Below are 60,948 nucleotides of genomic sequence, written 5' to 3'. Positions count from 1 at the left end.
CACTCAAAATTGAGTTCAGATGCATCCTGTTTCCACTGATCATCCTTCAGATGTTTCCGCAACTTGATTGGAGTCCACCTGTGGTAAATTCAGTTGATTGGACATGATTTGGAAAGGCACACACCTGTCTATATAGGGTCACATAGTTGACAGTGCATGTCAGAGCAAAACCAAGCCATGAAGTCCAAGGAATTGTCTGTAGACCTCCGAGACAGGATTGTATCGAGGCACAGATCTGGGGAAGGGTACAGAAACATTCCTGCAGCATTGAAGGTCCCAGTGAGCACAGTGGCCTCCATCATCAGTGAATGGAAGAAGTTTGGAGCCACCAGGACTCTTCCTAGAGCTGCCCCCCCCCCGGTCAATCTGAGCGATCAGGGCAGAAGGGCCTTAGTCGGGGAGGTGACCAAGAACCCAATAGTCACTCTGACAGTGCTCCAGTGTTGCTCTGTGGAGAGAGGAGAACCTTCCAGGAGGACAACCATTTCTGCAGCACTCCACCAATCAGGCCTGTATGGTAGAGTGGCCAGACAGAAGCCACTCCTCAGTAAAAGGAACATGACCATCCACGTGGAGTTTGCCAAAAGGCACCTGAAGGACTCTCAGACCATGGGAAACAAACTTCTCTGGTCTGATGAAACAAAGATTGAACTCTTTGGCCTGACTGCCAAGCGTCATGTCTGGAGGAAACCAGGCACTGCTCATCACCTGGCCAGTACCATCCCTACAGTGAAGCATGGTGGTGGCAGCATCATGCTGTGGGGAGGTTTTTCAGCAGCAGGAACTGGGAGACTAGTCAGGGTCGAGGGAAAGATGAATGCAGCTCTGGACCTGGAAGGTTCATCTTCATCATCTAGGACAACGTCCCTAAGCACACAGCCAAGATAACAAAGGAGTGGCTTCGGGACAACTCTGTGAATGTCCTTGAGTGGCCCAGCCAGAGCCCAGACTTAAACCCGATCAAACATCTCTGGAGAGATGTGAAAACGGCTGTGCACCGACGCTCCCCATCCAACCTGATGGAGCTTGAGAGGTTCTGCAAAGAAGAATGGAAGAAACTGCCTTAACATAGGTGTGCCAAGCTTGTAGCATCATACTCAAAAAGACTTGAGGCTGTAATTGCTGCCAAAGGTGCTTCAACAAAGTATTGAGCAAAGGCTGTGAATACTTATGTACATGTTATATTGTTTTTTATTTTTAATAAATTTGCAAAAACTTTAAGCAAACTTTTTTCACTTTGTCACTATGGGGTATTGTGTGTAGAATTTTGAGGTAAAAAATGAATTTAATCCATTTTGGAATAGGGCTGTAACATAACAAAATGTGGAAAAAGTGCAGCGCTGTGAATACTTTGCGGATGCACTGTATACTAAACATTTGAAGACTAGTTAGTCTCTAGGAAATTTGGGGAAATTTGCTCATTTTCTTTCTTGAAATAGGTTATATACAAACTGAAATTAGCACCTTAGCATAAAAACTGGAAACAGGGTAAACGGCTAGCTCTGCTCTGGTAACAAAATCCACCTACCAGCACATCTAAAGCTCACTACTCAACACATTACACAGTGTATCTTATATTTAGGTGGGGTTACATACGGGACTATTTCTTGGCCAGGAACAGTGACCTGGTCTTTTTCTCAAGTCTACCATGCACCAACAGACCACTTTAAAATTGCTATTAGGCAGATTTTGTTATTTTATGACAGAGCTAAGCTAAATATTTCTGGTTTCTAGTTTTTATGCTAAGCTAAGCCTCACTCAGCGGTAGCCTTAATGATGAACAGGTAGACATGAGAGTGGTATCAATCTTCTCATCGACCTCTCAGCAAGAAAGCAAATAAGCACATTACTGAAAACGTTTAACAATTGCTTTAAAAGGACCCTGACTTTGGTCTTTGTTCAGGAACACGCGGCTTTAGCAATAAGAATTAGCCATGAGACAGTGTTACTCATGTATTACTCATCTTTAGAAGGATTTCAAACAAAAGAGGTTTACTCCCTTACATCTATATACCTCTGTTAAATAGTCATACTAGCACTTCATCTGCTGAACAAAAAGAGCCTAAAGGAGTAACACTCATCCTGAAACTATCCACAGACCAATCATTTCTGATGTTCTTGTTATATAACCACATGCCAGCGCCAAATCCAATTGAACCAGCTGGAGTATGTATTAGATTCAGCATGACCCCCTCCACGGTCCTGATCCAAAAATTCCTCTTCTGGACTGGAGGCTGTCAGTTGTGCTAGTAACACGACCCCACAGTCACCAGCAGCATGGGAACATCCAAACAGATGTTAATGAAAGCAGGGCTTCCAGTTTCTCTGAAGAACAAGTACAAATCACAGAGGCAGACAAAACAAGACTCAACATAATCAAGAGAAGACAAAGAACTCACTTAAAAAAAACATTTTATTCACTTAGCTTATTTAAAGTTGTGTAAAAATATATAAATATTGATTAGGAAAAGATACAACATGAAATGCAAATGCTACAAAATATATGACACATCATCACAGTAGATCAGTTACAGACTGGAACAGTGTAGTGGTCGTCTAAACTGGACAGATAATTTATCTTCTCCCTCACAGACAACATTGCAGCTTGATTTCAACAACACACACCAAGAGGACAGACTTTTTGTTTCCAGTGTAAACACCTCTTCTCCTCTCTGACATCTCCTCCTTGGCAGCACAGCTTCATGTGTCATTGATCTCCCTCTAAAAAGGGAAAAAGAAACCAACACTACAATGTCTGGAAGAAACCTAGAGCATATAATGCATGGTCCACACTGATTTCTGCATGGCCCTGTAATCTTTTTTCTCAGTCAGCCTCTTACTGTAATGGATGGGGTCCAACATTAACACAAAAAAAATTTGCTTTACTTAAAACTGTTTTTGTTATTGAATTTTTCTCATTTTTTTTGACTCCGGTTTAAGGTGGGTGGGCCTAATTTGGAATGGATGATGTCACGTTTTTCTGTGCACCAATCAGTGTTTAGCAAAATTTGAATCAAAATGTGACAACAGTTATGGGGCTTTTTTTCTTGCTCAGCAAAAGTCAATCAAATCTAATCAAACCACATCCACACAGTACTGATGAAGCAGACTGGAGAAGAAACTCCCTCACTGTGTCACTAAGCCCTCAAGTTCATGAGAACAGACAACCTGAAACCATAGTGCCTCCAGTCCTGGCTATCACCGACATGGAGGCATAAAAACAGAGAAAAGCAGCACATCATCACATTAAAGAATCTGGCATTTTTGCTTCAAAATAATGGAACGATGAATCGATTACACTGGGGAACACAATTTTTGTTGAGTTAGGTCTGACAGCTGTTTTTAACAAATTTTTGGGTGCGGAATCCAAAACTGATCTCAGTTTTTCTCTACTGTGCTAAGATGGAATAGTTACAAGCTTCGAAAACTAAAAAAACAGCATAAAACGAAATAGAACTTACAACGGTATGCCCATGGCTACAAGATTAAGAGAAAAGCCAGCACAAATCCTCTTAATTCCTACTATGCTAGCTTTCTGTTTGCAGATATTGATAGTACTGACCAATGTTCCCTCTAAGCTGCGCGCTTGCGCAGTCGCACACTGCTCACACATTCTCAGCGCACAAGAAAATCTATACAGCGCATAAAATAAAATTCAATAACATTTTTTTCTATAACTTTTTGCCGTGTAACACAGTGAGTGACAGATGTCCAGCCAATGATACGATACGGTTCACTACGCAGCCAACCATAGCATTGACATTGCTTGCGTAGGTGCCCTTCCCATACACGCCGCGGCGCCGTGCAAGTTAGCTAGCTAACAACAGTGCATTTCATTTTAAGTGGGCCAAATCACTTATATTAAAAGTAAATGAATGGAAATTGCTGCTGTAATTTGATTCTTTTAATAAGCCATGTAACTTGCTATGATCCCAGGTGTTGATCAGGTGTGATACTGGTGTGTGGCCACAGCGCGCACATCTGATATTGCTCACAATGGTCCTCAGTGTGCTCAGGGAGCTTGCGTGTGTGCCCAGACACATGAAAAATTAGAGGGAACATTGGTACTGACCTATTGGGAGCTGCACACACCTCTCACCGCACTGTCTCAATTGTGACTGCACAAACAAGTTGCCACGTAGCTGCTGATGAGTCCAATCGTAATCAGCTGGCAAGTCTTACTACAGCTGATCAGTGGAACTTTGCTTATCTGGAGGGTAAGCTGTGGAGAAAAAACTTGACGTGCTAGAAAAAAAACTGACTGCAATTTTGGAATCAGCATGCCAATTTTAGTTTTAATCACCATAAAAATCTAACTCAACAGAAATTTTTTTTCAAATTGTTCCCCAGTGTTATCAAAACAGTTGCCATAGTTCCTGTTGACCGCCTGAGACAGACGACTGATTTCAGTTCTGGATTATAATGTAAAAAACAGAAGTGATGTTTTTACCTGAAGTGCGAGGCTGCGTCAGGTCTGTGTTAGCCCTGTGGAGCTCCATAAGGAAGGATCCTCCTGCATGGCTAAAGTCTGATTCACAAACCTCAGCATCCCTGTCAGCGAAGTCATACCCCCCCCCTCCTCCTCACCCACCAGAGTGCACACTGAATCCCTCCGTGACTCACTCAACTGCTCACTGTCTCCCTCCCGTATCAAGGTAGCCTCCATGTTGGAGTGTCCATCATCTTGTTTGTCCACCATGTACGTGAGGGGGTTGAAGGAGAGGTCAGAGGTCACTGTGGCCTCCATGACACTGAGGCCTTGCCAGCTGTGGTCCACTTCATGCGCGAAAGGGGAGACAGAGGAGGAGGAGGACTCCCACAGCTGCTTGCTCAAAGCCTCCCTCAGTGTTGCCTTCAGGCTCAGAGGGAGGTCCAGGGAGGAGTTGACGCTACTGCTCTGCAGCCAGTCATGAGTTTGGTGGCTGTCAGATAGGTGAGGAGCTGAGGTGGGCTGAAGGTATGTGTGAGCGGCGGGGGGTGATGAGCAACCTTGTGTGTATGTTGGGGATTGGAGGCGAGTTGAGTGAGTGTGTGCGGGGGATCGGACAGTTGTTTGAAGCTTTTTGGGGGAGGAAGGAGGGGAGTGAGCAGGGGACGAGCGCTCTGGGGACTGAGTCAATTTGTGCGGAGCAGGCAGAGAGAGAGTGTGATTGTAAAGATTCTGGCGGTCAACGGCCCGCTCCAGACTGGAGATCCTGGCTTGGAGACGGGTCACCTCAGACTCCTGCAGGAACATAAGAACAAAAACACTGATAAAATACTGAAAAGCAATTTACTGCAAATTTAGTTTAACCCCTCTAAAAACTCTACCTTGATGAGCATGGACTCATTGGAGGTCTCCATGGACTTCTCACAGGCCTGCAGCTGACCCTGGAGCTGGGCAGCCTGGATTCTGGCTTGATTTAACTGGAAGCTGAGCTGCTCCAGCTGGGCATGGAGGTCGCTGTTCTGGGTTCTGGTCTTCTCATACAGAATCCTGCTTTGCTCCAGCTGGGCTTTACTCTGAAGGAGCTGGCTCTGGCTCTGGTCTAACTGTGTTTGGAGGCGACTGGCTTGCTTCCGGGTGCAATCCAACTCCGTCTTAGTCTGGTCTAGCAGGGCTTTGGCTTGCTCAAGCTGGATCTGGCTCTGCTGAAGCTTAGCAGTGAGCTGCTCTTGGGAGGAGCGCATGGTGGAGGAGATCTGCTCAGAGACTTTCAGGAGCTGACCTCGAGTTTGTTGCAGAGACTCCAGCTGGGGAGGGAGGAGGGGGGGGAGGGAGGGAAAACAGACTGATTAGTTTTTTTTACATGCTGACTTCGTTAGAGCAACACCAGCCGAGGGTGGAGCTGATGTATGAGCTTCAGCTATTAGTAGTTTGACTTTGACGTGCTGTTTTGATAAAAAAAAAATATGAGCCACCTCTCTTTGATGTAGCCAATTAAGTTCAGAGGCTGCAGCAGGACAAAAAACTAAGCAAATAGCACCATCAGAAATATCATGAGGAACTGAGATGTTATCGGCTGTGTGTGGGAGAAATGTGGTGATAGGAAAACTAAAGATGGAAGAAATAAGGAACTCACACAGTGATGTTGACATTTTAAAAAAAAAAAAAAAAAAAAGAGGAAAGAAATCAGCCGGAAACAGACGTAAGGAGGGAACAAAAGTGATGAGAAGGGAGGCTAATCTAAAATCCACTAAGTTTTTATTTTTAAACTGAACTTTAGTCACTTTTTTTTTTTAGTCTGAGACATTGCATGTGGATATAGCTACAGTTAGTGGTTAATGACATCTGTGCCATCTCGTCATCATCTCATCTTAGTCATGGGAAAAAAAAAGTTGTTGAACATATTTGGTCAAAGTTTTCGGTAACAAAATCAACACTAAGCTTAAGGTCTAATCCTAACAGTACTTATAAAAAAACTGAAATTTGACTGTTCAGTTGTACCTGTTACGAGAGATTCAGTTAATGGAGGAAGCCAACACCAGTTCTGAAGCCTCAGTAGCTACCATACCTCCCTGCTGTGCTGCTCCCTCTCCAGCTCCAGCTCCTTCTCTAAAGAGGTCACCATGCTCTGTAGCCGGGCCTCTGACTGCAGCCAGCATGCCTCCTTCAGCACCCGCTCCTCCTCCATGCCACACACCCGGACCTCCTGCAGAGAGACAGACACACGCAATTTACTTGCTTAAATGTATTTTGTTTTGTATATCAGGCTTCACCTGTGACTCAGAAGACAAACTCATAAATCAAGTCAGTACACAGAATACAATCTCTGTATCCCCATGTGAATAAACAATCGCCAGGTTTCCTTTCTGTCATCAGGTTATGGACTGAACAATATGTGTAATTTAATTATAATAAATTGTACTTCAAGCTTTACCTTCTCCTTGGTCTGCAGCTTGGTGTCGTCCAGCTCTCTAGTCAAAGCTTCACATCGATGTTGAGTTTCTTCAAGCTCCTGTAGCACTGTCTGAAGTTCCTGCCGACACGCACGCAGCTGTTGACTGAGCTCCTGTGACTCCTAACACCACAAACACACACACACCCGACAAACACAACTTACTCTTTGATGACCTACATTGTAACATAACTCATTTCAGCTAAGTGTCTGAATTCATTTATGAATTCAATAAAAATCTCATGTGTTGCCTCATCATGTTTTCTTAAACTCATTACAGGACACCAGATGATTATATTAGTTAAATGAAGACAGAAATGAATGCAAACATCAGGTGTGCAAACATTTGTACACGCCTTGTATCATCATGGATTAACTGACAGTGTTTGATCAATGTTTCTTATTGTCTGCTTCTCAGTTATTAAAGCAAATAGTAACCAGGGGCCTCATTGACAAAAAATTATATGGCTAAAAGTACCTCTAAACTGGCTGAGTAAGGAAAACGTAAGATATACAGGGGTGTGTGTGCGTGTGTGTGTGTGTGCGCGCGTGTGTGTTCATTAAATCAATTTCAATTTGCTTTAACATTTATTTAATATTAATTTTAATTATTTATTTATATACTTACATTTTCAGGTTGATTGAATGAATGGAAGTTTCAATGTAAGTGTTTTATCTAATCTAATCCAACTGATTGATGAATACCTTACTTTACATTCTCTGGTCCATTCACCTGCCAACCATCGAAACAGCACACCATCCACAGCAGCAGAGTCAACCCCGCCCTGTCTCTTAGCTAAGGAACTTTCTCACTTCCTCAATAAACATTGCTCTCAGTGGCTTCATGGGAAAAAAAACTCTTTGCTAGGGAACACCCCTAATGGACTAATGGTAAGACAAGACAATTTGTCAATATGACCCCTGACAATGTGGTCAGGACGATTGTTGGCAGGGGGGGCAAATGTGGAGGGAAGGATTTTAATGGATTTTAGGGTACAAGATGGTTATAATAATAAATATGCATGTGTATTTATGAATGACTGTCACTAAAAGATGCTTAACGGTGACTTCCCATTAATTAAAATTTCTAACTTTATAGAAAAATTTTTATTATTTATCACTTATCAGGAGAAATCATTATAAGCCACAGGGGTGTTAACATTTCTGATATAAGTTTATCTTGTTGGTTGTTATGTTTTTTCTCATTGATTCTTCTTGACTGTACAGTTTAGAGCTGCCCACATAGTACAGTACAGATATCACTGACATCAATATCTCGAGTGCACATTGCTGCAGGCTGTCAGTCAGTTCATTCTCTCTACCTGTTCTCTAAACATTCAGTGAAAAGTCAAAAAAAAAAAAAGTTAATCAAATATCTACAAATATCTGTTAAGGCTCAGTTGAGTCTTAGTGACACTTTCTCACATGTTTTGTCCTCCTTTTCTGTGACAGCTCCTGACCTTCATATTTCTGTCCGTGAGCTCCCTCTGTGCATCTCTCAGCTCTCTCTCTCTGGTCTCAAGACTCTGCTGCAGAGACTCCACCTTCCTCTCCATCTCCTGCTTGTGATCTCTGATCGCCACGTCCAGCTGGCCCAGCTGAGAACAACAGGAAGACCAGAACAAGAAAATTTTAACAATCAAGATAACAGCAACAAAAAAATACTATCTGCATATCTGCAAATTAAATGAAATACACGTGTGTGAGTTGTACCAGCTGCGCTCTTTGTTGGAGCTCCCCCTGTCTCTCCTTCAGTGCATTGTCCATATCTAAGACCTCGTGAGTTCTCTCTTCCAACTCCCTCTGGGTCTCACTGTGAAGCAATGTGCACACACACACACACACACACACACACACACATTTATTGAACAATTAATATTTGTCAAAAACCACACTGAGTTATATGAATGGCAGAAGTGACTGTCTGATTCTTGCAGGGCCACATACATGGAACATGGTTTGAGGATTTTCTGCAGGAATGTATTGTTTAACATCTTTAGACTGATCCTTGAGTGGATGGGTGGATTTAAACTGTGCCTTTTTGTGTATAAAGAGGCTCATGACTACAGCCTAGATCATGATAGCTGTTATTAAAAGAGCTATTCTCTTCTTTATAGTGCATTCCCCATAGCATGTATCAGCATGTCCCTGCTGATACACCCCACCATATGCTCAGTGTGCGCTGGAGGACAATAACACTACAGAGAATCTAACAGTAACGGATGCAGTGACTAATGATATAAGAACTAAAACTTGCAGCTACCTGTTTTTCCCCCATTTACACAAGAAAATTATTCAGTTATCCATGACGTGTACGCCCATTTGAGTGCTTGATGTACAAGAGCTGTGCACAGTGTGCTACACAATGGACGTGATTGAAATGTACACAGTTATCATCTTTGTCAGTGTCAGTTTTAAATAGAAAATATTGCAACACAAACCACAATTTATATGAAAAATCACTCACAACAAAATACATGACACATTACACAAGCTCCACCTTGGATAATAAGGAAAATAATTTAAAAATAATCAGTGGAAATTTATATTATCACATATTCAACAGCAAGGATTTCCTCAGTAAAAAGTACACAAATCTCAGTACATCAACTGACGATAAAGATTTTCCAGTTCATTGTTCACGAGGGACACTGGGTCAACAACAAATGTGTCTTTTGGTGTTTTTGTCATACACATGAACAGAATGGATATTGTTTGGAGCACAGATGACTGAGATACAGCACAGGGTCTTATCTGAGCAACAGCACGTGGATATTTTCTCCGTCTCAGGCTTGTCCCCTTATTCCTGTGTGCAGAAGAATATTTCACACGAGGGCGAATCCTCACCTAAGTTGGACAGTCAGTTTTTCCACGGAGGCCTGCCGCTCATCTGCAATGGTTTGTGTTCTCTGCAGAATGTCCTTGAGTTTCTGTAGCTGCTCTAGCGTATCAGCCAACTCTCCCCGCACCAACTGCAGCTGTCCCTCCAGGATCTGGACCCGCTGGACACAGTTGAGCTGGTCTGCCTCACAGCGATGGAGCTTCTCCTCCAGATCCACAACTGCAAGAGGTGAGAAGGACATGAAAAATAAATAAGACCAAAAACAAGGGAAGAGTTGTACGTGTGAAACTACCACGTGAGGTTTGAGGGCTAATTCAGTACAATGTGTGTTCTGTTCTGGTATTAAGTGTCTGTTCTCTACAAAAAAATAAATGAATAAATGAAAATAACTGGCATTTAAAACCTCCTGCATAATGCAGATTGCAAAAAAAAGGCATGTCATACCCATGTCACTCTTTCTGTCGAGCTGGTTCTTCATGTGTTGCAGGCTCTCCTCCATGCGAGTGATGTGAGAAGTCTTGAGGGAGACATCCCTCCTCAAACGTTGCAGCTCTGACTCTTTAGACACCAGCATCCCCTGAGACTTTGTCATCTCTGATGTCAGGTGGCTGCAAAGAGGAAATCACAAATAAAAAAAAAACAACAAAAAAAAAAAAACAGTGAAACAAAGCAAACAGATATTAAATAACTAATGGTCAGCTGTTTAAGCTGCAATAAGGGGAAGATTAGCTGCAGACAAAAAAAGACAACACACACACAAAGCATGGATCTAGCAGGGTTCAGACGCTACATTCTGGGCAGAGCTGAGAACGTGCAACATGCAGAGCCCCACACACCTGCATTTCACTCCAGTTTCCCACCTTAATGTGAGCACGGCTCCCATCGTCGTCTTATAACGTTTTCACAAGAAACAAAAGCCTCCAAAGCTACCAGAAAAGCTAAATGAAGCTACACAAACATGCCTTTTGACAGCACATTTAAACAACCAGCATGCTATTCCTATGGAGATTCACAACAGTTAAGATACCAGCAGCCCAGCAGACTGAAATTACTCCAAACACATCAGGCTTCAATCTCCTAGTCTTCAAGAAGAGAGATCCTCATTTATAGATACGTATTCATGGAGGAGGGGAGGGGGCTGCTTCATGCCTACAGACAAATGGAATGTGGTGTAATCATAAGACCGTCTCGCAGACTATGGGGGCGTTTGATTATCTTTGCTGCAGGACAAGTGAGCAGCCAGAAAATAGTCATTCACACATAGCCTCATACAAAAAGCATTAAAGAGCTGCAACACTGTCAGGTCAGAAACTAAACTTAGTACTACAAGCTCGGGGAAAGCTTTGCAGTACCACCAACAAAAAACCTACTAAAAAAGTGAGAACCAATTTAATTTCAAAATGCATGTTTGTATATAGCAATGTTGTAGCACTAATGATACTTGTGGTCTTAATGAGTTAAAAGTGACAAAATCAAAATCATCTAATTGAAATCACTGTGTAACACATTTTTTTGAGTCACAAAGTTCCCACTTGTATCATCTCTGAGCTCAGATTGTCCATTTCCTCAGTTTAGACATTGGGGAACAATATCTAAACTGAGTCCAAAGTCCCTGTGTGTGCAGGCGTTCTTACGTGACAGACTCAGACAGTTGAGTGTTCTGCTGGTTCATCTCCTGCAGGCTCCTGTCTCTCTCCTGGGCTTCCTGCTCTCTGTTCTGTACCTCGTCCTGCAGAGAGGCCCTCGCTCGTTCCAGCTGCTGCTCCAGAGTGGACACCTACACACAGACACAACATCAGGATCCGTCTCTACTGTGCTCATAAATGAAAACATCCACTTCATGCATGTTTCAATTCTACAGTACAAAACAGGAAATATCGTAGGGACAAAGAAGTAAGGAAGACACTAAAGAAACTGGGCCAGATATTCATTATTAGTGAGCAGACCTGACCTACTATTAAAAGATTGTTATCCTAATGCCTACAAGCTATATGTTTTTCTTGTCTGTCACCTAGATTGGACCGTCATGTACAGAGAGGCACCATGTTACCATCCCCGCACAGCTCTACTCACTGAATAGAGACAATTGTGCTCTTTTTGTTGTGATGGACAGAAAGTACAACATGCAGCTGAAATATGCTGAACTAACAAATGAAATCACAAGCTCAAATAGCTGTTTCCCTCAAGCACAGATGCAGATTTACCAAAAGTTTGTGATATGTGCAGGAGTTTTGCAAAGTCTCCATCCTCCAACAAAAACCTAATCCCCATTCCCACATAACAGTCTGTAGAGTTTTTATTCTGAATGATGTGAAAACAAAAACATCCAGTGGGCGGCAGTACTGTGTATGGAAACACCTTGTTGATGAGACAGGTCAGAGGAGAATGGCCACACTGGTTGGAGCTGACAGAAAGGCCACAGTAACTCAAATGACCACTCTTTACAACTGTGGTGAGCAGAAAAGCATCTCAGAATGAACAAAACGTTGAACCTTAAGGTGGAAGGGCAACAACAGGGTTCCACTCCTGTCAGCCAAGAACAGAAATCTGAGGCTGCAGTGGAAAAGGGCTCACCAAAACTGGACAGTTGAAGACTGGAAAATGTAGCCTGGTTGGATGAAATGTGGATTCCTGCTGAGGCAGCAGATAGTAAGGTCAGAATTTGGCGTCAACAGCATGAATCCATGAATCCAGCCTGCCTTTTGTTAGCAATCCAGGCTGGTGGTGGTGTAATGGTGAGGGGAATGTTTTCTTGGCACACTTTGAGAGCCACAGTCAATCTGAGTATTGTTGCTGATTCTGTAGATCTCTTTCTGGCCACAATTTACCATCTTCTAAAAGCTACTTGATAATGATAATGCACCATGTCACAAAGCAAAAGTCATCTCAAACTGGTTTCATGAACATATACTTGTCTGTTTTATGTATGTATGTTTGTATGTAGATCTTAAAAAATACAAAGCAAAGTATGGCTCTCTCTTCCGTTGATCTATTGAGATGCACGGAACAGCAGTTAAGGCAATTACTATTTTTTTCCCTTAACTGTGGTTCTTATTGATGCACTGAAATGTCTTTTCCCAATGTGCTATATTTTCAATTAAAAAAAAAAATGGTTTCATGAGCATGACAATGAGTCACCAGATGTGAATCCAGTAGATCACCTTTGGGATGTGGTAGAACAGGAGATTGGCAGCAACTGATAAATCTGCAGAAATGATGAGATACAATCACGTCAACGTGGAGCAGAATCTCAAAGAAATGTTTCCAACATCTTGTGGAATCTAGGCCACAAAGAACTGAGGCCGTTTTAGAGAAAAGGGAGGCTCTACCCAGTATTACTATGATGTTCCTAATAAAGTGCTCAGTGAGTATTTTCCAAGAATTCATAATCAATCTTACTGCAAACCTGAAAACCAGTCCAACAATACATAACTGAGATTATTAAAGGAAGTGTTCTGCACAACAAATAATAATGTGTGACCAACGGAGACAGAGAGGATGATTGATGTCATGAACACCGAAGAAAAAACAGCTCTCCAAACTAAGGTTGAATTACTAACCAGGAAAAGTGGACAAACTTCCCCTTGAGGCCAGACAGTCAAAGGGCCTGAAGAGAGGCCCACAGCTGATTTTTGCCCAAGGTTTCCCTGGTAAATCCAAATCAAATCACTTGGAACCACATGTCACTTGATCATATGTATCTTTATCTATTCTTGTGTACTTTGTTTTGGCAACAAAAATGATTTTCATTCCAATAAAACTAATTTGACTTGATAAATAACACAAATGAGGAAAAGCTTCTCCGATCAGACAATGGGGCATCAAGGTGCTCTTGATGCACAAGAAAGCAATCGATATCCACAAAAAGGATATAAATCCCCTAAAATCTCAGTCCTGTTAGGTTTATCTTACATAACTTGTCAGTCGTTAAGAAATAACTCCAGGTCACAGACTCAGGTCAGATGAGTGATCAGCTGTTGCTAAGCCTGAAGCCAGGCCCAACAACAATGAGCATTATATTAATGAAACTAGCCTAATTATTGTTAACAGCCTGTAGCTCCAACCTGAAAGTGAGCTGACACCCTTTATACACACTACTGTCAAAGTCCATCCACTATTACCCACCACTTCAAATGTACAGGTGACACAGCCATCCTCACACTGCTCAGTAATAATAATAATAATAATAATAATAATAGTAATAATAATCACCTGCTTCAAATCCTCCACCATCATCCCTGTCCCCAAAAAACCAAGGCCCACAGGTCTAAATGACTATAGACCCATTGCCCTGACCTCTGTGGTCATGAAATCATTTGAGCGCCTTGTCCTGTCCCATCTCAAATCCATCACTGACCCACTCCTGGACCCCCTGCAGTTCGCCTACAGAGCCAACAGGTCTGTAGATGACGCCGTCAATATGGCTCTCCACTTCATCCTCCAGCACCTGGACTCCTCAGGGACCTATGCCAGGATCCTGTTTGTGGACTTCAGCTCTGCCTTCAACACCATCATCCCGGCTCTGCTGCAGGACAAGCTCTCCCAGCTGAGTGTGCCTGACTCCACCTGCAGGTGGATCACCGACTTCCTGTCTGACAGGAGGCAGCACGTGAAGCTAGGAAAGCACGTGTCTGACTCCCAGACCATCAGCACTGGATCCCCGCAAGGCTGCGTTCTTTCTCCTCTGCTCTTCTCCCTGTACACCAACACCTGCACCTCCAGCCATCAGCCTGTCAAGCTCCTGAAGTTTGCAGACGACACCACTCTCATTGGACTCATCTCTGATGGCGATGAGTCTGCCTACAGGTGGGAGACTGACCGTCTGGTGACCTGGTGCAGGCAGAACAACCTAGAGCTAAACGCTCTGAAGACAGTGGAAATGATAGTGGACTTCAGGAAGAGCCCAGCCCCACCCACCCCCATCTCCCTGTGCGACTCCCCCGTGGCTACCGTGGAGCATTTTCGCTTCTTGGGAACCACCATCACACAGGATCTCAAATGGGAGCTAAACATCAGCTCCCTCATCAAAAAAGCTCAGCAGAGGATGTATTTCCTGAGGCAATTGAAGAAGTTCAACCTGCCAAGGACTATGATGGTGAACTTCTACACCTCCATCATTGAGTCCATCCTCACCTCCTCCATCACCATCTGGTACGCTGCTGCCACGGAGAGGGACAATAACAGACTGCAGCGTATCATCCACTCTGCTGAGAAGGTGATTGGCTGCAATCTTCCATCCCTCCAGGACCTGTACGCCTCAAGGACTTTGAGGCGTGCAGGGAAGATTGTAGCTGACTCCTCCCACCCTGGACACAAACTCTTTGTGACACTCCCCTCTGGCAGGAGGCTGCGGTCCTTCAGGACCAAAACCTCTCGCCACAAAAATAGCTTCTTCCCATCTGCTATTAGCCTTATCAACAAGGCTAGAGAGCCCCACTGTTGCTGATAAATTGCACCAATCACCAGAAAAAATTCCTTGTATGTGAAAACATACTTGGCAATAAAACTGATTCTGATTCTGATTCTGATTCTGATTCTGATTCTGATAACAACGACTCCCTCTCTACCAATCAACATTTCATATCCCATTCTAGCACAAGGTGACAATAACTTTCTCCACCTTCACATCTCCAAAAGTAAAGAAGTGCTTTTTAGCCTTGACAAAACACTGGTCCACCCCCTATTCTCACCTTCAAAGGAGAGGAAATAGAAGTGGTGGAGTCAGATACTGGGGCACTACACTGGACAATGACCTCAGCTTCAGTAAGCATAGTATGGATATTTACAAGCGTTGTTAACAGAGACTCAAAGCCATCTATAAACTAAAACATCTGTCTGTCCGACAACATCTTCTTCTCCTGTACTGTAGCATTATTGAGCCACTTCTGTACGGTGCCATCTGTTTTTTTTTTTCCATTTCCAGTTTCCATTTGCTTACAGTCATCAATAAGAACAAACCCTTTGCTCCGACAGCCACATGAGCTTTAAATACTGTAAATAATCCCTTCCTAACAAAATCATGCCTGCAGCATGTATAGTGTCAATACATGTCTTTGTGTGTGTAATTAGATGTCCAATGTCCTAAATCCTGTATTTGTATAACTGTGTGTCATAATTGTCTGGGAGAAGAATTTCCTACTTGAGGAAAAATAAAAAACATCCATCTATCCATCTATCCATCTATCTGAGCAGCAGATCTGATATATTGATTATCATTTGATATTGATTGTTGTGACACAGTGAAATAACAGCTGGAACAAACTGGCTCTTACATGTAATTTTTCACACACTACTTGATAATGACCCAAATACTCTGAGCTCTGAAGCTGCCGTCAATTCACTGGCGGTCGTAGGACACAAGTATCATCAGCTTCATGTAGTTAAAGTGTGAGCAGTAAAAGAACTGGTTCAGCATGTCCCCTGTGACTGATCTATGAGTCTGCATGACATTTTTAGATTGTTAACACTGATGTAGGGATAAAGACAAATTTATAGATCTTTCTGATACACACAATATTTTTCTGACTTTTCTCAGTTTCATTTTCTTGTCAAGTACTGGATGCTTTAAGCTCTTCAGGCTTCCTTTAAAATAAAACTACATTAGAAAATAAAAATCATCTTTGATCAGTCCTCACAGCTCAGCTCATAAACTGTGATGAGGGGTCAGAAGTCAGAGAGGTTGGGAACCACGGGAGTAATTACTGTGAAGCGACCATAAGATGCGATCAATCACTTAGTCTCTGTCACATAACAGTGGTCAGATTATATTTGATGATGTAAGATGCAAGCACAGCTCAGTTCAATGAGGGACAGCACTATCTGTCAACAATTATGGTGCATATTACATAAAAAAATAAGATTTTAAATGTAGGCTTTTAGCCAGGATGGCTGTTGTATGCCACCATCTTTGTTAGTTGGTTGTTAGTTACAAAGCTTGCAAGTAGTACAAAGTAGTTTGAAGAAAAGTAGTATTTAATCCAGAACTGCTTTTTCAAGTTAAAAAAGGCAGCTTAGTAACCACTATGATAAGTACTTTAAAACTTTTCATTCCCCTTTTTTTTCGATCATCATTTGAACTGAAGTGGTGCCACGTTGAAGACTCATTTCTTTTGGTACATTGACATTATAGTTTAACTAAAAACAATCCAAATGCAGCCATGCTAGTGTCACTATTCCAAATACAGAATACAACAAAAGTTCTATGGTATCAAGATGTACATTTTCAAGCTACCCAGGTACTTGACAAAGTTTTTAAAACTACAATATGCAACTTTTCCACATTAAATGTCTAAAAATGACAAGAGCTATGTTGTATACCAAAACATTCCAGCAATTTTCATACATAGCAAAATCTGTGTTTTTAATCATGGTAATGGTCCATTTCATTTGGTCGCTTGTGAGTGGCGTCATGTCCCCCATGTGCATGCAAGATACACTTTTTACATCTTGGTTGTTTTCAACTATGTATTTTCACTGGATGACGGATTTTAGTCATCGGACATCTGCATCTAAAATTATCAGAGAAACAAGCCAAGCAAATGTTAGGCAGCTCAGCTCCCAGCCCCTCTGAGACCTCCTGTGTCCGCCAAACAGCATCAATGAATCACTGATATTTAACACAAGGCTGCTTTATTTCATGTTTCTGCTGGTTTTAATCACCAGTCCGTTGGTTATGAAGAAGAGGACACCTCTGTGGATAATTCAGCTGCTGGTAAAAACCTCATGCACATCAGGAATGATCAATGTTCTGCTTAACCAAAATCCATATTAGCGCCGTGCCTGATCCACTGGGACAATTCAACTCCAGGTAAAAACCTCCAACAACTGACACTGAAGGATTCCAAACCGGGAGAAGCTGACAGCAATGTTGGTGAAGACAACAACTCCCATAATCTCTTGCTACTTCATGACACCACCAAACACTGTGCTTTGTTATTGTTTTGATTGAGAGGCCCCTAGCGGCAGAAGTTTCCTACTGTGCATTTAAGTCTCTCTGTCCTACCTGTCTCTGCAGCTGGCTCTGGCTCTCCTCCAGTTCGGAGATGCGGGCTGTGCTCTCAGTCAGCATGGTCTGCTGCTGCTGAAGAGAAAGCTGCAGCTGCACGTTCTGTTCACTGGAGCTCTGACAAACCAGGCTGGTGCTGTGGAGCTTCTCCTGCAGAGAGGACACCTGAAGAGGGAAAAACCGGGGAGAATATAAGCCTGACAGGTGGGCTTTGACTGAACACAGAAGAGCAAGGGAGATCAAAGCTAGAGGTGTACATTTCTATTTATTTATCAAGGTCTACAAAGTTTGAAAGATCACCATATGTAACAGTACCTTGTCATTGCTCTTTTGCAGCTGACTCTCATAGTTCGTCTTTACCTCCTCCATCTGCTGCAGGTATGAGGCCAGTTCTTCTCTACACACTGACAGGGATGACTGTAGCTCACACACCTGATGTTACAGACAGAAGACATGCACGGTACAGACCAGTGGTTAGGGTGGAATTAGTTTTTTGTACAGTTCAAATTAGGTGTTTTGTGTTTGTCTACAAACCTTGGTGGCAGACTGAGCTGCCTGCTCTTTGAAACTCTGCAGCAACTCTTCATTGTATCTGACTTCAACCTGCTTCTCCTGAAATCATATCAAGATCAAAATTATCCATATGTAACTGACACAGTAAATGCCTGGGTAATCATAGCTGTTCTACCTTAAACATCAGTCTGAAATGGTTCCTGTGCATTACCCAGTGAGGGTCCTTACTTGTGTAAGCTGTTCCACAGTGGTCTGCAGCACAAGAGCTGCTTTCTGAGCCTCGTCTCGCTCCCTCTGGAGTAAACACAGCTCCCGCTCCATCTCTAACACCCGAGACTGAGCCTCTTCTACAGACAACTGCAGCTGCAGAGGACAGAAAACACTCTTACTACAAGTAAAGACACTTTAGAAAAAGCATTGCTATATCAACAACGGGGTCACAGTCAGTGTTGTTTTAGCAACTCAGAGTACAAATTCTCTACTAGGTGCAGATTAAATTAAAATCACACTTGACATTAATGATTTGGTCTCTGATGGAACAAAGGTTGGTTAAACAGGATTAGAATTAACTAAACAGTAACATGGTGGTGTGGCGGATTTACATGGTGGAGGTTCAAAGGAGAGAAAGTGAGTCTGAAAAAATTATAGATCACCATTTCTATTCTGTGTTGTTGCTCCAAGCATTGTTGAGACTGTGATTTTTTACACTTGTCCAAAGACTGTTGATACTCTCTTTGCTTTTTGGTCATCAGTGACTGGTAATGTTGAAGACTGCTGGTCTTCTCCTGTAATTAGATAAAGGAAAGTGTAAAAGAAATGCTACTATAAGAGGTTGGGAATTGTGACTAAGGCCCTGTTCAGACCCGACATTAATATGATGTTAACATGCAAGATCACAAGCGATCAGTTCTAAGCGCGTCAGTTCACACCTGGTATTAAAATACGTCTCCACATCCATCTCGAGTGACCAATTGTGATCAGATCTCACTTTCCAGACTGGTTCATTGTCAATGTGTTTGTGTGTTCACACCTGTACTTAGAGCTGTGTACTTGTGATCAGATCCCCTGAGACGGATGTTAATGCCAGCTCTGAACAGGACCTTTAACTCTTAGCTTTTGGCAGGTGTTCAGCTATATTCATACCGTAAATAAAATGACCAGAACTTGCCTCTTCATGCCTGACAAAAACATGTGTGTACGTGTGTGTGTTGTACCAGTAGCTGATTCTCCAGCTCAGTGTTTTTCAGTGCAGCCTGACTGTAGGCTGAAGTTTTCTCCTGTAACTGTTTCTCCAGCGCAGCCACACGGGCACTTTTTCTCTTCAACTGAGGTGAAACAGAGATAGAAAAATAAATAGCTGCAAAGAGCAACAACCTGTAATAACCAATAATTATCTCTTGGTAAAGGAAAAAAAGTTACCTCTTTCTCTGTGTCAGTGGCTTGGCTGACTTTGTCCAGCAGTTCTGTGTGGAGGTTTTGGTAGTGGGAAGCTCTCTGAGCCATGGAGCTCTGCAGGGAAGAGATCTCATCCTGGGCTCTCCTCAGACGCTCCTGAAGCCGCTCGACCACGCTGCTTTGTTTAGTCCGCTCGGCCTCTGACGACTGCAGCACCCGCAGCAGCTGCTGGTAACCTTCACCTGCAGGGAATGAGGGACAGGGAGAGAAAGGATTGGTATGCTTCTATGTTTTATGTCATGTATGAGGGAAAGTATCAGTAATCTAATGCCATTTCATTAACTATATTGCCATGCTGCATAAACTTTTAAATAATATCTATTAATATATAAAGTAATTCCCATACTTATTTTTGCCTAATGAAGTGAGACACCTACGCATACAGCTCAAGTACAAAAAAAGGATGCAGGATGCAGAATGAGTCTCATTCTAACAAAATTAAGTTTCAATAATCCAAAAGATTATTTCACTCTAAAAAATAAAATATATAAAAAATAAATGAAATGTGCAATACCTAGAATCTCCATTAACAGGCATATATACAGACAGGTGACTAATTACAGGTGAGTGGAGACACAGGAAGACAATTCCCCCACCCGTAGGGCACAAGGGATCACTGAATGGTTTGATGGGTATGAAAATGATGTGACTGTGGGCCTCACAGTCACCAGATCTCAACCCAGTTGAACACCTATGGAAGACTTTGGCCTGGCATGTTAGACAGCGCTCTCCACCACAATCATTAAAACACAAAATGAGGGAATATCTTTTGGAAGAATGATGTTCAGCCCTCCAGTAGAGTTCAGAGACTAGAATAATCACTATCATGGAGCACTGAGGGTGTTGTGGCAACACATAGTGACCAACACCTTACTAAAACACTTTGTTGGTTTTTCATTTAGTCTGTCACCCATCTGTCATTGTCAGTGTTACCTGGCTTAAGCTTCAGCAGGTGTGCAGTTCCTGAATAATCCAGTGGGGGCAGCATGCATGGCCTGGCACAAAGTGGCACCACAGCACCCTGAAGTTAAAAAATAATATATGACAAGAGTAAACATATCACCTCCTGCACAAGGGGAGATAAAGTGATAAATACGGCAGTTTGTTTAGGACAGTTGCTGTGGTACCAAAACCAGATTTAGGAAACAAAGAAACTAATGATGTAACAATTCCTTGGGTCAAACATTGCAGGTTACTTGACAAAAACATGTGACATGGGAACACAAGACAATGTAACTGCCTGTATTAAGTTTCTCCACCTCTTGTAGATGCAGCAGGCCCAGTATGGCCTCCAGGCTGGACAGCTCTGCCTGGATCTGCTGAGCCTCTCTTTGGCCCTGGGCCACTCTCTGATCCTGGCTCTGGGTCACAGTCCGCAGGTCTTCCAGCTCCCTGCGCAGAGAGGACAACTCCCTGCACTCCGCTCCCCGCTCCACAAGCTGCCGTTCCAGAAGTGAGGCCCGTCGTCTGCCCTCCTCCAGCTGAGCCTGGAGGTCTGCGCACTCAGCAGCAGAACACTTGGCCTGCTTCACCTCCTCCTTCAGCTGGCTGTGAGGCAGAATAAAGAGGATTAAAAATCATAACCAGTAAAAAGCTATTTCTTCTTAAAGATCTGGTTTATGATGATACATTGGAAATCCTCTGTATTATTTTAGTTTACACATGCAATTATTTAAGATAACAATGATAAAAAAAAAATAAATATACAAATCAATCAGTCTCATATGTGTACCTGATTGTTTGGCTCTGTTCTGCCTTTTCTCTCTGCAGAACAGTGCACTTCATCTCCAGCTCTTCTTTTTCTCTGTCACACTCAATAAGACTCTCTTTTAGTTTGCTCTCACTCTCCATCACCTTCAAGAAATGCACCAAAAAAATATTTTAAAAAATACTGAAATATTCAAATAATGAAATAATTGATGTCAATTAAATTTACCCTCTTAAGTTTAATGGAAATTGTGGCCTTGTAATCTTTGAAAGCTTCTTTGAGTTTCTCTGCATTTTCAAGTACTTGGTTCCTTTGTTGCTCAGCCCTGGAAGAAATGATGTAGAACATACATTAAGTACTAAAACAATAACTTCCTCATGTTGTGACAGTACATTAGACATGGGCTATCTAGTTATATATCAGCTTGAGGCCCAAGTTAAGCAGTCATAGCTGCACATTGGTTTCATATGATCATGCTGTTACCCATGTTAGAAGAACTGTGAACTATACTGCATTCTGTAATTACATGTGGGACAATGTCGCAAAGTTAAGCCCAGATTAATACATCACCGTTTTCCTAGTGCTGTCTTGTTATCCAGTTCTTCTCTGAGCACACTTAGCTCTTCAGTGAGACTCGCCACCATAATGTCATTGTGGGCTGCTGTCTCCTGGCTACACTCAGCCCTCAGCTCTGCTGCCCTGGGAACCGCAGACAGTGACAGATTGTTAGGATATTATTGCCAGCTACAGGTTAATGTAATATTTTTAGGAATTACAGAAATGTAATGGTACAATGTAAATTATTAAAAGCCCAAATCAAGCCTTACCCAGTAGGACTACTGAAAACAGTAAAGCCTAAAGTCTATAGACAATATTATCAATAACTGCCTGTACCCCATAGCACATTTCATAATCTTAACACCAATTTAGTATTGAGTGTATATAAATAGGCATTCAATTGCCACATTAAAATTGCATATATAGTGAGATCTGCAGAAGTGTATGTTAAGGTCATGAGGTTACTTTAGTTCTTGGGCTTGAGCCTCCAGCTCTGCTTGAAGGTGACGAATCTGCTCACTCATGAATGTCACATTGTCTTTAACCCTGGAGCCTCTGAGATGGAGCTAAAGAAATAAAACATATACAGCATATGTATCCATTATCAGAATCAGAATCAGAATCAGAATCAGGTTTATTGCCAAGTATGTTTTCACGTACAAGGAATTTGTTCTAGTGAATGGTGCAGAGCGCACCAAAACACAGAGGCAGCCATCTGTGGCGCCATTTAAAGAGGAGGAATGGGGAAAAAACAAGTGGAGAGGAGTGTTTCTATTTATAGCACAGATTTTTAATATTTATTATTATTTCACTGATGTGACTTTCAAGCAAAGGCAACAGAGCAGAACAATCTCTTTTGCCAATGTCACATCTAAACACATTAAAGAACCTTATTCACTGGGAGCAGAGAAGTATGAAGCACAAGATATTGTGTTTCGAGAATGCAGCACATGTATTCACACAAATCAACTGTGTAGGGATGACTGTCATACCTTAGACTTAGAGGTGGCAAATTCATACTGCATCACATCAATGTCACTGATGAGCTGCTCATCCTGCATGCTCAGGCAGGCGTTCTCCTGACGCACACAGCCCACCTTCTTCCTCAAAGGAACAGACTCCATGTCAACTGACCTGACTTTGACTGAGGAAGACTTAAAGAAGGAAGAACATAGGTTTGGATGAGAGGTGAGCGTTTGTGCTGAGGAGTGTACAGTGTTTTCATTACTTTTTATATATGATGTTCCACAGGCCATATTATATTTGCATCCTTTAAAACTGACTGTGACAATATCAACTCATTTATAGCTATTGATGTAATAAACACTTTAAATACATTCTGTAGTTAATCAGCCAGTTTATAAAGGTGGTTTTTAGTGGACACATCTTTAATTAATATATGCTTTAGGGGATGCATACATATAGTATGTAGCATGAGACAAGATGATAGGTGATGTAGAGTAAATGACTGGTTGTCTCTTCAATTTTTCACCCAGTCTTCTCTCTTACCCTAGAGTTGGAGGAAGGTGGGCTAAGACTGCGAACAAAGGTATGTCTCTCAGCCATCCCACTTAAGAGTCCTCTCCTGGCAAACACAGCCTGACTGGGACAGACGAACATCAGGGGTCTGCAGGTTTCATAAGATCAGCCGGTCAGGACCCTGCTGCTCACAACCACCATCGTGACCCTCTGCATAACTGGGGCTGGGCTAGTGAGGAGGAGATCAAGAGAGGGGATAGAAGAAAGAGGGCTCAAGTGCAGCTTTATCAATCCCTTGCAGTGTGCTCAAATGGTGCCTGCAGATTTACTCTGTAGTACGAGTGGCGTTGAAGCTATCAACATCTGGTTTAGACTGTGTGCTCATGTCATGCAGTTAGTGCACCTTAGTTTCTGTCCCACACTCTCCAGGCTGTGGTCCGTCAGTCGAGACAGATCCTCAGACTGACCACATCTTGGGTTAAACCCTCCTCGTTCTTTAACAATGGACTAATTATAAGTGCATGTCTACCTCCAGCTAAAAACCTCTTGACTTACTGAGTTTAGCTTTTAGTTGCTCAAACATTTCCAACTTGTGTGACTCGTTGGAAAGGTACAGGAAACCGAGAACACACTTACCCCCACGTTTTAAACATCTGTGGCTACAGCAGAGGATAGCAAACACCAGCTAGCATAGCTACGCCCGCTACATGTAAACAGATGCCCGCCGCATCAACAGGTGGCTAGTTAGTTAACGTTACCGTTGTTTCTGGAGCCAACTCCACCACCAACAGGACGACGTTTATGTTTTGAATTAAATGTGGATGTTGTCGTCCTGGCATAAAGCATAAAATATGCATTTGTAACTTCTAGCTGAACAAAGCTTTCCAGGTTACGTGAGTATATGTACAGAAAGAGTCAATGTTACCGGAACAATTTGTATTTTTTAGCTTACGCCCACATTTAAACAACGCGTTTTGTGATTGGATGAGCCGACGCTATCTATGAAATGATTGGCTGAGACTGTCGTCAATGACAGTGGCCGCGAAGAGCGGCGCCTGTGCCCCGGTGCTCCAGTTGTCAGATTTCCGACGGTGGCTTGGAGGATACTTCGGGTCGAAACATGAACTACAGGCAGCGAATCACACACACACTACGCAACGGAACAATTAAAAATATCAGCTTTTATTTATCCTTTAACAAAACAGGTTCAGAAGTAAAACGTCAACCTATATAATGATGTGTAAAAATGTAATAAGAAGAATCTCAAGAGACAAAGCAGACGTATGTTCTTTGGCTGCAGAAGCCTGCTGGAAGTCAGTGGTGGCAGCATGTGGGCCGAGACACTGACTGAACAGAGAGAAGCTTCAAATGCACTGACTACATCCCTACAATTAAGAGGTATCAATGTCAAACAAAAACATCTCCAAAAGGAGATAGCCATACTAACTGAATATTTACCTCTTGCAATGACATACAGCATATTAGTTTTCCAGTGATTGTTTTCTGACTCAGTTTAAAAAGCAAGTGTAGCAGTAAAAATGGACTACAAATTATTTTGCTCATAGAAAAAAAAAAAAAAAAAAGCATAATTACATAAAGGTCCAAAGAAATGCAACAAATGGAGGACCTGGTATAAAAATACTGACCAAAAACACTGAGTGAATAACTTATATCAAAACCTCCTGTCAAGCTGTAAATGCTGGCCTATGCAATACAGTGAAGTTTTGGGGCATATCCTGAGAGTGTAGACTACAAGGTGAACTTGACTGTAAAAGAAAAAATCCAAGTGCATTTTTAAATAAATTTTTTGTTGTACCCATCACATGATAAAATTGAAACACCTGAGTCAAATTGTCAAGATAGTAATGCTGAAGCTCCCCGTGGTCAAGCTGTATGAAACAAAACATTTTTTCCAGGACTAACTTGCATAGCCAGCACAAAAAAAAACGCAAAACAGTTCTGAACTGGAAATTGGGTATACAACATTCATCTTACTCAGCACTTTATTTATTTTTTTGAATAACTATCAGAAAGTAAAAACTAAATAGGTCCTTAAAGACTTCAAAGTTAACGGTCATCAATTTCAAATCAAAATGCTTTAAAATGATATATATTTAGACAAAGACAGTGAAGATTCTTAACAAAATCTTTACTATGAAAACAAAATTAGTTTTTTAGTTTTTTTTTTTTTTCAGAATGCACAGTTTAGTAGGTATGCTCTTGTGTATGGGATTCTGAACATTTACAGGCTGAAATTAGTCTTCATCTGGGGATGTTATATTTAAGGCTCTTGCGCTTAAATTTAAACCCCTGGGTGTTATGACCGACATGCTAAATGCTGTCTTGTATTGGCTGAAAAAGCTGAATTTATCTGTTCAAAATGAGATGATGGCCTAACGTATAATTTGATATGTGCAATCCATAATTTAAAAAAAGAAAATCAGAGAAATCTGCCCTGTGGAACGGAAAAAGGCATACAAGAAAGTACAAGTACAAAAGGTAATAATAATTGTAGTATAATTCTATATAAAATAATAAACATTTGCAGCAGCACATCTCTTTTGTTTTGATTTCCTCCTGAACTGCTCACAAACAAGTACTCTCTCCAATCTGAACAGAAGGATATATCTGCCCAAGGCAACAAGAGGTACTTGCAGCTGGGACTAGAGAAGGAGGGGACACTGATGTAAAGGGACATGTTTTTATTTTAGCAAATACTTTAAGAAAATAAATGTTAACCAAACATATGTAATTCTTCACTGCATAATTGCAGTTTGTCAAAATAATATGTTTGAACAAAACTTCCCCTCTTTCTCTTATCCCCCAGGATTTACCATTTAAAGGCCTGGACAACTACATTTTGTTCAATGTGTACAGTTTCATACTTAATCAGTTTGAAAATAAAAAGCATATCACTGGGTCAAAAATCAAGCACAATAACGGTTCACTGAAAGCCTACAGGTGCAGTGCACTGATCAATTACTTGCCCCTGAATAAAGGGGGGTTCCTGTAAACATTCAATGCAGATAATGAAAGTTAAAGCAAAATAACATAAATATGGTGTGGTATAACAGCAATGCCTCGTCTTTATCAATGAACTCTAGTCTTTAAATACAAATGTTTTAATGTGCTATAATCACATTGGACTGCACAGAACCAGTAGGCTTTACAGTAAGCTTATCAGGCAAAACTTGCTCCTGTCTACACTAAAAAAAAAAAGGCATATATCAATTAATGCTCCAAATACAGGCTGTCTAAGTGTCCTCACCACAGCCATAAACCTCTTGTAGGTGCTGGTTAAAAGTTAGAAATGATAATGACAGTGACGAGCCTAGGAGGCAGTGACTCCTTCCCACTCCACCAGGTACTGCACCTTGCCGTCGAGGGTGACCCGTCGGGCTAGGACTTTGTACTTTTCCCCGCAGGCAAGCCGACCTGCTGCTCCGAAATAGCTGCTGATGGAGCTCTTGAGGTGGGAGAGCTGGCTGTTGGGGTCCATGCCATGAACTATGTCTGTTGAGTGAAGCCCTGGAAGGGTGCTCAGCATCTCTGTTGCTGAGGGGTTTGGGTCTGCATGGCTGGGAGGGGGGATCTCCGGGTTAGGGGGCTGCAGGGCCCGCCGTGGCCGACCACGTTTCCTCTTTAAGGGTGGAGAGGAAACAGGCATGATGCAGGCTGTCGTGCGCGTCTTGCTGGAGCTACAGAGACTACAGGGTGTTTGGTGGGAAAAGAGGAAGTTAAAAAACTGATTTTAATTCTAAGTGAAATAACAAAATATACAGAGTGGGAGAATTGCAAAAAACAAGACTAAGTCTTTAACTATGCTAGTGGCTCTGTGATGCTTTGTGGTCAATGTTACTGTCATCATGCTAACATGCTCACAGTGACAAGCATGCTGGTGTCAAGAAGGTATCGTGTTTACCATGTTCAAAATAAGATTCATGTGCCTCTTGTTTTGAGGGGAATATGCACGTCTCTACCAATTTTTATGGCACTCCATCCAATAATTTCAAATCCACAAATATCAACCTCAAAGTGGAACTAGAGGAAAAGTCAGGTGATCCATGAAGTCGTTAGGATTCATCCTCTGGGGATCATGAATGTCTGTAAAGAATTTCATGACAATCTATCCAATAGCTGTTGTGATGTTGGATTGAAGTGACGGACCAACCGACAGACCAGCATTGTTATCCACAGAGCCACAGCGTCAGAGTGAGAAAAGGGTAAATATTGAAGTTGCATAGCAGCCATACCTGGACTGTCTTGAAATGCTAGTTGAGGTAGTTTCTGAGGTGCTCAGGGCTCCTATGGATTCCACATCTGAAGTTTGTGAAGACAGCAGAGACCTGTCACTCCTAGTGTTGGAGCAACAGCAGAATGAAAGAGAGAGAGGAAAAAAGTATGATGAAAACCTTAGAGAGAGAGAATACTGCAGCGAAAACGTACTGTCACTACATCAGAACTGTATGCCTCTGAGCTAATCAATTCTTTTTATCAATGCTGTTTTTCTGACAATTGTGCACTGCAAAACAATGTCGACAAACTCATGTCTATGACAGTGGGAACTTGCAACAAGAACTTGCATGTCTATTACCAAGGTTAAATATCCTATGATATAATAACATTTCAGGAACCAATGGTATTAATTACTGTTATTTTGTCCACACAGAAAATTGACTGAATAAAATCTTATCAATTCCCATCCTTAATTGTCACTGTGCGTATTGCTGAAATAATCAGAATTAATCAGCAACCATGTTGAAAATAAATTTTATGGTTTTAGTCAATTCTCTATGGTCTCTGGCTCCACCTTCTCGAATGTAAGGATTTGCCGCTTTTCATTTTGTTATAACATTGTAAATTAAACATCCTTTGACTTTTAGACTGTTGGTGGGACAAAACAAGCAATTTGAAATCAAGATGATTGTGACAGTTGTTCTGACCATTTTCCGATGTTTTCTACACTGAGTCACCAATTAATAATAATAAAAAAATCTATTTAATCCCTAATCTTTTTAGGACAAAATTTTGCACCATATTTGCTTACTTACTTGATAGAAGTTAAGTGATCCAATGCATGGGGCTCTAGTGGTAGAGGCCTTCTTATTTGCTGTCAAAACAAAGTAAAGACTGTTAGCATTTCTCAGTTTGTTTCCTTCCAATCTAACACTTTCTCAGTGAGTCCATTAGAGGTTACAGGTTTCTCACAAGAATGGCTGTGTGAGCCAAGATGTATAAAGAATAATGTGAAAACACCCACCCCTTTAAAAGCTTTGCACACACCCTGTTCACGCCCATTAAGACATACATGCAAATGCACAAACACACAAAAACACACACCTGGGGCAAGAGTTCACTGGAGCGTTGTGGTTTAGCCAGAGTTTCCAGGGCACGAGCTCCTTGCTTCCTCTTTTTCTTCTTCTTCTTCTTCTTCTCTGTGCCATTGGTTAAAGTACTGCAAGTCCTAGAGTACAGGAACATCATTTTTTCAATAGTTTCACAAGTAGTGACAGCTGTGCACTAAAAACACTGAAACTGTAAAAGCAGTCACATATTATGAAACAATTTACAAAGTGCAGGACAGTATCAAAACACTGCTTGTTGTGAGTTTCATCACTTTTTCTCAATTTACTTTTAGGCATCAATTCAGCACTTCACGGCTTTCAGTGATGAATGTTAAGGAATATGTTCAGTGCCATTCACAAAATCTCAGTTCATGTTATGACTTGAAGTCAGGGGGCTGAGGCTCTTTCTTTCTGGGCAACGTCAACCCCAGAAATTTTAAAGCATTTAACAGCAGAACATTTCACATCTTACCTCATGCCAGACAGGGCTTTAGTGGATTTGCATCCCTTAATGGTGATTTCATGTGAAGCCCTCTCCATCACTCTGCTGGTCGCCTCATCTGAGTTGGGGGGAGCAGGAGGGAAACGGATCCTCAGGCCAAATAGGTGTTTCTTTTTCTTCACTTCCTTCCCTGACATGAACCTGGCAGAGACAGAAAAAGGATGATGGGTAGGAACACACAAGAAAGAGTCATTTGACCACATTCAGACTATCATCAACATCGTAAACAATTAAATGGAGAATGAAATAACTTACATGCTGCTGTTGTTGTTTAGCGCCTCCAGAACACTTTCATATCGCTCTGATCTTGGAGTGTTGGTGAGCTGCAGACACCGGGGAGGGACAGTTACCAAACAGGAAAGTCAGTGCAAGGACAAAAAAAAAAAAACACAAATCAACAACATGTGGTTTCAAAACCGATAATTTAGAAATAATGAACCCCCTCCGACAGGCTAACAGTGGTTTTTTTGAAATCTGCTATATATTATGAACAGCTAATGTGTTCCTTTTTGTTAATTCCTGACCTCAGTGTTTCCTTTGTATACATTTTGCTGCATTATTGCTGCCGCTTCAATGTCATGTTGTGGTCTGTAAGGCCATCAGGCTACGGCATCCGTACAGCGTAACCATGTGCCCTACGCCGTCAATTCATCACAGAAGTTTAAATGGGCCTTATGCTGACGCTAGCTAGCAACCAACATTACACTATTGACCTGGTTAAATCAATCCTTCTCTGCTACTGTATAACAGTAGCTGTCAGTGGGTGTGCGGTGCAACATCTTGTGTAGGCTACTGTTTGAGAGCAGCAAAGAAGAACTGATTTGAAAACTGCTGTTTAATCTGGGGGAGGAACTATAAAGACTCAGGTACTCACTGATGCCCAATCCAGTATTTTAGGCAGTATTGGGAGGTATTGCGATACTAGTATCGTTATTGGAACAACTCTAGTCACATCCTTTGGATTTACCAGGTAATTTGTCTTTACATAGAAATAAATCCACATGTCGTCACAGACAACAGAGAAAGTTGGTGAAGGTCTCATTTTTTAACTTACATAACAATCTGTTTATAAATTAGCAATAGTAAAGTGATTAATACATGCAAATTGCTTCACATTTTTACACATAGTGCCATTATGCTACACAAATACATTATGTGAGACTAGATTTTTGATTTTAAAAATCCATAAAAACAAAAAACTGTGTCAACAATTTGCCATCTGTGCATTACAAATGAAAATTTACCTCCCCGAGCTGCAGCAGCTCCCAGTTGTCATTGATGTAAGCCATCAGGTCCATCTCAGAGTCAAAGTACTTCTTCTTGTGGATCACACTCAAGTTGTACAGACTCAAGTGTGTGACATCCTCCCTGAAACATTTTAGTAAAAGCAGTGTTTTCTTGACTTAGTCTGGTGGCACTGCTAACATGCAAATCTACAACGCATGTAAGACTGGAGCTTTATTATAGGGCTCTGCTATTTGGTGTAAGATGGAGCGTTAGATCTAAAAACAGACTACTCTGAAAATAAGGGCAGTTACATGCCCATGTCAAAGCTGACATACCTGAACATCTTGAGATTCACTTACCATCTGAGAGGCAGTCGGCTGAGGTACTCTGGTCCACCATTGCAAACAGAACAAATAAACAGATAAAACCTGAAGGCGAAAGAAACACATTACCCCATCAGCTGTCTTTACTTCACTTCAAAATATTTATATCCCAAGGGCAACTTTTGGTATCATTTCCTCTGCTGAACTTCCAGTATTTCCCCTGGCTGTACAACTTGGAATTATCCATTTTTAAGGTTGTTTTCAGTTATTTTCATTTTGGGTTAATTTTATGTTGGTTTCTCTAGCGAGAATTAATCAGTAATGTAGCATGAACCTGATGTACTGTTGCTTCTATTTGCTGCACTTTTAATATACAATACGTACTGATTTAGAAAGACAACCAGCCAAACAAGGGCCTTTTCATCTACCATGGCATCAATATTCTCAACTGTGGAACATGTAGTTTAGGATAGTGGTTTTTGCACCTATCACCGTAGAGCATGGGCATCTGTAAGCAATGGAGACAGGCCTCATGGAACCACTGCTGACACCTGTTACACTGCAACATCTTCAGGTACCAGCTAGAAGGAAAGAGACAGAGAGAGGGGTTAACTGCACTGACATACGTGATATTAAGATTCTTAAAGACATGTACATGTAGGAAATTCTGCATTCAGATTCTTGCATGTGTTCTTTCTCGTATGTAATGTGTCACTCACTCTCCTGGGCCTCCACAGTAGCAGTAACACTGCTGGATGTTAGTCTTGTGTCCTTGGTCCCACACCAGTTCCTCTAGGGCGTACGGGAGGGACAGATGCAGCTCCATATGCTGCTGGTGGTGGTGGTGGTGGTGGTGTTCTTGCTGTGGAAAACCTTTAGCAGATGCTCCCCTCCTGTGTGCACCACCCCTCTGTACACCACACAGAAAAAAAGCATGGTTACCCAAACATAAAAACTACGTACACATATACACCATTTACTCTATAGATTATCTGGGAGTGACTCTAGAGTCTCTTTTTCCATTTTGCAGTTAAACCAGAGCAAGTAATGAGTCTCACAAAACAGCTATCTATCAGGTGAATACGCATTCATTTCATCAAACAACTTCTACACTGAATTGAAGGTTTTGTGTATTTGTACTCAAAGCAAACGCTGTACCTTAGGTATAGAAGTAAGCTCACACTCTGAGCAGAGCCACTTGTCATCTGAGTCAATGACAGAGGCATCAATGATGGGGGAGTGGCACAGCTGATGGTAGCCTTTAAGACAACAAACATATTTTAATCCAGCTGCCATCAACTGGATCATTAGGATCAGAATTACAAAGACCCTAATGGCCTGAGGCTAGAGCTCAATAGTTAGATGAATTAACATGTTCAATGTAAGGTAAAAGAGCATCAGTAACAATGAGCAATACCTTGTCCACACTTGTCACAAATGACAATCTCATTGGGTTCCTCTGAAGTTTCATCCTGGCATATTGAGCACACAATGTCATCGTCATCGTCATCGTCATCATCTTCACCTGAAATAGACAGAAGACGTCAGGAAAAAGAATCACAACTTTTTTACAACTTTAAGCACTTCAAACTGTGAAAGTGAAAGAAAGAGGCGACTATAGGCACTATTTCTTTGACTGGAAAAAGTAGTCTTCACAATGAGCTCTGTGAATTATTAGGACGATGAAAATTAACATTTATCTTCAATATCTTAAAAATAATTTTTTGATGCTGTGACAAAATTTCATTCACTTTGATGGCACTGAGGTGGGTGCAGAAATATTAGATACATTTAAAAACCTGAGCAAATAAATCCAAATCTGTGTGTGTGGTTAATTATATACTACTTGTATGAGAAAATTTGTTTTTGAAAATATGTGGATTAGTGATGCGCGGTTCGGCTCTGCTGTCTTCTGAATCAGCGTGTATGCATAAACCATCCACCCACCACCCACCTGGACTAATTATTTTACCCAATTTATAGACCCGCACCAGATCACACATTATTTCTCAGTGGACATTACATGCGATGATATGGTAAAATATTACACTGAAGTAGGCTGCTTTAAGATGACAAAAAATTTATTTAAAGTAAAAATAATCAATTCAAAGTAAAATTCTGAAATAACAACATTTGGTCAGCAAAAAATAAGGCTTTTAACTGCTGTTAACTTTTTTAATCAGTAATACAGCACTGTGAACATACAGCTGGACAGCAACATGTGGATCAGCTCAATTTAGAATTTGTTAATATTTAAAAAATAAATATCCAATTAAATGAGGGATATTTGTCATAAATATGTTAAAAAAAATTAATCTGTCACAAATCAGGTTAAGCTTTACTATTAAGGAAATATGTGTCATATTTATAATTTAACTTAATTATCAATAAGTGGAGAGACCCTCTCTATGCATCTCCCCTTTGCTCATCTTCACATGTGGTCAATGCACTGCTGCAGTGCTGATACCAGACACTGTGGACAGTTAACTGTCAGTAACAAAAGCAGGGAGATAAGTAAGTAAGGCAGAAGGGGTGTGGACAGCACAATACAAATCCAGGAATTCAAGCAAAAATAATTTAAACTGTGCAAACTGAGCTCGGCAATAAAGCAAGAATTATCATTTAGATGCGCATTTTTATCAAATACTAATATCCACATATTTCACAAACATGTAAATCTAGAAGTAGAAAAATCTTACCTGTCTGAATATCCTTCCAAAGAACCCATGACTTTGACTGATCCTCAAAGACAACAAAGCACCGCTGTTTGTCTGGATCTATCTGAAAAAGACATGAAAGACAGATTTTTTCCTAAAAACCACATTGTTTTCAAAGCCCGAACACAGCGCCCAGGAGTCCCACGTCTACAGAAACAAGCAGAAATAAAAAAATAAAATAAAATAAAATAAAATAAAATAAATCATCAATCTTAGCAAGGATGCCAAACTGGTGGTACATGTAATAGAAAACTAGTAGAAAACTAATTACAGTACCAGAGGGAAGGTGTCCCTCACACTAACCTTTGTGATTGTCCCCAAGTAGAACAAGCCGTCTGACCACCGGGCCAAGACGTCCTGTCCCTCTGTAAACCTGCCAGACATGCCGTCTTCTCCATACTCCCCCCTAGCAGAAAGGCCTGTGGGGGACAAGGACACAGCCTGCTGCTGCCGCTGGGGAGGGGCTCTGTGATGGACAGACAGGTGGTCAACAACCCCTGAGTCTCTGCAAAATAGGCAGGGGAGATGCATTTAACACAAGGAATGAAGTCAGTTATACTTTACAGTTTTTTTTCTGGGTATATTTCATTCTCTGCATAACTGTCAGCAATTCACTGTCTATGTGCTGCTGACAGTGTGCTTGGAGATTCATTTAACAAACCAATAATTACAGATGCAAGTAACAATGCAACTTTTTCATTGAGGGTTAGGATAAAAAAATGCAGGTTTCTACACTAACACTAATACGATGATCAACACTATCATTTGAAACACTAATTTCTTCATAGCTGACAATAATAAGAATTAGAAGCAGATATATGTGAAATACTGTCCTTCACATGTGATGGAAAGTGCAATGATAGATTGTGTGGTTAAAGAGGAGCTTATAAAACAATGGCTCATACTGAAATACATGACATTTCCTCTCCAGTGGGTACAAACAACAGGTGATTATACTCGTAATTAATGCTAATTGGCAAGTGACCACATCCGAGCAGTCAGTTCAATGGCTGCAGGGCAGTGCTCGGCATTTCTATAAACCTTCCCCACACCAAAAAATAACAGGCAGAGATTATTGTAATGAATTTTGAACATTTCCACAGCTCACAAGTTAAACTGACATTTGAATGTAAGCGATAGTTGTAATTCTACAAATGTAGCATTTAATATATTTTTGTTATCTTTAGTTGTAAAACATTATTCATTAAGTTATGTTAGAGATAAGAGATTTTCAATGTGTGTTTCCTTAAAGCCTCTGTCGGTAGGTCCCAGATTCCCTTTGTTCGAGTGCTGGGTGAACATGATCAATACCAGGCACAAGAGAGGATAAAGGGGCAGTCTGCGACAACTTTGCATAATAAAATGATGTTTTGTACATGAAACAGTTCACAGCAGGCCTGATTGTTAGCATGAATAAACCACATGCAAAGCCGTAACCCTAGCCAGGTCTCTGACCGTCGGACCCACACCCCCCAACAGGAGGAAAACATGATGACAACAATACCTCATTCGGTCACCTCCGCTTCTACCAAAACCTCGTACGACAAAATAACTCAAGAGGGATGGCCGCTGTTATCCCGCTCCTTCTGCAGTTGAATCTACTTTAAAAGCACATTGCGAAAACTTGCGGGGCTTGTGTCCTCCTCAGAAAATAACAAACGGTTCATTTTCCCCCAACACGTTCGCCATTTTGGTTTCCCGCTGATGGCCGGGGAGTGCATTGTGGGAAGCGCTGCTGCTGGCTGTCGCTGCGACGCTCACCTTTTTTCAAACATTTGAAAATTGTAGGCAGGGCGTTTAGCTGCTCAGCACAGCATATCCGCCCCTTAAAGAAGCATAAGATGTTCTTATTTTTGCTCCAACACGGCATATTTTCTGCGTAGTTTCCTCTGCCGGTCTGGATAAAAAATAGGAACTAACGTTTTCAGCATTATTAATTAACGGTCAGACATCTTCACAGATTAAACATGTGTTCATTCACAACGCTCATATATGAAATGAAACACGGTTTGATAAACTTGTGTACATATTGGCCATTTAATGACGCTACAACATCATGCGGTATTGACAGATTATTTTTTATTTTGGATGTGATGACCGGAAGTTGAGTTTGGCGCTAGAGGATTATTGGAACGTTATGGCTTTTATTGCGAAAAGCGTAGCGGAAGTGTGAACTCACGGTCGGTGGCCTGACCCCGGTCACGTCTCCAGAGTTTAGCAATCACTCGACGATGTGACTCAATGATATCAGCAGAGACTGCACCAGAGACTGCACTTTGACACCGCTCAGTTTCGTCATTTTGGTCGAAGACCTGAAAACTTTAAAACGCTTTATAGGCAGAGGAGGTTGCGCCTGCGCCCTGAACCTACGTGTTTTTTTTTTTTTTTCAGCGTGAGGTATGTTGCTTTGCTTGAAAATCAGCAGCTGCTGCAAAGAGCAGAGGCGCAGGGAAAGTGAAACATCAAAGCGGTCCACACGGGCAGGACGAACCGTGAGTCCGGACCGTGGACCACTGCTGGGCTGAACCCGGCCAGTATGCAGTCTTTTCCCCCCGTTTCGTGAACCGGACCAGGCGTTTTTGGTTTTATGTGGAAGACGCTTTCTCCCGTGTGTTTTGGATGATCTCCCGCAGCCAGGTCCACGTATTGAGATGATCTATTTTTGTGATGGCGAAGGGTCTGTTTCCACGGGCCTGGGTGAAAAAGTCTTTCTATTTCCAGGTAATATCACTGGTCGGTAATCGCTCTGTAAAACGCATTACCGTTATATATTATGTGTGTGTGTGTGTGTGTGTGTGTGTGTGTGTGTGTGTGTGTAATGAGGTCGTCGTGGTGTCATGTTAGACTGGCTGCTGGCAGTAAATATCCGCCACCTCGGGATGCTCAGATGGGAAACACCTGAGGAATGTCACTGCAGATTAAAGATGATCTTGTCTTCCCGCTGATCAGAGCTCAGGCCTTCCTCTGAGAGTGTGTATACTGGGAAATTGTGGTAAATGACGCCAGGACTTACAACCCAGGGATCAGGGAGGGATCTGATTGGGTCATCTTCAGTTATCTTCTCCTCACATTACTGAGGTGCTGCCAGGACTTTCAGCTTCAGCCCACATTTGTTTCAGTGATGCTTTGGTTTGGATGATAAGGACTGAACCCTCTGATTTGGGCACCAGTGGCCTGCTGCCAGCAAGTACAGCACAGTGAGGAGCTAATGCAAGAGGAAGAGAAAACACGGTTGTGTCTGAAGAATGCTGCATGACAACATGATTACAGCCAGTTTATCACAACTTATGATGAACTACTGGAGGCTGAAATCCTCCTGAGAGGTTAAACATGTTGGCAGAGCCGATGTCATCTGGCCTCAGCCAACATCTGACTACACTAGCCAGTGTTTTGCTGTGGCCTCACAGGCTGATTACTTCAACAAGATCATTCATGATTAGGCTCTTTTTCATCCTATGCTATAATATCTCCTATCACACACACACACACACACACACACACATTCAGTCAACACTGTGTTGTGTAAAACATTGTGTCACTTGTCAGGGTTACTTCTGTTCCTATTTTTGTCAGAGCTTGTATGTAAAAGGAGAGAGACAGCACATTTTTGTGCTTTTTGTGGCTGACTGAGCTTTCAAAGCAGTTAGTACCTTTTTATATCTAGGTCGACACACCTACACAATGCAAGCTGACTGGTACCAAATCTAAAAAGAAGTGTTAAGGAGCCTGCTGGTTTATGGCAGCACATGAAAATGTGTTGGTAGAGGTGTGGCAGGCAGGTTTGTGGTGTCTTGTTTGTACAAAGGTCCGCAGGGTTGTTCCTGGTAGAACCATTACAGGTTTTGAAGCTTTAGTTTTAATGGCTTTGACAAATGGCTTTTTGAATTTCAAAGCTTTTTTGAAGTACCAGAGTTTAAAAAGCCACATAAAAGCCAGTTTTGCATTTTGTGAATTTTTGTCTTTCCTGTTTGGTCTTTGATCTTTGATGCCAGCATTGCAGACCTTATGTACTGCCCTGTCACGGGGACTTACTGAAAGGATTAGTTTAATGACATTTTTTCCACTCTGAGACGGATTCGACCATCTTCTGTGCAGTTTGTCGGACGAGTGATATCTCAGCTGCAGACAGGGAGACACAAACTAAAGAGGACAGCCAGCTCTGTCCTGAGGAACACTATGACCTCCAGAGCGGAGGTGGAAGAGAACAAGATGACGGACAAACTACCGGCCAAACACCCTCCGGTTGCCACTTGAAACTGTGAGGGCAGCTGCTTTAGCAACAGGTTGTTCCATGCGCAGTATGTGAAGATGTGATAGTCCGGGTCTTTTGTGTCCGCTGCAGGTAGCGGACTTTACGACAGTCGATACTTGATGAGGGTTAATGTCGGGTAACTGAATCTAACTGTTGACAGCAGACAACTCTGCAGTCTGCACTATGGGCTTTGTGCTGTGTGACTTTGTATAATTATTTCATTCAGCTGTGAGAGCTTTACTTTCCTCTTGCACTACTCATTATCAGCTCCTGTTATCATCAGTATTTACATCAATATCTTGCATTTTCTGCTGCCGCCTCAACTGTGTTAAGGACTTTGTATGTCTTTCCTATGTAGGTGCAACATTTTTTTTATCTTACTCTGTTTTATCCTTGGTCATAATATAGTTGCAAAATACACAGTGCATTGTATTTAGTACCTCTGTCTGATGGTTTGTGTTTTTTTGATTCCCCAATTCTTACGTGCGATCAATTAAGTTTATGTTATGTAATCTTAGCTGAGACAGTCACTACATAATAGTTTTCAAGTAAAGGGCCACAGGGAGTCAATGAACGATTACACTCTGCACCGCTGCTCAGGTTTTACTTCCTCAGGCTTTATCATGTGTTTGCAGAGACACGCTGGGACACACCACCAGACAGACGACATGCACACATGACTCAATCTCACTCGCCTGTTAACAAACACTCCTTTTTTATTCCACTCTTTTGTCTGTGCATGTGTCTAATGCACGTTTAGTTTTCCCACACCTTCATAAATGCCAAAGGAGTGTGATCTGATAGTAGAGTGTAGTTGGTTTACTCTCCCTTGATACCTCCCGTTCCCTCCCTGGAGGCCCCACTATCTGTTTGTTAATCTCTTCAGGACACAGAGCATTTAAAAACAAGCCAGCTCTGCAGAGGAGACATCTCTCCAGCTCTAAGCCTCTGTTAAAGCTCTGACAGCCTCCTCCTGCCAATAGAGGATTTGGTGAAATGCACCAAAGTGAGAAGGAGGCAGGAAAATTAATGGTTTTCCTGTATGCAGCCTTTGCTTTTCTGTGAAGTCTGTAGTTCACAGTGGGGATGTGTTACATATTTTATGTGAACAAACTCAAGGAAAAAGCCCTGGACCTCGTTAGGGTTTTGTTTATCATGCTGAAAACCCACAAACAAGTCATATGCCCCAAAAATGCATGAAGAATCTGCATTTATGACTGTAAATCAACCATCTGTGTGTGTTCTGCTGCAGCTTGTATGGACCCGAAACAGACAAATCTTCATTCCTGTTTACAGTAGTTACAGCACATCAAACATAAAAAGGCTTTCTACTTGGTCCCTACCTCGCTGGGTGCATATTTTTTGTTGGGATTTGGAAACCGTGCTGAAGCTGAACGGAGAAGCACAGCACGCTGCCAAAATACACACAACATAAGCTGTTCCTGCCATGCGATCAGAGTGAGAGTCAAAATCACTTGATCCTCCCAAGTGCCATTACATTCCCTGAAGAAAAACTAATTGCAGTTTTGCTTTGGTAAAAGTCACAGACTGTGACTGAAAAAGCAAGTTTGACCTAAATTCTTTTTCACTGCTCCGCTTCCCCTTCCAGCAACTTACTCCATTTTATTTGCAGTAGTCACTTAATATATGTACTGCTGAAATCATCATTTTACTGACTGAATATCAATTCCAACAAAAAAAGGAACATTTGTTGGAAAGTTCAATATAAATGGAAGAGTTAAATCTTCAGCGGTTGGTCAGAAGCAATTTTAACATATACCTTTTTGATGGTACATTTTTAGCCACTTTGGCCCAGATTGAAAATCTCAGCAGGTTTCATGTTGTACTGACATTCACATTCCTCATTATCCCCTGACTTTTCTGTAGGACCACCTGCAGGTCAGAGTTTTCACTTATCCAATGAAATATCTTAACATCTATTTAATAGATTGGCACCATATTTTGCAGAGACAATTATGATCCCCAGATGCTGAATCCTAATGAGTTCAGTAATCCTCTCACTTTTTTCTTTCCGTAATGCCACCACCAGGTCAAATTTTTAGTCAAGTACTTTGCTTTAGTGCTTAATTCCCTCCAATACTTTGATGTTTTTATCAACCTCAGCTTCACTTTGTGTCAAGTGCGAAATAGCAAACATTCACAGGATTACACACTAAACTAAAATGGGGAACATGGCAAACATCCCACCTGTTAGTCATCAGCATATTAGCATTGTTGTCATTGTGAGCATGTTAGCATGCTGATATTAGGATTTAGCTCAATATACCACTGTGCTGAAGTACAGCTGCACGGATTTGCTAGCATGGCTGTTGACATTTGGTTGTATTTTAGTCAGTGTATATACTGATGAAATGAATAATTAAACAACTGGTTTGTTATTTTTCCTCAACTTCAAAAGCGTTTGATTTTCTGTTTTATGTTCTAAATGAAAGGAAAATCTTCAACTGTTGTTCAAAAGCAGTTTTACAACAGTGACATTTGATGGAAATTAACTTTTTGGTAGATTAAATGTAGTAAACAGATAAATAGCTGGTTGGAGATCTAGTACTATATATATATATATATATATATATATATATATATATATATATGATATATTATCTGCTGTTCTTTTCAGCCATGCTGCCTTGCCTTTAGGTTGTGTCCAGTTAAGGGTTAACATATTGTGTAAATCTAAGGCTTAGTAATGTCACCTTTTTAACATGTTATTCTGTAGGAGTGAAGAATTGTGTATTTGTATCACTGTGTTTCTGTGTTTTATCTGTGTGGAATATAAGTCACAGAAACAACAGGACTTCTGTCCAAAGGAGGATTGTGAGACATGTGACGTGTTCATCCTGTGACACACATTTTTTTATAACCAGACTGGCCTCTCACACTGCACCTCCAAAACCATTTTCCAGCTGAATGAGCTACTGTTGCACATAGCTACTAATCAGCCAACCAGTTCTTTGTTATGGGACACCCCATAACATAATAGGTTACCGTGGCAACCTATTATGTGATCAGGCTTGATTAAGGAGGCTCTTTCTGTGTACTGCGTCTGTATTCTCTGTTATTACAGGCAGTGTATATAGTCTGGATACACAGATTAATATAATAGTTTGATACCAACATGAACATTAAGTAATGACATGAACGTTGCCAGGATTTCACAGCAGGGTGAACGGATTTCAGATTTGTCTCTGTGTCTGCTCACTCTTCGCAGGCTCGAATCTCCTTTGTTCGGGTGAAGTACCTGTTCCTTACATGGCTGACTGTGCTGGTGGGGAGCTGGGTGATCTATGTACAATACTCCGCCTACACAGAGCTGTGCAGAGGACACGAATGCAAGAACGCCATTGTGAGTATTGGCTTCATTCGCTCATCTCATTTTGTTTGTTCAGACCTTGTTACTCTGAACACAACAATCATTCAAACAATGCTATGAGGGACACCTGGGCTACAGGTTGTTATATGATCAAGGCAACCTTGTGGACTCGTGGTTGTGGTTTGAAAATTACATAAGTCCTCCTCAGGATGTTTTCTGAGTTCTGTGTGGCAACTAAAACATGTTTGAATAAAAATACTCATTTTATTCTCTGTGTATTTATTCTGAATGTCAGATTCTCTGGACCTAATATACTGGATAATAGAATTACAAACACTTGTCTACCTTCTCTCTCTCTCGAAGTGTGATAAATACAGGAGGGGAATCATCGATGGCTCTGCCTGCAGCAGTCTGTGTGACAAAGAAACGCTCTATATGGGCAGGTGTCTGTCCATACTGCCAAACAACCAGGTAGGAAAATGTACTTTCTGTTAAACGTTTAGTCTTCTGTAAAGAGTAATGTGGTATTAAAGTGATTACATGTGTAACAAAGGGCTTAAACAATGATTAAGGCATGGCTGAGTGGTTCTAATCTGATTATTCATTATGTTCATGTTCTTAATCATTTCCTTGGCACTCTGCTGTTGAGCAGGTATACACAGGAAGCTGGGGTGACCACGATGGGATCATCCGCTGTAACTTGGGGGAGATTGCGCACTACGAGCTGGGCGAGGAGCCGGAGCCCCGGAGAGAGATGCCTGTGTTCGACAAGCCCACCAGAGGCACATCAGTGGAGAAGTTCAGAGAAATGGTCCTTAATCACCTCAAGGTAACAGACCGTGGACGTGGGTTAGAAAGGTTTAGATAGAACCAGATCCGTGACGTGACGGACTACAGCCTCAAACAGCGATCTTTCACTCTCCTGCTTTTGTTCTTCTCTCAGTCGAAGCTTGGAGAGCAGGCCAACCTCGCCAACCTCGTCAGCCAGATCCTGTCTGTCGCCGACGGCAACAGAGATGGACGGGTGTCACTGCCAGAAGCCCGCTCTACGTGGGCCCTCCTGCAGATGGACGAGGTACAACAACAGGCCAGTAAATTACAAGATTAACATTTTTGTTGTATTTAATGTGTTTTTTCTGTCATTAAGGAAACAGACATATAACAGACAGATTAACAGATTTCAGCTTTGTTCTCTCAAGGTGCTGCTGGGCCTGCTGCTCCAGGATCGTGGACACACTCCTCGCCTCCTCGGCTACTGTGGGGACCTTTACATGACCGAGCGAGTCCCCTATGGTCCCCTGTACGGTTTGTCTTTACCCTGGCCGCTGGTGTCCTGGGTGCCAAGCGGTTTGCAGCGCACCATGGACCAGTGGTTCACCCCTTCTTGGCCTCGCAAAGCCAAGATTTCCATGGGTCTACTGGAACTGGTGGAGGACATCTTCCACGGCACCTACGGCAGCTTTCTCATCTGCGACCTCACCGCAACGCACTTCGGTTACACTGACCGCCATGAGCTCCGTCTTACCAACACCCGAGCAGTCGTTCCTGAAGTCGAGTTCAGACGCACCATGCGAGTACTGAAGTGTGAGACCGATGCTGACTGCGTGTACGGAGTGGACTGCCGGACATCATGCGACATGACAGAGAAACGGTGCCGGGAGGAGCCGCTCCAGCCAAACTTGGCGAAGGCATGCGGTGCACTGAAGGACTACCTCCTGCGCGGGGCGCCATCAGTGATGAGGGAGGAACTGGAGAGGCAGTTGTACGCATGTATGGCTCTCAGGGGCAATGCTGGACAGATGAACATGGAGCACTCACTCATCCTCAACAACCTGAAAGCTCTGCTGTGGAAACAGATCTCACACACCAAGGACTCGTGACGAGGAGAAGAAATCCTTCTGAAATGATGCCAGTCAGTTTCTCACGTGGAGCGGAGTATTTAAGATGCTGTGATTTAGGAGTAGCAAATTTAATTAAGTCATTTTTATCAACTCTTAACACTTATGAATGAACCGACTGATGGAGACTCTACCTCCTCTATCTCAGTTTCAGAGGGTCATGGCCTGGAAAATGTCCGTTGAAATACAATACTAAAAAACAAAAAACGGAATGATTGCATGTTGCCATCAGTCACACTTAAAACATTTCATACAGCCACATTTAATTGTATTGTATTGTTCACTACCGTGGAATGTTTTACTGTTGTTAGTCTCAAGAGCTGAGAGACTAAATTGCTGTTTCTGCCACAAAATCATACTGATGTGTGTGAGTGTGTGAGTGAGAGTGTGTGTGTGTGTGTGTGTGTACGAACATGGTTCATCAAAGAAAAGTTTATTCCATTTAAGAAAACATGGATTATAAAATCAGAGTGACTGTTGTACAGAAGCTCCAGTTTGAAGTGTATTGAAATTGCACTATAAGATATGCTCCTTTGTTCTGTTATGTTAAGTATACTAAGGGTTTTGATAATCTGTAACAAATGTATTATTGTTAACAAATCCATTGACAAGACCAAAACCAATAGTGCGTTGCTATTTCAGTACTTCCCAGTATTACTACACCAGCACTCCCGGCCCCAAGCCCACTTCGTCCCATATTTCATCTTTAAAAATATATATTATATTATACTTGGATTCAACATCTGGACACTGTAGTTTTTCACAATGGCTACTCAAGCAGAAGGAAATAGTGTACTTCTTGGGGACTACTTTCAACTGTGGATTAAGACACAAAATACAGTTCATCGTGATGTAGGAATGAATCACCCAGTACTAAAAAAAAAAAAAACAGCTCATTGATGTGTATTTTGATTTCAGCTCTTGACAGCAGTGGAGTCAGTGGCACAAAGGAATCAAAATATTTTAGCCTCGGCTACACAGACAAAGTGGGACTGATTCATTGTTGGTTTTTGATTTTTTCAGGGGATTATTTGACAATAAGAAAATTATAGAGCATCACCATATATAACCTTTTGACAAGGACAGATTGGTGACAAAGGAAAAACTTGAATTAATAAGTGGAGGAACTATACAAACAATAAAGCCTCTCTGAAGGACCCAGTGCCAAAGAGCACTGAAGCTGTTCTGGAGATTTCATGGTGGCTTTTCCTGTAGTCATCACTCATCTGTTTGATAAAATGGGGCAGTTCATTAGCTTCTAATTGGACAATGTGATGGTATTTGTCTGTCAGTGCTACACAGGGTTCATACTGTGTATCAGTGTACTTCACTATGCTGTGAGTGTTACACTTGTAAACCAAGTGGCATCATCAACGCTGCATTACTGACACAAAGAGAAAATATTGACGTCTTTCATTTGGTTTGTGAATGTTCTCCATTTCTCACTGAAAAGAGCATTTGTGGTAGCGTACTGTATCACACGTTACTTTTGGATTTCGACTTTCACAGTGCCAGAGATCATGCTGAAATCATTTTGTGAATGTTTACCACCAGCGAAGGTGGAGATCTTTATTCAATCTTGTGGTCACGTTTGAATGCTGTATAAAGGAATACTTTCCATGATCCCTTCCAGACATTGCTGATGTGAAGTAACTGTGACCAAGTTCATAACCTAGACCACTTTAAATCTATTTTGAAACAGACGTGACCTGTACAGTATGTCAAGCTTGTGGTCAATGCTGCTGTCTGAGTTTAAAAAAAAATGTTCAAAAAAAATTGTTTACTTATTGAAGAAACCAGCATGATTTTGCACAATTAAACTACATACCACTTCACTGTAACTTGTCAAGTCTGTCAAGATTTATACTTCACCACACGGGAACCCAGGATCTCACTCATACAGTGGATTAGAGATAAACACTGTAAATATTTGTCGTGGGTATCGCTAAAATTATCACAAGCAAACAAAGCCACAATGTTCCTTTAAGAAAAAAAAAAAAAGTACAGCGTATTGACTGAGCCAGACACAAGCATGAGTTTGAAATAAATTTATTTGTCTGTGAAGTGTGTTGTGTTTTTGCAGCAGGGCCCTGCGCTGGGCCCCTAACCGTCCCCTGCCTCTTGTTCTTGTGCTCGTAAGAAGCTGGCCTTTTTCTGGGCGACGCGGTCCTTCCTCTGTGCCAGAGATAACTTGGCGCGATTCCACCTGCCCGGAAAAAGACACAATAACAGCTCCATTAACATTCAGCACATCCTTGGAGAGAAATGTTTGTCCGGTCAGCACAGGGATCTTCCCAGTGTAACCCAATACTTAATGAGGGAGCTCTCGTTAAATTAGGGCACTTTATTATCCCCAGACACCAATAATATTACATGGGTACTTTAAAGGGTTATAATTTGGGTAAAAATGCACTTTTCAGTTTTCTTACAGCATCACCAACACTGGCTTAGAGACAGAATTAGATCATTGAGACATGGAAAGTAGGAACCCACCTCTTCTTCTTGACGTCTTTTTTGGGTTTCTGTTCGTGTACGGGGTTCTCCCTGATGGCGGCGTGTGCTTTCTTGTACATTTCCTCTACCTGTAAAGAACAAAACGACACATATGTGTTTGTGCGCCAAGTCTGGGCATTTCGCTACATGCATGATGATTGGTCTTGCTTCTCTCAGCCCCGTCTTGAAAAGGACAGTGGACATCAGCTAATGCAAATGAAGGACCAACTACATTTTGCTCAGCGTGCTTTGTATCATCATCAAGAAGCAGAGAACCAGGAAACACAGTGACTGAATCTAACATGTTGAGTGGAAGGATGGACTTTCAGCGATTCTTCTACTGCCCACGATGGTAATATTTTCTGTTCCTAACAGCAACAGAGGCTATGGTTACGCACAGCATCAGGCCAGCTGTGACTACAGTCTACAAGTGATAGTTCGGCAAGTATATATTTGGAATCTGGCATCTGTGCAGTGTTTAAAACTGACTATTTTTAAGATGACTGCATTCAGCCTCTTTGTAGTCGTGGTTAAGGCCAGTGTAAATGTGCAGCAATGTTGAAGCCACTGTGCAGACCTGCCGTTCATTTCGGCACTGGACTGTAAAGTGGCTGTTTCTAAACTACCTCAAACATACCTGTAGCATTTCTCTTCTGTTTCTTGTTCCTTACTGGCCCACATACAGTACATACCCATACAGATGCATCTAAAGAAATCAGCTGACCAGTCATTTCACACACCTCCAGCATGATATACGAGCGCAATTAAGAGAAATTTAAATTGAGCAGATCTGCCCACCAGGTTGAATGTTGCACCTGTAACCATAGCCACAGACGCTGTATTGAAGTCTCATACGTAATCTAGCTTCATGTGCGAGAAGCTTTCATCTTACCGTGTCTGGCGTGATTCCGTTCTTGATGAAGCGAGAGAACTGTTTCTTGTAGGCATCCTCGTCCTCCTCCATCAGGTAAGACATGTAGTCGGCCACGTTCATGCCCATGATGTGTTTCCGATGCACCTCTGCGTTGAACTCTTTGCTCTCCGGGTCGTAACCGGGGAAGCGTTTTAGACTAGGAACAAACAAAAACAGATGACGTCGAGGTAAGTGATGGGAGACAGACAATCCAGCATCTCCAAACACTTAATAATATGTAAAATGTGCACCTTTTACGATTTCTAATCTCTCAAAACAACATTCTCAACTCTTGCGATCTAGTTCCGGGTTTCTATACTCATTTCCCCTGAACTGCAATACAATTAAAGATGTTTGCTTTGGCTCGTCTTGCTTCTCTCAGCCCCGTCTTGAAAAGGACAGTGAACATCAGCTATTGCAAATGAAGGACCAACTACATTTTGCTCAGCGTGCTTTGTATCATCATCAAGAAGCAGAAAAGAACCAGCAAACAAAAAGCACCATGACTGATGTTACATGAGGTGATGTGACACCGGTCACAGTGCTTCTGCGTGATGAGGCTTTTTATTAGAGTAGGAACTGTGTTAAAGGGTTGAATAATTGAGAATATTTCTCATTTGCTCCTGTGTGGAGAGGTGAAGATGCAATAAATAAATAAATTAAATTAAATAACCGATAAAGTGCTGCCCTCATATCAGACTGACCTGTGGGGAATGGCGAGCCCTCCGTCGACTGCCCCCTTCAGGGCTCCGAACACCTTGTTCCCTGTAGTGGTTCTGGCCAGGCCTGCGTCCAGGTAACAGGTGAAGGCACCCGGCTGGCCGTCGACACTCTCTACATTGAACTCATCTCCCGTCACCTCCACCTGGCCCTCGTACACCTGGTCCATGCCAAACTTATGCAGCAGCTAAAACGAGGAGGGAGGTAGAAAAGAGGATGTGAGAAAACACTTGACAAATCTGTTTCAGTAGTGATCACACAATGACGTCACTTCAGCTCTTATTGGGTGTGAAATGCAGTGATTTAACAAATCGGACAATCGGGACCTCTAGAGTTGCTACTTCAGCACAAAATCTCAATGTCACGACCATGTGCTGTGTCTGCTGACATCTGCAACTTTCTGTGTGTGTACATGTGTTCTTACCCGGCGGGCCAGCAGCAGGCCGGTGCAGTAGGCCGCGGCGTAGTTTGTGAGGCCTACAGTGATGCCATATTTGGGCAGTTCATGGGAGTAAGCAGCACACACAATGTGGTCCCCTTCGATTTTTGCATAGGCAATCTGGACAAGGCCGACAGGCGGAGAGAAAGTGGTAAGTCAGGTCAATTTCAACCTGCGACCCCATGAGTTCGACTGAGTCCTGAAGCCACTGACCTGGCAGCAGATGTCCCTGTTGGAGAGCCTGACGATCATGCGGTACTTGGGCGTGTTGTACTTGTTCTTGTCCTGCACAACCAGCCGCTTGCGAGCAAAGAAGTCAGTTTTCCCCTCTGACAAGTTAACATGAATCAAAGTGATTAGCCAGTGATTAATAAAAGTTAAAGAGTTTGACTTAAAGCAGGCTGATTGTGAGGGCTGTTAAACTGCTGTGCAATCAAAGCTGCCCTTTACCTCTCCTTCTCCTGAATTTAACTTCATATCTCTTGAAGTAGGCCTTGTTCTTCACCACCTTGACGAAACCCTGAGGGGAAACGAGGAGTCAAGAGGTTAGCTGGCAATGAAGCGAGGAGGGAAACCCCACACCAAAATGTCACTTCTATTAAGCGTCACGGTGCTGACAGTGCCACACAAATGTGCTCCATTAAGTACATAAAAGCTGTGTGTGTGTGTGTGTGTGTGTGTGCGTGTGTGCGTGTGTGTCTGGCGGTCAGCTGAGGTTTCATCAGCCGTGGACCGCCACGCTGGAGCAGAGCAGCTCCCCAGCCCGGTACAACCGAACATCCGCCAACATCTGCCCGTCTGCCCGCCGGAAACACCTCTCCACCGTCGGACACCTCCCCACACACTCACGCTGCCTGCCCTGGGTGCATATGGATATATTTCACGTACCATTTTGCGGGGATTTGACTCCTCTCTTCCTCCGGGATTCAGAAACTGTCTGCGGAAGCTCCCTGACCTGACGTTGCAGTTTTTCTGTAAGCGGACGTCCTCCGCTGCAGCAGCGGGCAGCGCCCCCTGCAGCGCCCCCTGCTGCCCCGGAGCACAGCCGCCCCGCACCTCGGCCACAGGGGGGCGGCAGCGGCGCAGACAGCGGGGGCTCACTCACCTTCGGCAACACTGATTTAGTCAAGTGTTTTCTTTTTCATGAAGGTTGCGACAACATGATTTAACATACACGTAGAGTGTGATTTACTGCGAGCTGAGGAATTAGCTGTGAGGTACAAAAAAAACAAACAAACAAACAAAAAAACAAAACAATAAAAACACTGAAAGTGCTTTTAAAATAAAATAAAATAAAATAACACTCAATCACTAACCATTACTAGCCTCTTCCACCATTATCATAGTCTAAAATGAAATAATAACATATCCTAGGTAAAAGCTATGCTAAGAAAATACAGACGGTGGCTTCACTGCAGGTCTGTGTCTTAGATTTTGGTTCAGTGAGGAGCAGTCTGATTCAAGGGATCTACTGAGGGCACATTATTCTGTATTTGCATTGTATCACCCGGTTAGTTTGGGACAAGCTCATGAATAAATTAGGAAGTTAAATAGAAGATTTTTAGCCTTCAACTTAAATCTAACTAGAGGCCTATTCAGGTAATGAAATCGGATTAAATGAGGCCTGCTTCAGACACTGTGTCTGTGAAGTCAGTTGTTGATGTAACATCCTTGCATGTTGCGAAATCAAGCTACTCAAGAAAATGACGATTGTTTTGGGTGGAAAAGTTTAAGTGGTGAAATCTCTGACACTTCGGTGGATTTTACAACATTTGACCACAGAATCAGAAGCTGAGAGAGGTTTTTGTCCGAGCTGGCTGCCCACCTACATACAAAAGCCCCTCGCTTATCTCACATTTGTACCTCGTTTATCATCATAACTTCACAGCCCACTCGTTGAAACTTTGTCCATGTGCCAGTCAGATTTATAGACTTATGACTAGCTGTTGATGTGCGTGCAAAACTTAAAATAGTGCAAATGTAGAGAGAACATTACAGTAAATGTGAGATGTTGATGGTAATAGCTGTTTTATTACATTTTAAGTTAAGAAGTTACCATTCTGCTGGTTGAATAAACACTATTCAATAATTGTGGAGTTATACATGTTGGTAAACCATTGATAAGTACTTAGGGTTTCACACTTTCTAATAAGTGATCACTTATGCAGTTATGAATATTAATATAACATTAATAAAGGGTGTTGGGTCTCTCCGTTTTTACTGAGCCATTAGCACAAGTTAGTCACCTGCAATTATAAATGATGGGTTCTACAATCCACCATGCCTGCAGTGTTTATAAATGGATTTTGGTTCAGATGTCCTGCATCCATTAATGGCATACAACTGATCTATAAACCATTAGTATACGGTTTATAAACCATTAATAAAGCTATTATTTCCAGCTTATCAACTCTTAATAAATGGCAAAGATTGGCACCGTTTTGACTGATGCTGCACAAACGTGATGTGATTGAAAGCAGCTATTGAATGGATTTTCTGGTGAGATTGTTTTTTCAACAATTGTTTTGTTTGTTCTAGTCCTGTATGATCCTGTAGCCATGCAAAATTGTAAATAAACAATAAACATCTCTAATAAAAGACGACACACAGACAAGCAGATGTGCCTAAACAGCAGATGCAGTTAGTTCATCATGTTTTGACACAACAAGTGGGAATGTATAATATGGTCCATCAAAGACAATAGTAGCCATCATTTCCACCTCCAGTTTCACACCTCTAATTATAGCAAAATCATAGTATACACACAACTTGGAAAATGGACAGACCGATATGACTAACACACTGACGGCACATCACATCTGATCTGACATTCAACAGTAGTTACTCAGAACGATGTGACTAACAAGAACAGTAAAAGTAACATATCTCGTATGCTGAGGATCCACCTATTCCCAGATACCAGAGCGGTGCTGTTGCTAACCCTCCCATGAAAGTCTGCTGTGATTAATATGAGCAGTGAACGTCACACTGGTGTCGTCATTCAGAGGGTTCAGCATTACTCCACAGGTCCCAGAGTTCATGGACGTGGACAGAAATGTAATCAGACGCAGGAGAGCACTGATGAGAGTCCCCTTATCAGGAACAAGATTGTCAGAGAATTTTCCAGAAAATCAACACCAAGAGCAACATGCCACAGATCAAAGCAAAGCAACTTGATGTCTGTGAAGGAGAAAAACTGATTTGAACTCCATTACTTTAATTCAGTGTCCCAAAACTGATATTCATTATTTTTTGTGCATTTTACTCATATTTTTGTTATTTTTGTCATATTTCTTGTTGTCTCACTATCTTGGCATATTTTATGATTTCATTTCATTGAAAAGCTCCTTATGACCTTGTTTGGAAAGTGCTATCTAGCTGGTGCAATTTCAACTGAAGAAGAGGAACTGAAGAAGTATTAAGATCCTATATTTAAAGCAATAGATGGACATTTTGGGAAATACACACATTTTCTCAAGATATAGACAAGAACATCCACACGACTATCTTGGCTGTGTGCTAAATATGGAGCTACAGCCAGCAGCTGGTTAGCTTAGCATAAAGTATAAAGAGTGGAAGCAGGGGGAAAGAACTACCCAGGCAATGTCCAAACTCACCAGCGCCTCTCAACTCACTAATCGACACATTTCCTCTTTTATTTTTTTGTTTAATTTATACAAAAGTGTAAAAATGAAAGGTTGTGATTTTACAGGGTGTTACGTGCAGAGAACTTTCTAGGCCAGGCTCAGTGACAAAGCTAGGCTAACCATGCTACTAGTTGTAGCTTCATATTTAGTGCACAGACATTTTTCGTTTTTCCTTTAAAACAGCACACATTAAAAAAAAAACAAAAAAAAAAACGCTTTGTTTTTACACCCCATTTTTGTACGAATTAAACAAACAAGATATAATGTGTTAATTGATGTGCTTTAGATGTGCTGGTGTGCATACAGGCTTTGGTTGTAGCCATGCTAGCGGTTTCCCCCTGTTTGAGTGAGTAAATGTCCTTAAAAAAGTTTAAGTTCTACATTGCAGTGACAAGTGTATCTGTTATATGAAATGGTTTTGCTGGTGGAAAAAATCCTATAACGATTTGGCTACTTTATCAAATGATGAACCAGTAGTTCAGTGTGAGATTATCTGTTAGCTCTATCAACAACTACTGAAAAAAAGGAACCAGGATCTTCTGCTTTTCTGTTCATGCAAGATAGATTATATCCCCCACCGTCACTCTCTGTGCAGATGTTCTCAGTGTTAGATAAGAAAAGTCAAAGTCACTCTTGTGGACAGCTCTGTCGGCAGTGTTGAAGCTGTGTTTCTGCAGAACTGATTTCACAATGAGGACGAAGCAACTGACCAGTCATCCCTCTGCAGCAGTTTCAGTAGTTAGTAAGGGTTCGCACTGGGAGTGGAGGGTGTGGTTGGCAGAACTAGGGGTAATATGAGCTGTACATCTGTCCACTCTGAATTGTAATTTCCTAAGATGATTTTGAGTTTAAGTTGTCACACCACTTTTTTTTTTTTGGACAACCATGCTAATGTTACATAAACAAGGAGACCCATCAGCAAGTGTTTACTGTCCCGCTAACTCATGTTTTCATCCTAAAAGTAACAAAATAGAATTCAAAGAAGATGACATTGAGGTTAGGGTGGACTACAAATGACTTGCAGAAAGTCACACATCAACGAATGTGTTCACAGGCACACCACAGATAAGAAGACTGCACTGTTGACAAGTAACACACTTTTGGTTTTCCTGCCTCTTTTTCTCACTGCTGATTGCATTCATTTTCATTTGCATACAGACACATTGTGAATATCAATATAATCTACAATGTCGACGAAACTTTTTCTCTTCTGTCCAAAGATAAAGAGAAACAGGTGTAATTACAGCTGCGACAGGCACATACATCATTAACTTGTCAACACTTTTCCAACTTCCTGCTCATTTTTCAGAGTTAGAATAATATGGATATACAGTACAGCTACAAGTCTTTGTCATGGTGACATAAAATACTCAGCAAAACCAAATCAGTTCTGCTGAAACCAAACTGAGCTCTGCTAACTTAAACACCAGATAGCTCATCTGAGAGACAGCAGAGATGGTGCAGAGATGAAGTTTCTGTGTGGAAGCCTGTATTTTTCTTTACCCATCATGTGACTAGTGTCCCCCCCCCCCCCCCATGCAGAAACACTCAAGAGTGATGTTTTCTGTGTGAAAAGATGTCAAAGGGGCAGGCCACAGATTTCAGAGAATTAGCTACAACTAGCTGGTACTTGCAGCAGCGAAGAAATGGTGGCAAAGATGTGGTCAATCTAGTGTCACATTTAAAAGACAAGAAAACATTTTCACAGGGGAAATTAGAATACATCTGCTGTGTTTCACCAGTGGAAAGCAGAGTAAAAGCTAGGTGATTAAAACATGTCCAACATAGAAATTAAATAAATAAATAAATGTGTAGAGACACACATGATCCACAGGTTTATTTAGGCTTGACTATGCCTGTTGAACTCTGACCTTTCAAACGGCCGTTTCACCCCCAGACATGCACAGAGACAATGACCAGGAAGCACTGGCTAGGTTTCTTCACGTCCACACACCAATGTCCCAGATGAGATGCTGAGTACTTTGGAGGGGAATTTACAACCAGAAACGGGCTGGTTGCAAACAAGTGGAGCTGCTGATCACAGTGATGGATGAGGGAGGTGATTTGTGGAGTGTTTATAGCATAAATCCAGGCATCTGTTTTTGTGTAACGTGAGAGTTTGTTTGCTCATTGTTTCCCCAGTTTTTCTCACTTTGCAAGAAATCTGGGCCAAAGTTTCAGGATCCTACAGCAGTAGTCAGAGGTCAATCGGAATGATCACAAGTAAATCATTGACATAAATCAAATCAGTTTATGGTAACACAGACACAAACTCCCCTCCTGCTGCACGACAGGAAGATTTTAGGTGAGAAGCAAGCGAGAAAAAACAAGACATTTGTGGACCTCCTTTGTGAAAGAAGAACTGTCTTGCGGTCAGTTGCATCCAGTAAATCATTCACTGCATTCACGCTCGGTTCCTATCTGGTGGCTGCAGTTGGGGCCAGCTGGGAGCCCGATGAGATTCGGCCGGCCACTCGCGGGAGGAGCCCAATGTGGTTGAACCTGAGGAAAAGGACTAAAATCAGATTGTAGCTGGAGGGAAAGGGACAGAGATAGTTTAAAAGAGAGAGTGAGGGGGTTGTTACACTGTGGTTAGAGAACTGGAGCCAGAGGAACCTGTGAGGGGATGAGATAGCATGATGTGGTTTTCATTGAGATGCCACAGCAGAGTGGTGTTGCGGAGGTAAGTGCTCAGACTGAGTGCCTAAAACTAAACAGGAACGTAAATCTGGGAAAGTCAGTTTAGCCACAATAAGCTGAAATGGCATGCATTCAAGGCATGAGGTATATGAAATAAAATCATATTTTATGATTAGGTACTCCAAAAAGTGAATTTTTTTTTGTTTACATTTCTTGAAAATATAGAGCTACAGAAAAGTCAACTGAATAACACTTGAAATGTTTTTTTTTTTTTTTTTTTTTTGTACATCTGCAAGAACAAAATCTGGCTTAGTTTCACTTTTCACAACAGTCTGACCGAAAGTGAGACCATGTAACTTTTGAAACAAAAAATTTCTTTCTTTCCCTTACAATCAAGAAATTAAAGTAATTCGCAATCAAACACGCTCTCACTCAGTCCGATACACTCAGGGGTTTTGTTGCTACGGCCTTGTTTGGTCTGGTGTGACCAGTAGGCCTAGCTCAGGGAGGCTAATGGTAGCTTATGTTAGCAAACTATAGCTCAGTATCGCAACATAACAGTTAATGAGTTAGTGCACTGACTTCATGATATACTTTATTTGTGCTACTGTTAACGTTTCTCAACGTAGCTGTCGAATGTAGTCACAATGGCGACACAGTTACAAAGTCGCACTTTAAGCTGAATCGGGCTGAACTGCAGCGTGACAAAATCAAGACAAACTTTTGACAAGCTGCTCTGCTCTCTGCTCCACTTGTCAACATTCACATACATGTGGTATTAAAGCTGTGGCCTCAGGTATATTTAAAACTCTGAGGAGCCCCTATAGTCTCTGTCTATCTGAAAGGGGCTTGAGGTTGAGCTTGAGAAAATAACTTCATGGCTCCCCAGCACAAGCCTTTATTTAAGGCCACGACTGTGATCCACATCGTTGACAAGGTAGAGAACTGCTGCTGAGAAGTATGAAAGAAAAAAACTACAGACGCAACCCCCAGCCTCCCTGGACTGTGAGCACTGCGATTGGGCTTCTATTTCAATCACATACTTTCTGTAAAAGGGTGAGAATCAAGGCCTGTGGGTGAGGAGGTGGTGGGGTGAGGGGTTGAGTGCGGGGAAGGGGGGGGTTAGAGAAACAAGAGAGGAGGCTGTGGTAGCACTGATAGTGTCTTTTCGTCTCTGCCTTTGGTTTCCTGTTCTGAGTCAGTGTGTAACTCTGAGTTTTAACGTTGTCACATCAACACTGTTCTTGTGCGTCTCTCTCACTGCACTCGTTTCTTCTTTGAGGATTATCAGAATGGTGTCAATGTCAGCCAGCAGCTGAACTTCAATTATGTCCTATTTATGACCATTTAGACATAAAATATGTTTAACTACATGGATGTCTTTCATGAGGTGTGACTGAGCAACTGAGAACAAGACAGACCGGTGAATATGGTTCTCTCTTAGCTGTTGACAGGTCGCCATATGTAGTAGAAATCTGAGATGTATGTAGTTCCAGTCTGGACTTCTGTTAATTTTACAGAAAAAACTAATGTCTGATGTGTCTTTGCTCATACTGTGTGAGGAATCATTGCTGTCTGCTCATTAGTGGGAGGAGAGGGAAGAATTTGTCCTTAAAAATTCCAGTGTTGCCAAACTTTATGAACTGATTTCTCTTTTTGACCATTTTCAGCAGCAAAATACATCAACATCAGGCTTTCTAATAAACGTAAAGTGCTATTATGGCCGGAGTAATCAGAAAAACAGTAATCACAGATATGAAATGTGGTCTTAGGCTGTGTCACTGAAGTTAGTTGAACAGAAAAGATCTGGCTTTAAGTGTGAGCTGTGCGCTGGGAATAAAAGCCGGTAACAATGACAGGAGACCAACTCTAACAAACAATTAACTGATTTATTTTTGTATTATGCAAATGTCCAGAGATTGTGGCACCAGTGGACTCTTTTATCACGACATGAATCAGTGTTTTTGTTTGCCTGTCATGGCTGACTAACATGGAAATTAACTTCTGAGAGAGGGAGGGGAAAAAAGAAAGAGAAAAGGGAGTGTGTATGTGCAAGAGAGAGAGAGAGAGTGTGTGTGTGTGTGTTACAGTGTGAGGGTTAGTGGCTTCTCTCTGCAGCTTGTGACTGATATTTTGACGTTCAGACTGACTGGACAGTGTGTGTTGTCCTCAGAGCTGGGATGCAGTTACCGCAGTGACACTGCTGAGTGTGAGTATGGGACATGTGTTCAGCTTCATGCCTCGGCTATCTGCGCTTTGCTTGCAGGTCTCTCACTTGCTGCAGCTGCATCAAACAAACTCTGTTCCCACATCGGACAAAAAAAATCGATAGCGCTCAGCTTTGGTCCGACCTTGAACAGAGCCCAAATCTTCGCTATGATTTGTATTTTGAGCCTGACAGATTTCCACTGAAAACTTTTTTTTTTTTTTTCGACATGGTGATTTTATGCATCCTGTTTTTTTTAATATCCCAGCTGATACTTCCATGAATGTTGTTGTGTCAGTGGACGGCCCGGTAGGGTCTGTGCTTTGGCCGGGAGGGGGTTTTAATGATGTAAAGCAGCAGGGCTGAAGCAGTGTACCTGTAAAGGGATACTTCGGCTCCCCACCAGCAGGCTGTTGTGCGGAGCGGCCGTGCGCGTCTCATTAACGGGATCACTTTACCAGCGTCAAACAAACAGGTCATTATCCATCACAGCCTGTCCTGCCCGCAGGGGCCGTCCACGAACACGCACAGTTTCCGTCTCATCACATTCAAATTGTTAACAGCGTGTTTTTGAATCATATGGGTCGATTAGACTCCAACATGTCTACAGGGTTTTCAATCAGGCTTGTAACGTCAGTCTCAACTGTTTTAACAGACCGACCAAGCGCACAAATCCAATCTCGGTTTAAATTCACCTCAATGTTTTGCTTTGTTTACACAGCATTTTTAACTGTGGCCAAAATTAATACCAGAAAAACTTTATATCCCGATAAACAAACATCATTTTAGAAATTTTTTTTTTTCTTTCTGTTTAGCTTTGTTCGTTTAAAAACAGTTAATCATGTCATAATAATATCAGGGAATTAATATCACACTACTTAACCTACTACATGCTATTCATTTATACACTAAGGCTTTAGTCAAAGCCAACCATAAACGCCATAGGTCGTTCTGTCATTTACAGCTGTGTATATACATTAAGGACATACTATATCTTCTCTACAATGTCATATCTACCGGGACCCTCAGAGGGGAAGGTGGTCCTGCTTTTGACCACCTGCACCGCGACACCTGGTGAACGATAGGGCCTCTCTGCGCATGCGTAATAGCCTGCCAAAAATCCCAACGCCGTCTGGCCTGTCAACCAATAGTGTCCCAATCTTTTCAGAGATAAAGTCAGAGCAGCGTGGAGAGGGCAGAAGTGAAGTGGAAGATTTCAGACGCAAGGAGCACAGACTGAAGGACAGTACAAAACAAAAACAAAAACATGCCGAGGTCTTTCCTGGTGAAGAGTAAACGGGCCCACAGCTACCACCAGCCGCGCTACCTGGACGATGACCACAGTAAACTGGACACTATTCTGGCTCATGCGTGCGCAGGTGGGTTCGTTTGTGCGTAATTACGCACGGAAATGGTTTGAATTATGCTAGTAAGAGCTCTTAATGGAAAAATGACATGAAAGTTAGAAAAAAAGTCAGTTAACTTGTTCTCTTCTACTGTCATTAGAGACAAAATCTCAAGCAGAGTTTGAGTCCAGCTTGGAGTCGCGGGAGGATGCGTCCACCAGCGCTGACAGACTGTCCCCCGGGTCCCGGCTGCTGTCCCGGGGGTCACTGTCCTCCAGCTCTCCGCTGAGCTGCGGAGGCAGCGTGTGTGACCGATCCTCCGACTGTGATTTCTGGCGTCCCCCGTCTCCCTCGTCCTCACCAGGTCTGCTCAAATATTTTCAGCAGGACTTATGGTTTTTAGAGATGTTGGGGGGAGATTGAAACACTTTGTTAGTGTTCGGCCATTTGAACTGTGAGCGTGTCATGATTATTAGACCCGTGAGCTTATATAAAAACCGCTGAGTTTAAGTGGCCAAACTATTTTAAACAGTTTCATCGTGATATCGGCTAGTTTTGATCACAGTGGAGGAAAACAAAGATCAAGCTCACTGATTGTCACGGTTTGGGAGTCGATTAGTCATTTATATGCCTACTTTGTTTTATCTATATTTAATGATTAATTAAAGCCAATAGTTTAAAGCCAAATAGCTTGTCAATCACCAGTTACTGTGTGTAGCCTACTTTCCCGCTCAAGAGTCTATTTGATATGTAAAGTGCAAAACTTTGCTGCGGGGACTTGAGAGTTTCAGTTGTTTATTGTAGTCTAAAATCAGTATAACGCATGTCACGTTGTCATTTCCAGTCAGTGCAATTTTCAAATGATTGATTTGAAGACACATAATTTGCAGATCGCACTCATTCGGAAACATATCCACTCAAACTGCATCTAAATGAATTCCCAGATTCAGAGAAGTGCTCCACTCCGGCAGCGGAGGACGGTCACCACTTCAACATCCCCCTCTTTCCTTACTCCTGGTCAGCATACTCTGGCTCTGAGCTGAGGCATCTGGTTCAGGGGCCGTACCACCATCACCTCCAGGGCAACAGGGAGCCCAACTCACCCGTCAGCATCTACGGGGCAGAGGACAGCCGCACCGAGCCTCTTTACGCACAGCGGGGTCCTGTGGCCGGATGTTACCAGGATTATTCTTCGGCGGCCCACCAACTCCGCAGGATGCGGGACGCAGACGAGCTGTATCTGGATGTAAAGCAGAAGCCCGCGGAAATCAAGTCTGAAAATGATTTCATCTGCTCGAACTTCGAGTCAAATGGATCCTATAAGTGCATTAAATGTTGCAAGGTTCGTTTCCCCGTTTTTGAGATTTTGCTTAACCAAAATCATAACAGCTGGGTTCGCAGAGATGTTGATGATGTATTTTATTGATGATGAAGATATAACATTATGACTATTATATTCATATCATTCCCACCATAAAACGGGGAGTGGCAGTGATAATCTGCCTTAAATTGGTACTTTTGTTTCTGTTTTGAGACTGATTTCGAAGTAAAAGTTTCCTTCATCTACATTTCCCAAAAGGTGTTTTCCACACCTCACGGCCTGGAGGTTCATGTGCGGCGGTCGCACAGCGGGACGCGGCCGTTTGAGTGCGGGATCTGCGGGAAAACCTTCGGACACGCAGTGAGCCTGGATCAGCACAGAGCGGTTCACTCGCAGGTGAAGTCTCCTGACTGAAAATGGACTGTTGCATGAGATGCAGTGGAAAGACGAAGGCCTCTGGGCCCCACATCCTGAGAGCAAAGGCTCCAGAACCAGGCTGTGATTTTAGGCCTTGTGTATTTCTGCAGATAAATCTGATGTTTTGAGGCCTTCCGCATTCAAACTTTGAATATTTTATTTTATTTTATTTTTTTAGGAGAGGAGCTTCAGCTGTAAAATCTGCGGTAAAAGCTTCAAGCGCTCCTCCACACTGTCCACGCACCTGCTCATCCACTCGGACACACGGCCTTATCCGTGCCAGTACTGCGGGAAAAGGTTCCACCAAAAGTCAGACATGAAAAAACACACTTTCATCCACACAGGTGAGGCACTGCAAACTCAAAGTCGTCATGAATGTCACTTTTAAATGCGTGCGTAATGCGTAAAAACGCCTCTAACACTGACATATCCAACGGTTTTTTTTGTTTTTTTTTTTATTCCCGCGGCAGGTGAGAAGCCGCACAAGTGCCAGGTGTGCGGGAAGGCGTTCAGCCAGAGCTCCAACCTCATCACGCACAGCAGGAAGCACACAGGCTTCAAACCTTTCGGCTGCGACCTCTGCGGGAAAGGCTTTCAGAGGAAAGTGGACCTGAGGAGACACAAGGAGACGCAGCACGGACTGAAATGATCAGACGTCGACGCTTCAAAATGAAATCCTGCACTTTTAATGTACTGACTATGCATATGGATGGTCGTGTTTTATTCTACTTCGTTCTATTTTATTGTTCGTCGTATTTTCTCTCCCCTTTTTACAACTGTTAAACGTAGTTAATTATTTAGCCTGAGATGTTCTGATGTTGATTTTATGGAAATAAAAGTTTATTTATCGAGTGTGTATTTAACTTATTGATACTGAAAAGCTTCTAGTGTATCAGATGTAAACACTGGTTATCAAAGCTGAATATTTGTTGATAATTTCATGAATGAATTACCACTTTTAAATGCCCGCATGCTTTCTTTTCAGTTCATTTATGTAGCAGACAATGAAAATCCAGCTTCTTAGATTTAGTCAAATTGTTAGATTTATGGTCCGTAATTAAATATTAACCTTTGAAGCTCAGTTGTCCGTTTTTTCAGTTAGGAATTCAAAACATTTGGTCCCATTTAACAGCTTGCTAAAATACAAGAAAGCGCTTCTCATAATTTTGATTTTTTTTTTTTTTTGTTTTGTTTTGTTTTGTTTGAATCCACGATGACAATTAAAAACTGAATACATTTTTTGAAAAATCTGTCTCTGTCTCAGTCCACTGATTGTTTGTACGTTGTGAAAACGAGAAGCAGTGTTGAGCCATGCAGGCCATCAATCACGTCCCCAATCTGCATGACAGGTCAAAGTTATATCTCCACTATTAGAGAGAAAAACGTTTTGTTGCATGCGCCACCTGGTCAAAACCAAATATTTTCACACACACGCATTGTTAACATACTCATATAACAAATGACATTATGGTGCCATAAACCTTCATGTGAAGGAAGTCTGGAGAAATAGCGTCACTTTTATTACAGCAGTAGTTCTTCCAGTGCAGCAATAAGCAGCGTGTCCACATGGCGTTTTCACTTGGAAAAGCTGGGTGTGATTTATTTGGCCCTGCAGGTTAAACATCCACAGCACAGAACTTCAAGGATCTGATTTGCACATATCTCTCCACAGATTGTGTACATACTGTAATGCTGCTCCATAATATCAACAGTCTCCACTCCTACATCCTAGATCAGTTTGTGGTGTGTTTGTGGTCAGCTTGTTTCTTTGTG

At 42.0% G+C, this 60,948-nt stretch overlaps 6 protein-coding genes across 10 annotated transcripts in view; 2 read left to right on the top strand and 4 right to left on the bottom strand.

The window, feature by feature from the left end:
* Positions 1–2,395: 2,395 nt before the first annotated feature.
* Positions 2,396–24,499, bottom strand: ccdc18 (coiled-coil domain containing 18). Of its 3 annotated transcripts, none has more exons than XM_071490855.1 (26): positions 24,075–24,499; positions 23,469–23,667; positions 22,952–23,113; positions 22,425–22,525; positions 21,972–22,100; positions 21,630–21,726; positions 21,426–21,547; positions 20,953–21,241; positions 20,627–20,714; positions 19,658–19,875; positions 19,453–19,563; positions 18,892–19,023; positions 18,467–18,601; positions 18,260–18,337; positions 18,041–18,157; positions 17,723–17,890; positions 11,355–11,497; positions 10,165–10,328; positions 9,726–9,939; positions 8,592–8,691; positions 8,339–8,476; positions 6,861–7,001; positions 6,495–6,632; positions 5,311–5,733; positions 4,451–5,224; positions 2,396–2,721 (listed from the first exon to the last, which is right to left on the bottom strand). In XM_071490855.1, the coding sequence occupies exons 2-25, from the start codon at positions 23,577–23,579 to the stop codon at positions 4,469–4,471; spliced, it is 4,275 nt and encodes a 1,424-aa protein (XP_071346956.1). In that variant the 5' UTR covers positions 23,580–23,667; positions 24,075–24,499; the 3' UTR covers positions 2,396–2,721; positions 4,451–4,468. The 3 variants fall into 3 exon arrangements, with proteins under 3 accessions (XP_071346956.1, XP_071346957.1, XP_071346958.1); XM_071490856.1 differs by having other exon boundaries at positions 24,197–24,499; XM_071490857.1 differs by lacking the exon at positions 24,075–24,499 and adding an exon at positions 23,842–24,068.
* Positions 24,500–24,600: 101 nt separating this feature from the next.
* On the bottom strand, positions 24,601–35,266 carry mtf2 (metal response element binding transcription factor 2). The gene is made up of 15 exons (XM_071490861.1): positions 35,057–35,266; positions 33,856–34,057; positions 33,535–33,616; positions 32,253–32,360; positions 31,994–32,094; positions 31,555–31,745; positions 31,321–31,416; positions 30,872–30,940; positions 30,530–30,653; positions 29,541–29,608; positions 29,256–29,426; positions 28,779–28,902; positions 28,490–28,548; positions 27,692–27,793; positions 24,601–27,145 (listed from the first exon to the last, which is right to left on the bottom strand). The coding sequence occupies exons 1-15, from the start codon at positions 35,059–35,061 to the stop codon at positions 26,770–26,772; spliced, it is 1,878 nt and encodes a 625-aa protein (XP_071346962.1). The 5' UTR covers positions 35,062–35,266; the 3' UTR covers positions 24,601–26,769.
* A 169-nt stretch (positions 35,267–35,435) lies between these two features.
* Positions 35,436–44,874, top strand: dipk1aa (divergent protein kinase domain 1Aa). The gene is made up of 6 exons (XM_071490864.1): positions 35,436–36,273; positions 41,034–41,168; positions 41,499–41,606; positions 41,788–41,964; positions 42,079–42,210; positions 42,335–44,874. Exons 1-6 carry the CDS (start codon positions 36,220–36,222, stop codon positions 43,013–43,015), a joined length of 1,287 nt encoding a protein of 428 aa, XP_071346965.1. The 5' UTR covers positions 35,436–36,219; the 3' UTR covers positions 43,016–44,874.
* Positions 44,875–45,066: 192 nt separating this feature from the next.
* Positions 45,067–48,681, bottom strand: rpl5a (ribosomal protein L5a). Its single transcript, XM_071490865.1, has 8 exons — positions 48,487–48,681; positions 48,049–48,118; positions 47,812–47,927; positions 47,584–47,718; positions 47,144–47,346; positions 46,419–46,596; positions 45,527–45,615; positions 45,067–45,239 (listed from the first exon to the last, which is right to left on the bottom strand). The coding sequence occupies exons 1-8, from the start codon at positions 48,487–48,489 to the stop codon at positions 45,137–45,139; spliced, it is 897 nt and encodes a 298-aa protein (XP_071346966.1). The 5' UTR covers positions 48,490–48,681; the 3' UTR covers positions 45,067–45,136.
* A 5,232-nt stretch (positions 48,682–53,913) lies between these two features.
* gfi1aa (growth factor independent 1A transcription repressor a) lies at positions 53,914–60,423 on the top strand. 3 transcript variants are annotated; one of them, XM_071491248.1, is made up of 7 exons: positions 53,914–53,928; positions 57,260–57,470; positions 57,598–57,801; positions 58,382–58,779; positions 59,017–59,154; positions 59,354–59,519; positions 59,646–60,423. In XM_071491248.1, exons 2-7 carry the CDS (start codon positions 57,359–57,361, stop codon positions 59,822–59,824), a joined length of 1,197 nt encoding a protein of 398 aa, XP_071347349.1. In that variant the 5' UTR covers positions 53,914–53,928; positions 57,260–57,358; the 3' UTR covers positions 59,825–60,423. The 3 variants fall into 3 exon arrangements, with proteins under 3 accessions (XP_071347349.1, XP_071347348.1, XP_071347350.1); XM_071491247.1 differs by lacking the exon at positions 53,914–53,928 and adding an exon at positions 55,969–56,094; XM_071491249.1 differs by lacking the exons at positions 53,914–53,928; positions 57,598–57,801 and adding an exon at positions 55,969–56,094 and having other exon boundaries at positions 59,646–59,962.
* Positions 60,424–60,672: 249 nt separating this feature from the next.
* rpap2 (RNA polymerase II associated protein 2) overlaps positions 60,673–60,948 on the bottom strand; it is a 10,368-nt gene continuing 10,092 nt past the window's right edge. The window contains exon 12 of the mRNA XM_071491243.1: positions 60,673–60,948. This exon is cut by the window's right edge and continues 312 nt beyond it. The gene's annotated coding sequence lies outside the window, so the exon portion shown is untranslated.

Source organism: Trachinotus anak, unplaced genomic scaffold, assembly GCF_046630095.1.
Source record: "Trachinotus anak isolate AG129_WGS33_773 ecotype Australia unplaced genomic scaffold, CSIRO_AGI_Tana_v1 ptg000012l, whole genome shotgun sequence".
Classification (NCBI taxonomy): domain Eukaryota; kingdom Metazoa; phylum Chordata; class Actinopteri; order Carangiformes; family Carangidae; genus Trachinotus; species Trachinotus anak.
Note: the sequence above shows the minus strand (reverse complement) of the source record. Positions and strands in the feature narration are given on the sequence as shown.

What these genes read in the sequence shown, in the direction of transcription:
- ccdc18 (XM_071490855.1), bottom strand. Translation starts at nt 23,579, where the DNA reads ATGTTCGTCTGTCCCAGTCAGGCTGTGTTTGCCAGGAGAGGACTCTTA. An exon ending in AAGACAGCACTAGGAAAACG is followed by an intron (nt 21,727 to 21,971) that starts GTGATGTATTAA and finishes CATTTCTTCCAG; the next exon opens with GGCTGAGCAACAAAGGAACC. An exon ending in CAACTGTCTGAGTCTGTCAC is followed by an intron (nt 10,329 to 11,354) that starts GTAAGAACGCCT and finishes TCCTCTTTGCAG; the next exon opens with CCACCTGACATCAGAGATGA.
- mtf2 (XM_071490861.1), bottom strand. An exon ending in TTGGAAGGATATTCAGACAG is followed by an intron (nt 32,361 to 33,534) that starts GTAAGATTTTTC and finishes TGTCTATTTCAG; the next exon opens with GTGAAGATGATGACGATGAC. An exon ending in AGCTTACTTCTATACCTAAG is followed by an intron (nt 31,746 to 31,993) that starts GTACAGCGTTTG and finishes TGTGGTGTACAG; the next exon opens with AGGGGTGGTGCACACAGGAG.
- dipk1aa (XM_071490864.1), top strand. Translation starts at nt 36,220, where the DNA reads ATGGCGAAGGGTCTGTTTCCACGGGCCTGGGTGAAAAAGTCTTTCTAT. An exon ending in AAAAGTCTTTCTATTTCCAG is followed by an intron (nt 36,274 to 41,033) that starts GTAATATCACTG and finishes CACTCTTCGCAG; the next exon opens with GCTCGAATCTCCTTTGTTCG. An exon ending in CCATACTGCCAAACAACCAG is followed by an intron (nt 41,607 to 41,787) that starts GTAGGAAAATGT and finishes GCTGTTGAGCAG; the next exon opens with GTATACACAGGAAGCTGGGG.
- rpl5a (XM_071490865.1), bottom strand. An exon ending in TAAATTCAGGAGAAGGAGAG is followed by an intron (nt 47,928 to 48,048) that starts GTAAAGGGCAGC and finishes TTAACTTGTCAG; the next exon opens with AGGGGAAAACTGACTTCTTT. An exon ending in ACGGAATCACGCCAGACACG is followed by an intron (nt 45,616 to 46,418) that starts GTAAGATGAAAG and finishes TGTTCTTTACAG; the next exon opens with GTAGAGGAAATGTACAAGAA.
- gfi1aa (XM_071491248.1), top strand. Translation starts at nt 57,359, where the DNA reads ATGCCGAGGTCTTTCCTGGTGAAGAGTAAACGGGCCCACAGCTACCAC. An exon ending in TCTGGCTCATGCGTGCGCAG is followed by an intron (nt 57,471 to 57,597) that starts GTGGGTTCGTTT and finishes TACTGTCATTAG; the next exon opens with AGACAAAATCTCAAGCAGAG. An exon ending in AGTGCATTAAATGTTGCAAG is followed by an intron (nt 58,780 to 59,016) that starts GTTCGTTTCCCC and finishes ATTTCCCAAAAG; the next exon opens with GTGTTTTCCACACCTCACGG.